The sequence below is a fragment of the Hibiscus syriacus genome, unplaced genomic scaffold, assembly GCF_006381635.1.
Source record: "Hibiscus syriacus cultivar Baekdansim isolate YM2019G1 unplaced genomic scaffold, ASM638163v2 tig00014773_pilon, whole genome shotgun sequence".
Classification (NCBI taxonomy): domain Eukaryota; kingdom Viridiplantae; phylum Streptophyta; class Magnoliopsida; order Malvales; family Malvaceae; genus Hibiscus; species Hibiscus syriacus.
In genome coordinates this window covers 297805-369893 of record NW_024062337.1, presented here as the reverse complement: position 1 = coordinate 369893, position 72089 = coordinate 297805, and the positions used below count along the sequence as shown (strand labels likewise).

General features: G+C 36.0%; 4 protein-coding genes, 2 long non-coding RNA genes and 2 pseudogenes across 12 annotated transcripts; 6 read left to right on the top strand and 2 right to left on the bottom strand.

The window, feature by feature from the left end:
- Positions 1–3049: 3049 nt before the first annotated feature.
- LOC120207468 (N-alpha-acetyltransferase 40-like) lies at positions 3050–6588 on the top strand. 3 transcript variants are annotated; one of them, XM_039206927.1, is made up of 9 exons: positions 3060–3131; positions 4174–4244; positions 4371–4473; positions 4569–4648; positions 4712–4993; positions 5147–5223; positions 6023–6065; positions 6147–6215; positions 6457–6588. In XM_039206927.1, the coding sequence occupies exons 2-9, from the start codon at positions 4197–4199 to the stop codon at positions 6463–6465; spliced, it is 711 nt and encodes a 236-aa protein (XP_039062858.1). In that variant the 5' UTR covers positions 3060–3131; positions 4174–4196; the 3' UTR covers positions 6466–6588. The 3 variants fall into 3 exon arrangements, with proteins under 3 accessions (XP_039062856.1, XP_039062858.1, XP_039062857.1); XM_039206925.1 differs by lacking the exon at positions 6457–6588 and having other exon boundaries at positions 3050–3131; positions 6147–6245; XM_039206926.1 differs by lacking the exons at positions 3060–3131; positions 6457–6588 and adding an exon at positions 3667–3803 and having other exon boundaries at positions 4172–4244; positions 6147–6245.
- A 27251-nt stretch (positions 6589–33839) lies between these two features.
- Positions 33840–36024, top strand: LOC120207432 (annotated as a pseudogene).
- An 8737-nt stretch (positions 36025–44761) lies between these two features.
- On the top strand, positions 44762–48300 carry LOC120207464. 2 transcript variants are annotated; one of them, XM_039206922.1, is made up of 7 exons: positions 44762–45013; positions 45469–45498; positions 45989–46087; positions 47097–47220; positions 47335–47641; positions 47766–47820; positions 47959–48300. In XM_039206922.1, the coding sequence occupies exons 1-7, from the start codon at positions 44780–44782 to the stop codon at positions 48040–48042; spliced, it is 933 nt and encodes a 310-aa protein (XP_039062853.1). In that variant the 5' UTR covers positions 44762–44779; the 3' UTR covers positions 48043–48300. The 2 variants fall into 2 exon arrangements, with proteins under 2 accessions (XP_039062853.1, XP_039062854.1); XM_039206923.1 differs by having other exon boundaries at positions 44763–45013; positions 47974–48295.
- Positions 48301–49244: 944 nt separating this feature from the next.
- Positions 49245–50450, top strand: LOC120207431 (annotated as a pseudogene).
- A 442-nt stretch (positions 50451–50892) lies between these two features.
- LOC120207463 (actin-7-like) lies at positions 50893–53398 on the bottom strand. 4 transcript variants are annotated; one of them, XM_039206921.1, is made up of 5 exons: positions 53307–53398; positions 52616–52686; positions 52123–52516; positions 51430–52043; positions 50893–51336 (listed from the first exon to the last, which is right to left on the bottom strand). In XM_039206921.1, the coding sequence occupies exons 2-5, from the start codon at positions 52673–52675 to the stop codon at positions 51271–51273; spliced, it is 1134 nt and encodes a 377-aa protein (XP_039062852.1). In that variant the 5' UTR covers positions 52676–52686; positions 53307–53398; the 3' UTR covers positions 50893–51270. The 4 variants fall into 4 exon arrangements, with proteins under 4 accessions (XP_039062852.1, XP_039062848.1, XP_039062851.1 ...); XM_039206917.1 differs by having other exon boundaries at positions 52616–52698; positions 53307–53356; XM_039206920.1 differs by lacking the exon at positions 53307–53398 and adding an exon at positions 53070–53074 and having other exon boundaries at positions 52616–52698.
- A 632-nt stretch (positions 53399–54030) lies between these two features.
- Positions 54031–54962, top strand: LOC120207467. The gene is made up of 3 exons (XR_005524214.1): positions 54031–54137; positions 54703–54825; positions 54940–54962. It is a non-coding gene; the product is annotated as an uncharacterized LOC120207467 (long non-coding RNA).
- A 2794-nt stretch (positions 54963–57756) lies between these two features.
- On the top strand, positions 57757–59852 carry LOC120207466. The gene is made up of 3 exons (XR_005524213.1): positions 57757–57945; positions 58039–58169; positions 59759–59852. It is a non-coding gene; the product is annotated as an uncharacterized LOC120207466 (long non-coding RNA).
- Positions 59853–60243: 391 nt separating this feature from the next.
- Positions 60244–61005, bottom strand: LOC120207465 (RING-H2 finger protein ATL78-like). The gene is given in 2 exon segments (XM_039206924.1): positions 60244–60664; positions 60667–61005. Coding segments are annotated over 2 exon segments (645 nt in total). The 5' UTR covers positions 60971–61005; the 3' UTR covers positions 60244–60323.
- Between the last annotated feature and the right edge of the window lie 11084 nt (positions 61006–72089).

The following is a 72089-nucleotide window of genomic DNA, read 5'->3' as shown; positions in this document are numbered from 1 at the left end:
TACCCAAGGTATCCAGAAATTGCTTCACTTCATCAATCCCCCTAACAATGTCTCCTTTCTGGGATTCCTCAAGAGATTCTAATTTTATAAGTACAGATTCAACCATTAAAGGTTGCACCACAATGAAGGCAAGAAAGGCTCCAAAAAATTGATGAGAAAATTTCATTGCCATTGCGAGCTTGGTAAAAGTGTTTTAGGGCGTGAGTTTTGGTGTTTGCCTTACCTCCTATTTATACTCAAAGCTTATGCATGGAAACTTGGATCATACAAGAGTGAGAGAAGAATATTCATCAGGCTATTAATACAAGTTAGGTACCATGTTGGGCTACTTCCATTCTAGCCGTCGTGCATTCAATTCCATTCTAGTTTTCCTGCACTAAATTTTAATATTTACCGTAAATCAATTGATTTAATGGATTGAGACATTAAATTTTTAAGGTCAATGTTTAAAACTTAATGTTATAAATGAAATAAATTGAGTTGAGATTATTGCTCTTATAATGAACCTTTACAAAATCCTTTTCAAACCATTTGAATTTTAAAAAAAAATATTTAAATTCTAAAAAATTAATCAGTGTTAAATTTATGCTTGGAATAAATTCCCATCCATAGTTAAGTTCAGTTTGTGTCGTATATGACATGTCAATTATAGAGGAAACAAGTGATATTGAAATTAGTTCTATATGGAAAAAAAATTGATGGCCATAATAATATCACATTACATACTTGAAGAAAAGTGGGCTATGTGCTAAAGTTAAGCTAGGTTGTTCAATCTGGTTATGAGTGGAAAGAGATTAGCTCCTAACATCACCCATCTAAAGCAATAACTAATTAATGTTATGTATACGGTCTTAATTAAATTGGGACCCCATGAGTGAAAAATTAAATAAAAAAATAGTAGAGATTGGTAAATACTTGAAAGTATTTAGAACAAATATTACTTTGTAATCACTTTAGTTCAATAAAAAAATATAATAATTAATATTCATGATTGATAAATAGAAAATAAAAACAAAATTTGACGTTACCCTGAACGTAGGCGGGAAAAGAAAATAAAACGTTTAATGATAATTGAGCGATGAAATGGTGTAGTTTAATAAAGGATAAATTACGTGTTTAGTGTGTAAACTATTGATTTTAGTCCTTTTAATATCTAAACTTTTATTCAATTATTTTAAAACCATACATAAAGTTTAGTTTTCGTTTCATTTTAGTATTATATTGTTAAAAATTTTAGTTTCTATTTCATTTTAGTACCTCGTTCAAAATTTAACGTTAAGTTCTTAAAAGTTTATGATACATGTACTAGAGTCCATAACAATGACAACACATGCTTCTTTGGACAAATGCTTATACTCGAACCTATTAGAAGAACAAAGTCTCGAAGATTCAAAGCATATCTACTCGATAAGTATAGTATGAGTGGATTCTTAAAAGGCTCTAATGTTTCTCCCTTTGACGTTACAGATTCGAGGTCGAATCCTTTTGAAGAGAGGGAGGATGATACATGCATCACAAGGCTCACATCAAAGGAAAATAGACTAACATTTCCAATGGACTCACACGACCAAGCCTTGGAAAAGAAGAATAGCATATCAACATACTTGCGAATGTTTTTTGAATGGGATCCTGATGTTATTTGGTCGATATTCTTCCGGATTTACGACCTACTATCTCTAATCTTTCCAACGGTTCTTGATCACATCAATCCGATATCGAGAAATCAAAATATGACAATTTTAGTGAAGACAATTAATGCAGAAATTTCTATACGGGATTAATACGAGATTTTGTAAATATTACGAATTTTCAATATTTTTATTAATTGTTTGTAATATAATTTAATATAAGATGATGCCTCATTTTTTAGGATTAGATTTATTATTTTATTAGAAATTAAGAGAGAGTTAAAATAATTTAGTTTATTGTTATTTTATTAGTTAGTCATGTTACTACGATGACTCTCCAAACACTATATAAGGAGGCCCTCCCCCTCATTGTAAACATCAACTTTTCTTCTTTTATATACAATAGAACGAGAGTTCGTTTTTGCAAAAGCTGATTGTCTTGTGCCTTCGAAGCATATTCTTCTTTAGTTCTTTCGAGTTCTTGAGAGAGAGATCTTCACACTCCAGTTTACCTTTTTATTTTGATCAGGAGAGCTAGTTAGAGCCGTATTATCGAGTTTGTCTTTTCATTGCGACTACGAGGGTTTGATATGACATATCCATCTATCTATTCCACACGCCATCTTCATTATCAACAACATTCATCATTCACGCCAACTTTATCCAAAATACTAGGTTTGCGTTAGGGTAAATTTTCAATTGCATTTTTCTCTTAATCTAGTCATTCGATTTCTATTCCGTCTTCACCATCCCTTCTCTCTTTTCATCCTTTTTCCAACGAGTATTTACTCATCAAGATCAAACCATTACACCATTGGGCACCTATTATAAGGGAGATAAGAACATCTTTCTTTTATTATATACTTTATTCTTGTCTTTAATTCTTTATAATTTTTATTACCCTTATTTTTATTGTCTTAAATCTCATCTCTTTGTTTATTTTCCAGCAACTAAAAGTCTCCCAAAACTCTAATCTTTGCCGCCGCCGCCTTCAAGTACCCATTCAAAACCATCCATTTCTTCATCAAGTCTAGAGCTTTCCTAGGTTTGTTCCCTCGACGAGAGCAACATTCACATCATCCGCTACCTCTTATTTATCAGTTTAGGTATTAAAATGGGCCAAAACTGATAGTTTAGGTAGAAAACATGTTAAGTTTTTTACGACGGGATAATAAAATGAAATGAAAACTAAACTTTATGTATGATTTTGAAAAAATTAAAAGTTTAGATAATAAAACGGATCAAAGCTAATAGTTTAGGTTCTAAATTCGTAGTGTACCCTTTAATAAAATGTTTACTGGAAATGTTTTTAAACTTTAGTGATTAAAATAGGAATGAGAATATAGTTGAGTGATAAATGGTGTAGTTTACCCTAACAAATAATAGAGAAGCAAGAAGGAAAAGGGGGGAAGCGAGGGGAGAAAAGGGCTTGGATTGGATGCCATTGTCCATTTCAGAAGTGTTGGGCGTGCCGCACCCCATCTCTTTTAATTTTTTGTTTGGGTAAGCTGTCTTTAATAAATTCCCCTTTTCTATTTCTATGTAATTGATTGCAAGTGATCAAAAACCAAAATTGAATTTTGTGGTTTACTTCATCTTCTGTGTTTGTTGTCAAGTTGTGATAGTCTGTTTTGATGTTATTATATTCGTAGTATGTTGCTTCAACCATTTTGCTAACCTTGTATGAGCAGGGACTGATAAAACTATGCTGGGGAAAAGGAAAAAGAAACTAGGATGAGAATCCGTAGGGGATTGATGGAATTAATTACCCATTAGTAAACTTAATTCTTAAGCATTTCCCGTTGATTCTAGATTTCATGCTAATCCTTTGCATTATGATGTTATGTTAGACACATTTGCTGAAATATTTAATGTCGCTTATGTTTTTTCTTTTGATGTTTAAGAAGCTGGACATGTTTTTTTTTTTCTCTTCATTTTTGTCATGATGTTATGTTTTCTAGCTTTAATCACCTGCTGCTATCTGATTATGTAATATGAAGATCCTTATCTAAGCCTTTTCTAGAACCCTTCAATGAACTGCAGACCTTAATGCTAGTTGTTATTTAGTACAAGTGGACCTTTATAGTTACAAATATTTTTGTTTGAACCGGAAAATCAGAAAAGACATTACCAAACCACTGGTATGGTGTATGCGATGGTTAAAAATTGTCTGCTAGAGGGTACTATTAACAATCTTGATAAGAAGTCTTGGAACATATCTGATGCAGGAAGTTGAATTAGTCAATACTGATAGTCCTTTCATTTGGGCTATGTTTGGTCAAAATGAGTTGTTATTTTCCTTTTTTAGCTCTTTTATTTTGAAATGTGATCGGGGTTTTCGCGAGGTAAGGAGTTGAGTAGATGGTTTAATGGCTAGCAGAGGGAAACACACAATTATTACCTATCATTTCTGTTACTCTTTCTTTCCCTTTTGCATGTATTCTTTTCCCCTATCTTCTCTATTTATGGAATCCAAAATACCTGCATCACATATAGATTTTCTGATTTCTTTATTGTATAAATTGTTAATTTATTTTCCTAACAGCACATCATCAGCAATAGGCAGACATGGAGTCAAGCACAGCGAGTGAGAAAAAGAAGCTGAAACGCAGAGAGGTAAAATCATAACATAGGGTTTTTATTTATCCACCTTCAATAGCAAACAAGGATCCTTTTTAGATATTTATCATAAAAGTAATTGATGGATACTTTTCTTTTGGCTTTTGGGCTTTCATAGAATAGATACTAGAGAAAAAGAAAGCGATAGACCAACTCCTCAAAGCTGCTTCTGCCCAAATTGACCATCTTGCTTCTTTCCCTTCCTTCCGCTGTTTCAACAGAAATGGTAATTCCCTATCACCCTTTTTTCCATATATTTTTCTAATAAATAAAATTATTTGTTTTTGGAAGAGTTGACAATATTGATCAAATCATTACCAGGCCTTTGTTTACACTTGGAATCGGGGCATGGAGATAAGCTATCCCATTGTACGAAACAATACATTCAAAACCTCTTGAAGGTAACAATTTTAATTTGCAAATACTGAATTGCATTTTTATGTTTTAATTGAAATCTTTGACAGGTAAATATGGAGGGTCCGTATGGATCGGAGTGGGCAATCGAAGAGAAGGTGAAACGGAAAGAAATGGTTGCTCCAGAAGCACGCTATATATTTGTACTCAGCAATCCCAATGATATGATGGACAGTGCCCCCACTCCCTTGCTTGGTTTCCTACATTACCGCTTCACTCTGGAGGAAGAAATGCCTGTTCTTTATTTATACGAATTGCAGCTGGATTCCTCTGTCCAAGGGAAAGGGCTCGGAAAATTCTTAATGGAATTAGTTGAGCTAATTGCTCAGGAGGTTAATAATCTTTACTAATGCCCTTGAGTTTATTCATTGTGTTTAGTAGAATTTAGGATAATGTTCTCAATCAAATGTTGCTTTAAACTCTATCAAGCTAAATTTGAGGTTCTACGATGTGATTATTTGCTTTGCATTTTATCCTTCTCTTAGAATCGGATGAGTGCCGTGGTGTTAACTGTTCAAAAATCAAACTTGTCGGCCATGAAGTTCTATATAAGCAAGCTAAGGTAAGATTTTCACTGTCTAGTATTGTTGTTTACTTATTGATGGAGTCACTTACAGCAATCCCTCCTTGTTTTGTATAATCTTGCCATTCCTGCTTTGCACTTGTGTTATGTGCTGCAAGGCTAAGATATGAGCAGCAAATTGATAGACACAAAAGGCAAAGAACTCAGAAGGAGAAATTAGAACTTGGTGAAACTGAAAGAACTGCAGTGAACAAAAGCAAGATAAAACAATGTAACCGTTCAATAAATCTAGAGGCTAAGGCTCTGGTTTCTGTAAGCAATCTAAGGCTTATAATGAATCTAAGTTATGCTGCATCTTGTATCTCCCTTGTTACCCTGGAATAAGGTTGTCACTTTCATTTCCTTTCTTGGCTTTTGTCTGTAATTATCCTGTTGCAGAAATTGACATACCTAGAAAACAAATTTATGAAAATGTTTCTAAAAAGAGACCATCAAGGGTCCCCCCCCAAAAAAAAACACCCCTTCTATTTGGACCTGGTACATTTCTGAGCATTCTTAGTAAGGCCCTTTTCTTCTTCGGACTACGGAGATGCATCAAAGAACAAAATTATTTTTTCTTTTTAGAATTAAGATGTACATGACGTTTTAATTATAGCAGTGTACGAACCAAGTTGAAATCTGTATGTAAATTATATGCCAGTCTGTGGCCATATGTTGCATGTTTCTTTTGAGCATGTCTACTCGTGCAAATGGGGAAATGCTTTGGTCTAGGTTTGGTTTTATGTTTTTCTTTTGCTTTATATTGTTGAAACAATGAAAATGTACCACTTTTGTGCAGATATGTGGTATCAAGTATTTCGCCATCTAGAGTCAATCAATTCGTAAGGAGTTCGATTTCATAAGCATTATAATATGTTATACATGACTATATTATTTTGAGTAATTTTTACCCTTTTACGCAGGCTGGAGTAGAAAACAACTACGAAATTCTTTGCAAAACATTTGATCATGAAGCTAAAGCTGTATTGGAGGTATATTCAGTTTAGCATATTGGTGCTATTATCATCCTCGTAAATTTGTCCACATGCATTGGTACTGCCTGAAGGTAAAAGCCACACATTTGCACTAAGACTTTAGTTGATAGTTAGAATCCAACCCCAACTTTTCGATTTACATTTGTTTTCATCAGGTGAAAAAAGCAGACGCCCTGTCAAAATTGCTTCCAATACCATTTGACCACTCTAAAAGTGTTGGGTTGAACTGTTGATGCAGGCTTGCTAGGAGGGTAGGGTTTATGGCTGCTTTTTCGGATTTGAATTTTGAAGACTAACAGGGAAAATTGAATGAGAAGAAGCAAATTGTCGGGTTGCATCTCATAGGGAGTAAGGACGATTCTCCCAATCTAATGTACCCCATTAATAATAACATCAAGATTTGAACTACTGATCTTAAAGAATTTGAGAGTATAATTTTTAATTTATCAACTGCTCAATATTTCTTTCTTACATGCATTGCTGCAAAACATTCTATATCATCCGCTAGAGGGTGAGTGTTCAACGATAAAAAAATAATTTTTAGATGTTTCTAGTTTTATTTAAAAAATATTCATAATTAATATGAAGGTTTACGACTGTAAAAGTAAATTAAACACATAATTAAGATATTTTTTATAATAAACTAGCTACTTAAAATCACACAATGATTATACAAGGAAAATGTTAAAAAAACCAAATAAAAAAACTTAAAAAAGATAAATACAAACAAATCTATCTGCATCAGTAAATGAACCATAAAAGGGGATCAAATTATTAAAAGACCATCGAGAAATTATAAATCAGAGTCTAGTGTCATGAGAAAACTATTCACGAATGTAAATTGTTAATCTAAATTTAATCTAAGGCTCTAAATCAGAGATGATCAGTATGGTAACAAATAAGTGACATCGTGATCAGTTATGACAAAGTCAAATTCAACCATGAGGAAAAAGATAAACAAAAACAATGTTTCAATGAAAAAAAACGTGTCAAAAGACAGAGAAAGTGTGTGATAAAAGCAAAATTATTAAAAATTTAACAAAGGAAAAATAAAAAAATAAGAAATGTCTGACGTGGTTACTTATTAACTAAAGATGAAATATATAAGCCAAGTTTAGGAATGTTTTTAAGAGTTGTTCTTATATTAAAATATTATTTTTCTTTGAAGTTAATGAATTTTTTTTGGCACATGTTAATGAATCTATTATTTATAACACTGAAGAATTAACTTTCTTTTTAAACGTACGAAAAGCAATGCTATAGTTCATTTTTTTCGGCAATAGAAGCCGAGGTGGGGATAAGGTAGACATGAATCATGATGACACACTAGTACGTAAAATGTGAGAATAGGAAGAAGAAGACTCTTCCAGTTGCAACAATCCCAGTTGGAGAAAGTTTTTGTTTTGGGGAGATGATGGTTGTTTTCCAAAGAAGATGACATGTCTCTCTCTCTCTCTAACAACCCAAATATTTACAAAAATAATATTTAATTGAGATTGAAGGTTAATTGTATTGACAAAAAAAATTGGAGACTAAATTGAAAGATTTTAAAATTTAGAGTTTATTTTAGAGTTAAAGAAAATTTAGGGACTAAACCCTAAATTTACCCAAAAAAAAGTTAGGTATGTTATGAAATATATGTATATGCGTGGTGTGGATTTCTGTTTCAAAACAGAAAATCACTCTCAAATTCCCTTCCCCCTACGCCGGTTCTCGATCTCGATCCAGACGTCGTCCGAATTTCGATCGTCGTTTTGAAACCACCGTTGTGTTCATCATCGAGCGAGGAATAAACCCTTCAATTTAATTGAAGCGAAACGCCGCCAAACGTCGGGAATTTACAGTCAAAGTCTTGACGTTTTTAATAGCTCTATCACTGGAAAAATCTTAAATTCACCGCCGATCGTCGCTCCGTTTACGACACCTCCTGCACCATCGTGTTCCTTGTGTCGTTTCGAGCCCGCCGGTGTCAACCTTGTTCGCCGTCGACGGCGGCGCGTGAGGAGGTGGAGCAGTCAAAGATTCGGCCGAGTTAAAATCGAGCTCTCCGCCATTCAAAAATTTGAACCGATCTTTGTAAGTATCGCGAAATCGCTCAAAATAATTTTTAGAATTTTTTCCAGAATTTTTAGACCCCCGAAGGACGCCTCACGTACCACACGCGCCGCCGCAGGGAGAGTGGAGGGCTGGAAACCGGTTTGACCGGTCTGACCCTACAGACCCGACGCGACCGTTGACCCGACGCGACCGTTGACCGTTGACCGTTGACTTCCTTTAACCAAAACTTAAAATGGCTTTGACCGAGCATTAAACGACCGTTAATCTTTTCCGAGTATACCTATCCTGATAGTGTTCGACGTGCCGAATCCGTTTCCACTGTCCGTTTCGTCAAATTCGAACCTGAAGGCCTCCAAATCGATGGTCAAAGTGGTTGACTTTGACTTTGACCAAGAATTTGAATTTTTGAAAAGTCATATTTTATGTTTTTCGACGTCCTGATTCCGATTCCGCAGTCTGTTTGGCCAAATTCAGACTCGAAACCCTCCAAATTGAAAGTCAAACCCGAAAAAATGCTTATATACTTAAGAAGTCTAGCTTTGAACAATTAAGTAAGATTTGTGACTGATTAATTATTATTGTTTGAAGGTACAAGAGACTCTCCGGATCGTTCGACAGCACGACCCAGCTCTTCTAGATCAGTTAAACTACGTGTGCCAGTATTCGCCCGTAAGACCCATAACTTTTATGATTTAAAAGATCTATTTATATTACTCATAAGTAATATAGTGTTATTGTAAAATAGGTTCGAAAACTGTAGTAGAGCGTGGTGAAACCAGCAATCAGTAGATTTGCTATTTGAACCTATTGTCGAGGTGTGTTCCCTACTTATTACTGAACTGTTTTATTATGTGGTACACCGAATTCATTGGTTATTGTTTTATGGATGCACTAATTTAATGTGTCAATTTATGGAATATGGCTGCTATCTAATTTTTGTTTTGAAATGGTAAATGATTACCATGTTTTTGGATTTATGGAATTTATGTCACGGTGCAATTGAATTTTGGAATTGAATTACGATGGAATAACTCTGATCAAACTAAATGGGCCTAATGTGACTCTTGAGGGCCCCAAGATGTTTCATTAGATCGGCTTCCCTGTGCTGTGTGCTTAGGGTAAGCTATATGGACTTATTGACTAGGGCTTAAGGATACAAGCTTCATAGCCTATCCTTAAGTCGGCTTTCTTTTTGCTATGTGCATAAAGTAAGGTATATGAAAAATAATTTTGGGAACTACTGATGGTGTACCAGAAAAGGGTTTAAACTATAATTTTCAAAAGTTAAACTCTTTTACGAATTTGTGAGATTTACTGGACTATGATTTGTACCTATTGTGATTTTATAGAAAAGTTGGGACACACTGAGCCTAGCTCACCTTTCGAAAATGTTTTCCCCCTTTCAGATATTGTTGGTTAGATACCTCGGTTCGAGCACTTGGAGGATCAACATATCTCTTGAAGTAAATCAGATTGTAATGTTTTTATCTTGCAAGTTGACTTTATTTTGGTGACATGGACCTTATTTTAAAATATCGAATTTTATAATGATGACTCTTTTTCTATTACTGTTCGGTTTATTGTGATTTTGAATTTGAAGACATGTTTTAAATTAATTTATTACTTATTGGTACTATATTTACGAGTTATATTTTGATAGTATAATTTGTTTATAATTTCATGTTATTTATAATGTGATTTTATATTGATGGAATAACGGTTTCGGAAAATGTCTTTAATAATCATAATGTGATCCACTAGACTTAGTCGAAACGCATAGGCCGGGTCTAGGGGGTTACATTTATTGGTATCAGAGCTTTTGATTTTTAACCCTCGGACTGTGTATGAGTCCACATTGAAAATACGGTTTTGAAATATTTTACAAAACGAGTTACTAAGGCCATGTCACAAAGTTATCAAGATTTTAACTATGTTCGAGACTCCAAGTGCTTATCTAACCTTAAGTTTATCTTCTGTAGTAATCTCGAGATCCACCAAAATGAGTGCTAGACGTGGTCGTCGAACTAGCCGTGGATGAGGTCGAGGGGCTAAATTTATAGATCCGATTGATGAGATACGAGTAGATCCCCCACCTCCGATAGGTGATCCTGCTCCTACGACCCCAACGAATATGCCACCTACCGATGGTATTGGCATAACTACACCGATCATAGGAGCGACCGATATTGATTCAGAGTCTACTGGAGTTGCATTGGATGAGAATTTTAGTAGACAGTTTCTGCAGTTAATACAGGGAGCAGTCAGAGCTACTGGTGTTGTATCTGAGGTTCCTATTTCACAGACGTTGATTACCAATGGAGTTAAAACTTTTGGGGGACAGATTGGTGGAGCTCCTACTGAAGCTGAGGATTGGCTCCAGGATACAGAGAGACGTATGGATCAGTTGGGTTTGGACTCAACTAAGAGATATCTGGGTGCTGTAGCAATGTTAGATGGTAATGCCTACACTTGGTGAGAGTCAGTGACCAGTAGTGTTCCTACCGATCGTTTGACCTGGAATTTCTTTAAGGATCACTTTCGGAGCCATTTTCTGGGAGAGCGCTACTTAGCTTAGAGACGATAACAGTTTCAAGACTTGGTTTAGGGAGACATGACTGTTTCTGAGTATGAGATCGAGTTCTTGAAGTTGCTGAAGTATGGATTCAGTATGGTACCTACTGAGAGAGATCGATGTCGTAAATTTGCCCTTGGACTCAGATACGAGCTGCGTAGGCAAGTTGTAACCCATCAGGATGAAATATTTGATGTGTTGGTGGGCAGAGCCAAAGATACTGAAGAGGTGGAGGTCTTAGCTTCTGGTAGAGAGCGTGTTGATCAGGAACGATCTAAGAAATTTTCAGGCCCGATAGAGTCATCAACACAATCCGGGAAAAGGACTTGTACTTCAGTCCCTCAGAGAAGCAGTACACGTTTCAGGCCTGCAGCATCCTCACCGTTAGTTGGCAGTCGAGGCGGTTCCTCGTCGTATTATCATGGGTTCCTCTGTGAGTTTTGTGGTAAACAACACACAGGAGAGTGTCGTAAAAAATATGGGTCTTTGCTATCAGTGTGGATCTAGTGGTCATTTTCGGAGGGATTGTCCTCAGCTAGCTTCGTCTGAGCAGACCGCTACCCAGACTCCTGTGCATTTACAGACTACAGTACAGACTCCAATTAGAGATCGTAGTCAAGGAAAGACTCGAGGATCAGCGTCCAGGACAGACAGTAGAGCCCGACCTCAGCAAAATAGAGGGCCAACAGTTTCTGAGGCTAGACAACCAGCCTTGGTTTATGCCACTAGACGTCGTGATGACAGAGATGAGCCTGAGGTTATTGCAGGTACATTTACTATTTATTCCATTCCATACTTTGCACTATTGGACAATGGCTCCACCCACTCCTATGTATCGAGCTCAGTATCTCGAAACCTTCAGATTTCGATCGAGAACACTGAAAATACTGTTACAGTTACGAGTCCAGTAGGACAAGCAGTATTAGTGAATAAAGTATTCCGGCGTTGTCCTCTGGAGGTTCAAGGAGAAATTTTTCTTGCTGATCTTATGGAGCTTCCTTTAGGGGAGTTCGATCTAATTCTTGGAATGGATTGGTTGAATAGACACAAGGTAAAGCTGGATTCCGAATACAAGCGGGCTACTCTGAAGACTTCAGATGGTCGGACTGTTGTGTTAATTGGTGAACAACGTGGCTATCTCTCCAATATAGTTTCAGCGATGGAAATTGATCGTATGATCCGAAAGGGATATGAGACATTCATTGCTTGTATTTTGAACACCAAAGGTGCATTGTCCACGATCGAGGAGATTCGTACAGTTAGCAAGTTTCCTGATGTTTTTCCGGAGGAGTTGCCTGGGTTACCTCCTGATAGAGAGGTAGAGTTCGAGATTGAGACTTATCCGGGATCTTCGCCTATTTCTATGGCACCTTATCGTATGGCTCCAAATGAACTTAAGGAGTTGAAAGTCCAATTGCAAGAATTATTCGATCGAGGATTTATCCGACATAGTACTTCACCATGGGGAGCTCCAGTTCTGTTCGTGAAAAAGAAGGATGGGTCGCTAAGATTATGTATTGACTATCGGAAATTGAACAAGATGACGGTCAAGAATAAATACCCACTACCCAGGATTGATGACTTATTTGATCAATTGCGAGGAGCTATTGTATTCTCTAAGATTAATCTTCGTTTGGGGTATTATCAATTGAAAGTTAAAGGATCTGATGTTGCAAAAACGACCATTCGCACTAGATATGGTCATTATGAATTTTTAGTGATGATTTTTGGTTTGACGAACGCTCCTGCAGCTTTCATGGATTTGATGAATCGGGTGTTCCGACCATATTTGGATCAATTTGTGGTGGTCTTCATTGACGATATTCTGATCTATTCTCGTACTGAGGCAGAGCATGACGAGCATTTGAAGATCGTTCTGCGGACTTTGAGAGAGTATCGTCTATATGCAAAACTAAGCAAGTGTGAGTTTTGGCTTTAAGAAGTGTCGTTTCTGGGGCATATTATTTCTGCGCGAGGTGTTCAGGTCAATCCCAGTAAGATAGAGGCTATTATGAATTGGAAACGACCTAAGAACGTATCTGAGATCCGCAGTTTCTTGGGCTTGGCTGGTTATTATCGACGTTTTGTTGAGGGCTTCTCGATCATTGCTTCTCCTTTGACAAAGTTGTTAAGGAAGAACGTGTCATTTGACTGGGGCGAGGCACAACAGGAGAGCTTTGAGAAATTAAAGGCAGTTTTGACTCAAGCATCAGTGTTGATTCAACCAGAGTCCGGGAAGGATTTTACAGTGTATAGTGATGCGTCACATTCAGGACTTGGTTGTGTTTTAATGCAGGAAAGTAAGGTGGTGGCTTATGCATCCCGTCAGCTGCGACCGCATGAGTGTAACTATCCTACTCACGATTTGGAGTTGGCAGCAGTAATTTTTGCCTTGAAGATTTGGAGACACTATCTTTATGGAGATAAGTGTTACATTTTCACGGATCATAAGAGCTTAAAGTATCTTCTGACCCAGAAGGAGCTTAATTAGAGACAGCGTCGCTGGTTAGAACTTCTAAAGGATTATGATTGCGTGATTGATTATCACCCTGGTAAAGCTAACATTGTAGCGGATGCTTTGAGTCGAAAGACGGTATCAGAGTTGAGGTCTTTAATGGCCAAGATGAATTTATATGACGATGGCACTTTGTTAACAGAATTGCAAGTTAAGCCGACCTTGGTTGATGAGATCAAGGCTAAGCAGCCCCTTGATAGCTCCTTGCTTTCCATCTTTGAGCAAGTAGAGCAGGGGACAAACTCAGATTACACAATTGATCAGGATGAAGTTTTATACTTTAACGGTAGATATTGTGTGCCTGATGATGCTGAGTAGAGGCAGACTATCCTTACTGAGGCTCATAGTAGTCCATATGCTATGCACCCCGGAGGAGATAAGATGTACCAGAATTTGAAAGAGATGTATCATTGGATTGGAATGAAGAAAGACATCTCTGATTTTGTGGCTAGGTGTTTGACTTGTCAGCAAGTTAAAGCAAAACATCAACATCCATCAGGTTTGTTACAGCCTATTAAGATTCCTAATGGAAATGAGAGCATATTACTATGGATTTTGTTATCGGCTTACCTATGACTCCTTCGAAAAAGGATTCAGTTTGGGTGATTATTGATAGACTTACAAAGTCAGCTCACTTCATTCCTGTGCGAGTAAATTATACTTTGGACAAGCTGGCAAGATTGTATATTTCAGAGATTGTCAGATTGCATGGTGTTCCATTGTCTATTATTGCTGATCGAGATCCAAGATTTACTTCGAGATTTTGGAAGGCGTTACATACGACTTTGGGAACAAGATTGGATTATAGTACATCATTTTATCCACAAACTGATGGTCAATCTGAGAGAGTAATTCAGATTCTGGAGGATATGTTGCAGGGTTGCGTAATCGATTTTCATGGTAGTTGGGAGAACTTTTTACCGTTGGTTGAATTTGCTTACAATAACAATTATCAGACCAGCATTCGTATGGCACCCTATGAAGCACTCTATGGGTGTAAATGTCGCACTCCGATCTGTTGGACTGAGTTGCGTGAGAGGAAAACGTTGGGACCTGAGTTAGTGCGAGATATGGAGGACATAGTCAGATTAATCCGTAACCGCCTGAAAGAGGCATTTGATAGGCAGAAATCTTATGCAGATCAAAGGAGGAAGGATATACAGTTTGAGGTTGGAGATCAGGTCTTTTTAAAAGTTTCACCCTGGAAGAAAATATTGAGATTCGGGCGTAAGGGCAAATTGAGTCCAAGATTTATTGGACAATTCCGTATCTTGAAGAGGGTAGGACCTGTTGCATATCAACTTGAGTTGCCTTCTGAGCTCAATCGTATTCATGATGTCTTCCATGTATCAATGCTGAGGCGATATCATCCAGATCCAGATCACATCATTTAGGTTGAGGATGTAGAGTTGAGACCTGATTTGTCATATGAGGATGAGCCCATCCAGATCTTAGAAAGAGATGAGCGAGTTCTACGGAATAGGCGTATTCCAATGGTCAAAGTTCAATGGAGTAACCGAGGCCCTTCAGAAGCTACTTGGAAGACATTGGAGTCAATGGAGGCTCAGTTTCCTAAACTATTCTTATAAGGTAAATTTCGAGGACGAAATTTCTTGTAGAGGGGGAGAATTGTAACAACCCAAATATTTACAAAAATGATATTTAATTGAGATTGGAGGTTAATTGTGAAAATTGGCAAAATATTTGGGGACTAAATTGAAAGATTTTAAAACTTGGATCTTATTTTAGAGTTAAAGAAAATTCAGGGACCAAGCCCTGAATTTACCCAAAAAAAGTTAGGTATGTTATGAAATATATGTATATGCGTGGTGTGGTTTTCTGTTTCAAAACAGAAAACCACTCCCAAATTCCCTTCCCCTTACGCCGGTTCCCGACCCCGATCCAGACACCGTCCGAATTCCGATCTTCGTTTTGAAACCACCGTTGTGTTCATCATCGAGCGAGGAACAAACCCTTCAATTTAATTGAAGCGAAACGCCGCCAAATGTCAGGAATTTATAGTCAAAGTCTTGACGTTTTTATTAGCTCTATCACCGGGAAAATCTTAAATTCACCGCCGATCGTCGCTCCGTTTACGACACCTCCTGCACCATCGTGTTCCTTGTGTCGTTTCGAGTCCGCCGGTGTCAACCTTGTTCGCCGTCGACGGCGGCGCGTAAGGAGGTGGAGCAGTCAAAGATTCGGCCGAGTTGAAATCGAGCTCTCCGCCGTTCAAAAATTTGAACCGATCTTTGTAAGTATCTCGAAATCGCTCAAAATAATTTTTAGAAATTTTTCCGGAATTTTTAGACCCCCGGAGGACGCCTCACGCGCCACACGCGCCGTCGCAGGGAGAGTGGAGGGCTGGAAACCGGTTTGACCGGTTTCTACCGGTTCGAACCGGTTTGACCGGTCTGACCCGACCCTATCGACCCGACGCGACCGTTGACCCGACCCGACCCGACCGTTGACCGTTGACTTCCTTTGACCAAAACTTAAAATGGCTTTGACCGAGCATTAAACGACCGTTAATCTTTTCCGAGTATACCTATCCTGATAGTTTTCGACGTGCCGTATCCGTTTCGTCAAATTCGAATCCGAAGGCCTCCAAATCGACAGTCAAAGTGGTTGACTTTGACTTTGACCAAGAATTTGAACTTTTGAAAAGTCATACTTTATGTTTTTCGACGTCCTGATTCCGATTCCGCAGTCCGTTTGGCCAAATTCAGACTTGAAACCCTCCAAATTGAAAGTCAAACCCGGAAAAATGCTTATATACTTAAGAAGTCTAGCTTTGAACAATTAAGTAAGATTTGAGACTGATTAATTATTATTGTTTGAAGGTACAAGAGACTCTCCGGATCGTTCGACAGCACGACCCAACTCTTCTAGATCAGTTAAACCACGTGTGCCAGTATTCGCCCGTAAGACCCGTAAATTTTATGATTTTAGAGATCTATTTATATTACTCATAAGTAATATAGTGTTATTGTAAAATAGGTTTGAAAACTGTAGCAGAGCGTGGTGAAACCAACAATCAGTAGATTTGCTATTTGAACCTATTGTCGAGGTGTGTTCCCTACTTATTACTGAACTATTTTATTATGTGGTACACCGAATTCATTGGTTATTGTTTTATGGATGCACCAATTTAATGTGTCAATTTATGGAATATGGCTGCTATCTAATTTTTGTTTTAAAATGGTAAATGATTACCATGTTTTTGGATTTATGGAATTTATGTCACGGTGCAATTGAATTTTGGAATTGAATTACGATGGAATAGCTCTGATCAAGCTAAATGGGCCTAATGTGACTCTTGAGGGCCCCAAGATGTTTCATTAGGTCGGCTTCCCTTTGTTGTGTGCTTAGGGTAAGCTATATGGACTTACTGACTTGGGCTTAAGGATACAAGCTTCATAGCCTATCCTTAAGTCGGCTTTCTTTTTGCTATGTGCATAAAGTAAGCTATATGGAAAATAATTTTGGGAACTACTGATGGTGTACCAGAAAAGGGTTTAAACTATGATTTTCAAAAGTTAAACTCTTTTACGAATTTGTGAGATTTACTGGACTATGATTTGTACCTATTGTGATTTTATGGAAATGTTGGGACACACTGAGCCTAGCTCACCTTTCGAAAATGTTTTCCCCCTTTTAGATACTGTTGGTTAGATACCTCGGTTCGAGCACTTGGAGGATCAACATATCTCTTGAAGTAAATTAGATTGTAATGTTTTTATCTTATAAGTTGACTTTATTTTGGTGGCATGGACCTTATTTTAAAATATCGGATTTTATAATGATGACTCTTTTGCTATTACTGTTCGGTTTATTGTGATTTTGAATTTGAAGACATGTTTTAAATTAATTTATTACTTATTGGTACTATATTTACGAGTTGGATTTTGATAGTATAATTTGTTTATAATTTCATGTTATTTATAATGTGATTTTATATTGATGGAATAACGGTTTCGGAAAATGTCTTTAATAATCATAATGTGATCCACTAGACTTAGTCGAAACGCATAGGCCGGGTCTAGGGGGTGACACACTCTCTCTCTATATATATATGTACATACCCTCAAAGAAAACCATATGGTGCCGTTCACACTAGCCTTCTTACTCAAGATGTGACCCAAGTAATCAGTTGTTTGTCACCACGCATGTTAAAACATTCTACGATGCTTTTGTCGCTGCTGCACCTTGGGAACAACTGGTGACCTTAGGGGAACTGCAGCTGGCGCATGCATGGGGATAAGTCTTCATTGAAAACTACATTCGATGATTGGAGGTAGCAACTGATGCAACCCTAGCTGCCATATATATGGTTTTGGAATGACTTCACAAGGAATCGAGCCTCAACTGTGAAGAGCAATAGAAGAGACGGATGGATGGTAGAAATTAACACCACCGGGTGTCTTGCATGTTTAACATGGAAAAAGTTGAAAAGCAATGTAAGCTTCTCATATGCATTTACCATCTCCCTTGAGAGCAGTGGGAGGAGCACATATTCCTGTCCTCTCCTCTTGTACAATGGCTTTACAAGCACAAATTAAGCTGTACAAATAACCAAGCTAGAAAGAAAACATCACATCCACATAAAGAAATAAACAGCAGATCGTCAAACTTTACTATTTACTTCCAAATAATCTTATCATCATTTCATAATAGATTCGATAACAAATATTTAATAAATAAGAATTCGACATAAAAACTTTTGGGATATTACATCTTGAGGATGAGTTAGATAAAAGAAATGTTTCTTACGTTGTGATATAAGAATTTGGAGTCTGTCTATCTGGGTAATGCTAATACAAGTAGGCCATTCACAATTGGAAAATTCTCTCTTTTCAAAACGATATTTATTCAAGGTTAGCACAAATAACTCTCTTATTGATCATGATATTCAACAAAACGTAGAGGAAGCATCAAGTGCTGGCAAGCTCATTGCCATGATCAAGTAATCATCAACACACTAATTGATCGAGGATAAAACTGGGGTATATTAAACAAAAGTTCTATGGGTTTGTACGTTTTTTGAACTTTATATTTTTATAAATATATTTACGAAAATGAGTAAGATACGGCTTTTCAAAAACCTTTTTTTCTTTTTTCTTTTGGTGATATAAGGTTCTTTTTTCACCCATATATTCAGTTAGCATAAAAATAAATAAACGAATATGAACAAATATTTATTCATTCAAGCTTTAGGTTCGGTTCATAATGACAGTTGACAAAGTGGTCATACCAAACAACAAAACCAGGTTTTTTACACGCTCCACTGTCGACTCTTCATACTAAAGACTTCTAATCTAAACAAAGATATGGTGACTTCAAGGCCACCAGAATAATCACCACCCAAACAAGTGCACTGCCGTATCAATATTTGAACAATATGCAGTTCCATCATTAAACAACAATTTACAGCTAAATGTCAGATCTCCGGTAATAAGTGCGGACCTTGATTGTGTTCATGAGCTCATGTTTTCCAACTCGAACACTGCCGTCCACAGAGGAGGTTATCATACAATTGTCTTTTGAATGGTAACTCACACTTGTTACCTACCAAAGAAAAACCAATCAAAATACAGCAATGTCATCAATCCTGGAAAATAAAAATGTTAGTATTGTCAGGCTAGCCACCCGGCATTGCTGTGTTTGGTTGGGGGGATGTCTATAACATTCATTCCCCTTTAATTATCCTGAAAATGAATCATTACCAGAAGAAGCAATAGGGGAATAAATAAGAAAAAGAAAACAGTACCACTGATGAATGAGCTTGGAATTTTGAAACCACTGATGCATCTACCAGATCCCAGAAGAAGATTGAGCCATCCTCAGATCCACCAATTACATGTGCGTCACTGTTGGTTAGGCAGCAATCCATTTTGTAGGACTATTGCAGAATAACGAAAGCCAAATTATAACAATCCATCAACAGAAAAGAACGGAGCTTGGAAATATAGATGACATTTTTCACAACTGAAATATGTCCCTTATGTTAAGCACACTTCGAATTGATAATCAATACTTAAAGTGGGGTAGACTAGATACAATTTAAGGCAAGTGAAAAGATTTGCAAGGTAAGGATAAGGCCTGCGTTCTAACCTTGCAAGCATGTCCTTTATATTCTTGCAATAGTTCACCCGTGAACCTGCCGTAGGAGAAATCCAGATTTAGGGGACTTCAAAGGTAGGCAATATTTTGCAGCAACTATCCTATTACATTGAAGGCTTACCTGTCTAAAAGTCGTATACTTGAATCCAAGCAACTGGCTAATATACAGTTACCGTCGTTTGACATGGAGATACAGTTAACAGGTTGCTCTAAGTCATCTGATATTTCTCTACAAGGAAATCATTTAATGGACGTTTACACAGTGATAATTGATATAACCCAAGTTAGAACCTAAGGCAAAACTACATAATAACTTATGTTACGTACCGACCGATACGAATATCAAATGTTCGAACGGTTCCATCAACACTCCCACCAATAATTTCAGTCTTGGTTAAACATACAGACATAACCGTGTCTGAAAATGAGTCAATTATCTGCATTTCCTCGCAAAATTTGAATTGGTAAGCTATTAAATACAAAAAAAATAAAATAAAAAAATCCTTATATATATATAGCAAGATAAAAATTTTGAACCTGTATGGGTTCAGTGCTGTGAGACCTGCAGTCCCAAGCACGCAATGATCTATCATAACCTGCAGTTACTACCACCGACGCATACTCGTTAAACTTCACCGCATTCACCTATGAATTAGATCTTCATTTTGTTTGAGAAAAGGTTGGAGTTGGCACGGTTAGCATCAACTATGTTCCTACTTATCAACAACATCAACAATGCCATGGTATTCGACCTCTATGGTCGAGCGAGACACCAAATATTGGTGTTTAGATCCCCATGAAACAAGATCACCACCAAGAAAAACACAAAATCCTAAAATTGAGCATCGATCATCAATATTACTTGCCCAACCAGCATCACAAAAGGCTTTCAAGTTCAATCCCAATGCTGACTTTCGAAAGACCAAGCCAAAGTCAAGTGTACCACTCAAGTACCGCAAGATACGTTTTACAGTGACCCAATGACACTCTTGTGGGTCATGCATATATTGAGCAACATTATTGACACTAAAAGCAATATTTGGACGAGTGTGATTCAAGTATAAAAGAGTTCCAACAACACTTCTATACAACTGAGGATTTGACAACGAACTTCCTCCATCCTTGCAAAGCTTCAGAGCCACAACCATTGGAGTAGGAACATGATGTGCACCTCGCATACGCGTCCTGTCAAGCAATTCAATGATAAATTTGCATTGTCAAAAAACAATAGCATTAGCATAATGAGAGACTTCCAAACCCAAGAAAAATTTTAACTCTCCTAAGTCTTTTAGAGCGAACTCATGACCCAACAAGGAGATGACTTGTTCCACATCATCAATATTATACTCTGTGACTATAATATCATCTACATATACAAGTACAAAAATCGAGCAATCACCCTTGCATCAAATGAATAATGAAGCATCAACTTGTGTCCCTCGAAATCCAATGTGACTGAGGAATTAGTGTAATCTAGCATACCAAATATGAGCTGCTTGTTTAAGACCATATAACGCTTTATCAAGTTTGCACACCAATTGAGTACCATTGGAAGAATGTTGTTCAAATCCCGGAGGTTGAACCATGAAGACCTCATCATTAAGTTCTCCATTAAGAAAAGCATTATTGATGTCAACTTGGTGTAGTTACCATCCATGCATGACTGCAAGAGAAAACCACTTTGATAGTAGATGACTTAATAACTGGACTGAAGATATCATGAAAATATTGGCCGAGAACTTGGGCAAAACCTTTCTCCACCAACCGATCTTTACGCTTAGCAATCGACCCATCCGTATTTTTCTTAATGCGAAGCAACCACTTACAACCGATGGCAGTTTTGCCCGAGCGTAACGGAACAAGTTGCAATGTGTCGTTGCGAACCAAGGCATTGTACTCCTCCAAGACAGTACCTTTCCAAGTAGGAGAGTTCAACTTCTGATGAACCGTGATGGGTTCATCACCATCTAGCAAGGCTTGAACAGTGAAAACTTTTGGCTTGAAGATTCCAACTTTGCTTCAAGTGACCATCGAGTGAACATTGAAAGGTAAGAAAGGAGCAGTACTGATAACAGGTATATCATTTGGCCCTTATGAATCATCATCATTTTTTGCTTCAGGTTGCTCAGTAGGAATATATTGCCCAGGGGAATAAGCGAGAAGAATATCACCCACCATTATTCCAGTTGAAACAGTAGATGATGAAGCAAAATCTGCCAAAGGGATAACACCATTATTCGAAGGAGGTAATGAAGACGCATGATTACGTAAAATAGATGCAACACTAGGCACCACATCAAAGGTGGTGCAAGGAAGAGAGCTGCATGAAGAAGAACCTGTTAAATCTGAATTTCAACCTGCAAATGGAAACACAGATTTGTCAAACTTAACGTGTCGAGATATATAAATCCAACTATTTGACGACATACACAAGTATTCCTCATGTTGCACACTATAACCAAGAAATGTGCATGCTTGTGATCTGAAGGAAAACTTGTGCGATTCAAACAGACGAAGGCAAGGAAAGCATTTACATCCAAATACTCGTAAATGCTCATAGGACAGATATTTCCTAAATAGCTTCATGAACGGAGATGAATTCTAAAGAACCTAGGTAGACATCCGGTTGATTAAATACACAGCCGTCACCATTGCATATGACCAAAATTTTAAAGGTAAGGATGCTTGAGCTAATAATGTCAGTTTTGTTTCAATGATATGTTGTGTTTACGTTCAACAACACCGTTTCAATGATATATTAAATACTCGTAAAAAATACTAGCATATAATATTTCTTTTATATTTTACAGATCCAATATACAACCTAAGATACAGATAAGCCCATCCAGCTACCAGCCAATTGGACCATTGGATGGCATGTCCGGTTTTGGCCTTAGAATGAAACCCACTCACATGACCCAAATATAGTTAGGGTTTTTCAACCCTAGCCCCATACCCCGCCTATCTTTAACCGTTTAGATCTTATTGAGATCCAACTGTCCATAAGCATCATCATTTAGGGTTTTCACCATAAGGAGAAGCCAACCGCCACCATTAGTAGAATCTAGACCGTCTGATTGGCACGTTAGATGAACATGCCGACCCTTTAACATCCACACCGCGTGAGCCGCCTCTGAAGACTCCCCATGCTGACGTCGTCATCAAATCTGGCCAAGCAGTACAAAAATCACTCAAATCAGTCAAATACCAACCCAAATCCACAAAAAATCCATTATTTTTTTGTTTACCTAAACCCTGATTTTTCCAAGAAAATCATTTTCCTACCCAATAGAGCTCATCATTTATATCTAAAAATCACCCCTAAATGGACATGTAATATATATTTTAGGGACGATTCGAACAGAGAAAAAAGAGGAGAACAGAAAAGAAATATCAAAAGAAAAAACAACCCGAAAAGAAAAGGGATTTTCGAGCAAAAAAAAAAGGGAAAAGAATAACCGAAAAACTCATATTTCTCTTAAATCTGAGACCATTTGCTTCATTGGGGAGGAGAAAAGCCACTGCTGAAGGTAAAGCCCTTTGCTTTTAAGCTTAGGGCGTTCGATTTTGAGTTTTTAGGTTTCACAAGGGGATGAGATTTTTGTTTTGGGGAAACCTTAGGGTTTCGAATGGGTTTTTAGAACGTTAGAATGGCTGAGAGGTGATGAATGAGTGTGGGTTCAGTCTACCCATTCTCACCATCAATTTACGGTGACCGAGGGTTCTCATTTCCTTTCTCGTGGTGAAGGAAAGTTGGAAAGGGAGAGAGTTTTCTTTAGCTCTCGTTTTAGGCTAAGGGTGAAATAAAGCAAATAAGGGTGGGATGACCGAATTTTGGCATTGATTTTGGCTTTAAATTCAAGGCATTAAATGGCATCGTTCCAGGGAAGGGCTAAATGCACATTTTTGCATTTGGGTAAATTATGTTCTAGGGCCCTCGGGCTTTGTAAGCCTTTATTTTAGCCATTATATGTAAATCATACGTTTTATATTTCTAGCCCCACATTTATTAAATGTGCATTTTGGTCATCTTGTTGTTTATTATATATTTTTGCTAATATTAGAGATTACCCTCTTTATTTATAAAATTTATATTTTGATCACTATCTTCGTTTTTAGGTTAAATATTGAATCTTGCCTATTTGTTTTCCCTTCATTCCTTTTTAGTCCATTACTTTACTGTATGAAAAATGATAATTTATGCACCAGGTCCTTAAGGTTAGCCTTGCATGCAATTTTAGTCCCTGTTTAGATTTAATTTAGTCTATTTATATGTTTAGACCCTGTTATCTTAATTAGGTTAGTTTTAGACCTCTTTTAAAGTTATACATCTATTTTTTTATCCTTATAATATTCTATTTTTTAGGACCTTGTTTTTATGCCATATGTATGCACATACTATTTAATAGATATTTTGCTATCATTGTAAACTTTGACTAGTTTATGACGTAGTTATTGAATCTATAATAATACTTCAATTTGCTCGATGTGATAATTCATTTTTTATATATATGTTCGAAGTCATTTTTGAGAACCTTTGTCGAAGAAAGTGTGAAAAACACTACTTTATAGAAGAAGTGTGATTCAAGACGCCATTTAAACGAAATGAGAACTCAACATAAATTGAGTATATTTTATGAAAAGTAATATTAATTATTTGTTTCTTTAATTCTAACTTCTACATTTGCAATATGTGTTTCTCAAAGTAGCAAATTATTTTATGCAATTACTGGTATAATTTTTTTCTTTTTTTTTTCATTATATTATTGATTTTTGATAAATCGAGGAGGGAATATTCTTTTTTTGACAAGAAATAGAAGAGATAGCATTCCCGTCGGAGGATGTGCAAATCTCGAGATTTCCTTTCGAATTAAATGATTTTCCTTAATAAATAATTTGATGCAAATTAATTAAACTCTAATAAACATATCATATTGTAACTTTATATTCGATTTCCTAATTTTATTTCATCGACAATGTATAAGCGATTTGGTACCAATTTTGGGCACAGTGGTGGTGATTTTTATTCCCCACGCGTAACCGACTCCCGTACCTTTTAAATCGAGTTTTTGGTAAACGTGGACCGATTTTATGTCCTTTAAATATTTTTTAAATATTTTAAAAGGTGTTCTTAGGTATTTGGCCTACCTAATCTAGGTAAAGGTCGATGGCGACTCCAATTCAAAACAATTCAAAATAAATCAAAATCCCAAATTTTTAAATAAAGTCATAATTTTTTTTAAATAATTGTTTTCAAAAATAGTTATGACACCAACAACCATAAGAACCATCAGGAGGTTGGTTATAGTGCTTTCAAGTCAGGTTCTCTCCTTTGAGAAGCGCATTCCAATTCCATAAGATACTGGCAGCACTGCGAAGAACACTTGGAGCTGATTCTGAAGTATCAAGCAGAACATTGTAGTTGTTCATCCGTAACCTATGCAATACGCTAGCAAAGTCCTTGTCACTAGAGATTAAAAAGAGATGGGCAGGAGGAGGATTCTAAGAAACCCAACATAAAAGATCAACCATAAGCGATCTAATAAGCACTGTTCTTTCCACCTGCATTGCCTGTATTGATGGACATTTGCATGGTAAATAACATGAACAGAGACAATAAAAATTTAGAAAGAAAGGGAAAAAAGTGTTGCGGAAGACAACTATCAGATAGAGCAAAATCACAACTGATAATTTGAGAAAATAAAAATGAAAATAAAAGAGACACAAAATTTACGTGGAAAACCCCTAAATAATATAGGGTAAAAACCACTGGCAACAGTAGAAGAATTTCACTATGAGAAAATAGGAATTACAACTTCTCTCGTTCTACCAAGGAGAAAACAATGATAATTCTCTCTTGATAAAAAAAGAGAAAACAACTCTCAAGAAACTCTCTAAATTCTCTAGTATAGGAAGAAAGCTAGAATGCTTTGGGGGTGGTTTTAAAGCTAAATGGGTTAGGGTATTTATAGTTGAAGCTTAAGGACTAATCTTGTAAATACCCTAAAGTATAATGGTTAAATCTACATTTTTACCATCCATGAAATTCAACAATTTCATGCGCCTAATTTTTGACGGCCAACTTGAATTCAGCCGCCCCATGTGCAACTGTGAATTTTGACTTTCGACAATCTCCCACTTGAAGATTTGATTGGAACAATCATATCTTCACACCATTCTTTCTACCTTGTACCTTCATGTTGCTTACGTCTCTAATAGGTCACAAGAGGATCGACACCAAGTAAATTTATCAGTATTGATCGCCTTCGTCATGAAATCTACTATGTTATCTTTGGTATGGATCTTCTGCATATCTACCGTCCCTTCTTCCACCTTTTCACGAATGAAATAGTACTGAGCTTGTATGTGCTTTGTCCTTGAATGAAATGTTGGATTCCTTGCTAGATGCAAGGCGCTTTGACTGTCACAAAACAGAGAGACATACTCTTGATTGTGCCCAAGCTCCTCCAATAGCATCTTCAACCAAATTGCTTCTCTACTGGCTTGTGTAGCTGCTACATATTCTACCTCTGTTGTGGATGTAGCCACAACTGACTGCAATTTTGAAACCCAGCTTACAGCTACACCAGCAACTTCGAACACATATCATGTAGTATATTTGCTTTTATCCAAATCTCCTGCATAGTCAGAATCTACATAACCATTGATTAGTAAATTTGATCCTCCGTAACATAATGTAACATTTGAGGTCCCTTTGATGTATCTCAGGATCCTCTTTACTGTATTCCAATGCTCTTTGCCTGGATTCTCCATGTACCGACTAACCACTCCCACTGCTTGTGCAATGTCTGGTCTTGTGCATATCATAGCGAACATTAAACTTCTCACTGCTGATGCATACGATACTCGAGACATCTCCATCCTCTCATCTTCACTGCTAGGACTCATACTGGAGGATAATTTGAAGTTAATAGGAAGAGGGGTAGAAATTGGCTTACAATCTTGCATGTTGAATCGTGACAAGATCTTCTTCAAGTAATTCTTTTGTGAAAGCCAAATATTCCTATTACTTCTGTCTCGGTGAATTTGCATCCCTAGAATCTTGTTTGCTGATCCCAAGTCCTTCATTTCAAATTCCCTAGCCAGTTGTGCCTTCAATTCTTCAATATGATCTTTGTTGGGTCCTGCAACCAACATGTCATGCACATATAACAACAATATAACAAAATCGTTATCACCAGACCTCTTGAAATAAGTACAAGGATCTTCATTAAGTCTGTTGTATCCAAGGCACATAATGAAGGAATCAAATCTCTTATACCAACACCTTGGCACCTGCTTTAAACCATACAGAGATTTGTTCAACCTGCAAACCAAGTTCTTCTTTTCGTCTTCTTCAAAACCTTCAGGCTGGAGCATATAAATCTCTTCTTCAAGATTTTCATGAAGAAAAGTTGTTTTAACATCTAGCTTCACTAGATGTAAATTCAATATAACACACATTGCCAAGACTACTAGAACTGTTGTTAGTCGAACCACAGGAGAAAAGATTTCATTGAAATCAATACCTTCTTTTGGATCATATCCTTTGACCACCAGTCTTGCACGATACATCTCCACTTGATCGTCACCATTTCGCTTGATTTTGAAGACCCATTTGTTACCAATTGGCTTCCTTCCTTGTGGTAGTGGCATAAGGTCCCATGTATTATTTTTATGAAGGGCTTCAATTTCTTCTTGTTTCGCCATCATCCATAATGAAGCATCTGAGCTGTTTATTACCTCATGGTATGTAATATTTCCTTCTATAACATAATCTGAGTGCCAATTGGGACATCTTCTCACACGATCTGATTGATGAGTTGTCGGAGCTTCAGAACTCTCTGGTTCTTGTTCATCATGTGATGGTTCTGCTTCAGAATAATCTTCTTGTTCAACATCATTTCCACATGTATCTGTGTAGTCTCTGACTTTTTAGCGCTATTATCTTCTTCTTTTCTTTGTAGTTTATCCTCTACAAAGATAACATCCCTATTGATGATCACTTTGCGGGCAGTGGGATCCCACAAGCGATACCTCTTTACACCATCAGCATACCCTAAGAATTTACATTTCCTTGATTTTGGATCTAGCTTTGAAATTTCATGGGAGTTATACATCACGTACACAATACTTCCAAATATATGGAGGTTTGAATAATCAGTTGGTTTACCAATCCACATCTCTATTGGTGTCTTCAGCTCTATTGCAGTTAATGGAGCTCGATTCACTAAATAACAGGCGGTATTGACTGCTTCTGCCCAGAATGATTTTTTTAGGAATGTATCCCTCAACATTGCTCTTGTTCTTTCTAACAAGATTCTGTTCATCCGCTCTGCCACTCCATTTTGTTGAGGAGTGCTCCCCACTGTGAACTGTCTTTTGATGCCTTCTTTCCTGCAAAAGTCATCAAATTCTTCGCTTGTGTATTCTCCTCCATTATCTGTTTTGAAACACTTGATCTTATTTCCAGAATCAAGTTCCACCCGCGCTTTGAATTTTTTGAAAGTTGAAAACACATCTAACTTCTTTTTAATAGGATACACCCAACATCTCCTAGAGTAGTCATCAATAAATGAGAAAATGTATTTTGCTCCGCCTAGGGATGTAACTGGTGCTTGTCATATGTCAGAGTGAACCAATTCTAGAACACTTTTGCCTCTAGAATTTGATGTATTGAATTTCAACCGGTGCTTCTTACTTGTTATGCAATGCTCACACAAAGTAAGTGATACCTTCGTTAAGCCTAGAAGTAGATTTTGCTCCATAAGGACTTTCATTCCTTGTTCTGACATATGTCTAAGTTTCTGATGCCATAACATTGCAGAATCTGAACTACATGAGGCAACAAAGGCTTCTGCTTCTAGCAAAGTCTCTCTCTTCAGCATGTACAAGTTTGCTGCTATCTTTTTGCCTTTCAACACCACAATCGCTCCACGGAACACCTTCATGATTCATTTCCATGTTTCAATCTTGCTTGCATTATTATCCAACAATCCGTAAGATAACAAATTTTTCTTCAGGCCTTTCACGTGTCGCACATCTCGAACAACTTTAATTGTTCCATCATACATCTTCAATTTGATGGCTCCCACGCCAACGATCTCTAAGGCATGATCATTGCAACTATACACAGATCCTCCTGAGACAGGTTCATAATGATGAAACCATTCTCTTCTTGAGGTCATGTGATATGTTTCTCCCGAATCAATGAGCAATATATCTGCATATCTCTTTCTACCTTCTACGGTGGTTGACGCTTCATAGCATAGAGCTTCTCCATCATCTGAAGTGTTTTCGGTATTGCCTTGTGGATTGGAGTTTTTATTTAGGCTCCAACAATCCTTCTTCAAGTGACCCTTCTTTCCATAGTTGTAGCACTTTAAATTCTTCTTGCTTCTTGACTTTGATTTACCATGTTTGTGACTGCTACTTTGGCCACATTCCGTTGATCTCCCTATCATCGTTGTCAATGCTTCTGCTTGTTGCAGATTTACTTGTCTGTCTTCCTTGTTCTTGCACCGATTTTCTTCTTGTAGAACAACAGCTGCAACGTCATCGAATACTAGACTAGTGATATTATTGTTTGTCAAGTTGATGATGAGTTGATCATACGAATCCGGTAGACTTTGAAGTAGAAGTTCAACACGTTCTTATTCTCCTATTGTACATCTTAAAGATGTAAGCTGAGAAAATAAAGTGTTCAGTGTGTTTAAGTGCTCCGTCACTGAAGTAGATTCTGGCATACGGAGAATGTACAATTTCCTCTTAAGGAAAATTTTATTGTTTTGCGATGTGGCCTCGTACAGTTTGGTGAGATGATCCCATATCTTCTTAGTTGTCTTCTTTTCCTCGATGCTTAACAATACTTTATATGCTAATGCTAGATGAAAGTTTGCCATAGCATTCCCGTCCATTTCAATCCATTTGTTGTCATCTGTGAAATCTACTGGTTTTTCGCTGATAGTTGCTAGACAACCGTCTTTCCTCATGATGACCTTCATCTTCAATTTCCATAATGAAAAATTTCTCCCATTAAACTTTTCAATATCAAATTTCGTTGCCATAGCTTCTAGATAGCTCCCACTATTTCATTATCGTGAATAGTTCTCTGGAACATTAAAAGAATGGGTAATACCTTCTTACTTTCTTATGTTGGATGATCCACTTTTTGGTAGCAACCACAAAGACAATAAGCAGATATTACACACTCAAATCTGGCTCTGATACCAATTGTTACGAAAGACAGCTATCAGATAGAGCAAAATCACAACTGATAATTTGAGAAAATAAAAATGAAGATAAAAGAGACATAAAATTTACGTGGAAAACCCCTAAATAATATAGGGTAAAAATCACGAGCAACGGTAGAAGAATTTCACTATGAGAAAATAAGAATTACAACTTCTCTCGTTCTACCAAGGAGAAAACAATGATAATTCTCTCTTGATAAAAAAGAGAAAACAACTCTCAAGAAACTCTCTAAATTTTCTAGTATAGGAAGAAAACTAGAATGCTTTGGGATGGTTTTGAAGCTAAATGGGTTAGGGATTTTATAGTTGAAGCTTAAGGACTAATCTTATAAATACCCTAAAGTACAATGGCTAAATCTACATTTTTACCATCCATGAAATTCAACAATTTCATGCGCCTAATTTTTGACGGCCAACTTGAATTCAGCCGCCCCATGTGCAGCTGTGAATTTTGACTTTCAACAAAAAGAACAGGTAAGAACTGAAATCCATATTCTCTCAGAAATCCATTTGTGCAGTGATGCCACTTCATTGATTTTAAAACTTAGACACGTGCAGTTAACTTGTCTGAAAAAGGCACACTCAAGGTGCTAGGATTCTAGTATTGTGCATGGCAGAAAACACGAACTTGCAAGAGCATTTTCAGCATAAAACTGGCATTTAATGTAAGTTCCAAATCATGGTATCACACACTAAACAGAATGGAAGTATCATTATCACACACTAAACACAATGTTATTTCCTATAACTTTGTCTTTCATAGGTTCTTTTAGCAGATCAGGGAGAGGGACGCTAGATTGATAGAGGTAATTGGTAAAAAAATTGCATATAATACAGTTTAATTTGCACTAAACATTGATATAGCAATATCTTTTGAAAGGGAAAAAGAGACGTACATATAAGAATTATGCTTAACCATTCAGTAATTTATTTCATTTAATGTTTTCTTATTCAAATATATTTATGTTAAATAAAAGTTTACAGAAACTACTAAATTACTTCAGGATAAAGATTAACCCTAGTAGCAGAAAGCTGTTCCTGGTTAGTCCTAGGGAGTTTGAAAATATCTCCGAAAGTCGTAATCAGAGCGGGGCCCTTAATTCCATTGGCCCCGAAAGAGGAAGTGATCATATGAGAAATCTTAGTGGCATTGAAACCAGCAGGGGGAGAGCAGTTCTCAAAATCCCACCAAACCGAAACCTTAACGTGGCGTGAAAGCTCGTCATGTCGCGACGACGAAGAATGGGAATGGAAAGGCTGGGTTTGGGAAGTGGAGAAATGAGAAATGAAGATTGAGAGTGAATATAAAGGTCGAGAAGATGACGAAGAAGAAAAAGAAGAACAACGAAGAAGAGTTCTTATGTATGAATGGTTTAAGGTTCATTGTTAATGACAAAATGGGTTTTCGCCATTCCAAAGGCAAGGCGTAGGGTTTTAGGAGGGGAGATGCACAGCAGTTAAAAACCTTTTGATTTTTTCTATTTCTGCAAAAATAAAATACAAAAATATCCCGAATTATATTATTAAGTGATTCGACTATTAAAAATTATAAAATAATTTCTTCACTATAGGACAATATTTTATTGAATCCTCTAATTATTAAAAGTTTCAAAATGGTCACACGACTATTTATATATTCTAAACTCGTCATTTCTATTAAGTACTTGGAAGTCGATTGAGTTGATCATTAACTAGATGTGCTTATCGAGTGAACCAATTGTGAGTTGGATAGTGTTCACTCATGCTCATTAAAATGTTTTGTTGCTCGACTCAACTCGTTGCTCCTTAAACTCACTAAAAATTTTTACTTTATTTTTTAACTATTGGTAAAATCTACTAATACTTTATAGAGTTTTATACAAATATAAATTAACAAATTTAACAGAAAAATTATTAAAACAGTGTATGAAATAATTTCAATGTATAGACTCCAAAGTAACAATCCATAAATATATTAAATTAATCATTTATAATCTTTCTTATTATCCCTAAATAACTTGCACTACTCATCATCACTATAATTTAAATCTTCATTTTATATTACTCTTGTATATATTTCTTACTTGTGCTTCATTGTACATCTTTCATTCATTCCCCACGATCTTTCAATTTGTCAATAATCATTCATTCATTCTCCACGATCTTTCAACTTGTCAATAACCATCTAAACAGATATTTTTGTTTTTTGGATAAGTTGTGTATATTATCCAAAAGAAGCAGGAAGACCTGCTACAAATTACAAAGCATCAGCATCAATAAACCCTCAGCAGGGAATGCCCCTCCTAACACATATCTTTCTATTTACATCATCCACCAAATCAATGCATCTATTCATAATTTTTATACTCGCTACATCTCTAACAAAACCTCCTCACATCTAACAGTAGCCCGGAACAATCTAAAATTCCTCTCCTCCCATATGTAATAAATCGAAGCATTCTTAACAGACTTAGGGTGCGTTTGGTTCACGGAATGTAAGATTACCAGTGGGAATAAAAGATTATCAGAGAATATGATTACTGAGAATGTTGTATTTTGTGTTTGGTTGGTTTAGCAGGAATGTAAGATTACCGTGTTTGGTTAAAGGAATAAAAGATTATTAGAATGTATATTTGACCAAATTGTTCTTATTATATATTTATTTTTTTAACAAGTTAGAAAATATTTATATATTTTCTTTAAAAAATTTAAATTCATAAAATTTATATTTTTTTTACAAAATTGAAAATATAAAGAGGTTTAATGAAAGGGTAAAATTTTATTTTAACCCCTGAACTTCATATAAAATTTTAATTATAGATTTTTTTTGTAAATCTAAAATAGTTTAAGGATAAATCTGTAATTTAACCTTTGTAGAATATTTATTATTCAATGAAAGAATAAGGATATTTTTTGAAGAAATTTTTTAAGGGCATTTTAGTCCAAAACGTCGGTAATCCAACAATACCTAAGGAAATGAAGGTAATGACATTCCCGGTAATATATCCCAAAAAATCCACTATTGGTAATGTAAGATTACCGAAAATGACATTCCCGACCAACCAAACAGGGGAATGTGAATTTCATTCCCATGAGAATCTCACATTCCCCCAACCAAACACACCCTTAAAGGACAAGAGAAAGCAAACACACCCTTAAAGGACAAGAGAAAACAAAGACTTACCCCTAAGATGCAAGGACGCCCACTCTAGGTCCTCCTCCCAACTTCTAGCCCTCCGAGGAAGGTGCCAACACAGCATCTCAAATTCGCCTAGACAACAAACAATCGAAAAGGATGATTCCTTGTTTCTAAGCCCCCACAGACCATCAGCAGCAATCCCAAAATACATCAATTTGTCCTTCGTTGGGAGTCTATAGAAAATAGCCATCCACGCAATGTTTAGGAACGAGAGATATTTTTGTTTATATATCTCCACTATTATAAAGAATGAGAAATTTTAATTTAATCTCGGAAAAACTAGTTGAAAGATAATTGTTGATCCAATTTAGTAGATTGATTAAAATCCTTAATTTGACAAAAACCTACAAAGTAGTAGAAGTAGAATTAGGTGAGAAAATATATCATTATAAATTGCCGTGTGTTTTGTATCCCTTTTACTTTAGAGATATCATTTGATAAATTTTCAATTGTCAATTTATCCTCTCTCGACATAAATCGAACTAACAAATTTGTACGTAAATTGTTGAGCTCCTAATTCTTTCTAATTTCTTGTAAAATTTTGAAGGGAAAAGGTTAATGCATAGACCGAATCCGTTTTCTCAACCACTATAATAACCTCCAACCAAGGGACACCACTCATTCATAGGTACTGATACCATATGTTAAAGTCACAAGGAACAAGTGAGCTGACCTATAAAAGTTCTCTCTGCTGACCTCCAAGCACTAATATTTTACATGAAGAAATCCTAGTACTTGCCAGAAACAGTTGGTTATTTCTTTGGGTGGAAATAAAGCAAAAAAAAAAGATACCATTATGATGAACCACTAACAAGAAATTTGTGCAGATAATTTCATTTCCATCAGAGAAAGTATATGCTTTCTCATCACAACTAATTCATATATATCCAGCATTGCTATGCTGCATTTGTTAATGGGGATATTACATTAATGTCAAAAACATGTAGTTGAAGCCTGAAGGTGTTGATAAAGGGGTTCCACTTCAAGTTTAATTACTCATATTCAAAGCAAATGGGGTCAAAGAAGCCTTTCTTTGTAGCTCTTCTGGTGCATGCTCTTTCTTCTGGCATGATCTTACTGTCCAAGGCTGTGTTCAATATGGGTATGAGTATCTCTGTGTTCGTCTTTTACAGACAAGTTGCTGGAACAATTTTCATGCTCCCTTTCGCCATGATTTTCGAAGGGTAATCCTATCTTTTCTTCATAAACATTCCTATTAGTTGAGAAACTAAAAGTTTCCCATATCTCTTCCTTATTCCAGGAAAAACGCGAAGCCACTTTCAGCATAGACTTTCTGCAAGATTTTCATGCTTGCTTTGCTGGGGTACGTAAATTCTTTGAAAATCTACGATGAATTTCGTTAAGAGTTATACGTTTTCTTCTTATTATAATTGATTTGTTCTGGATTCAGGATTACCTTAACTCTGAATATTTATGGAGTAGATCTGATTTACACATCTGCAAGTCTTGGTGCTGCCACCATTAATTGCATTCCCGTCATAACATTTGCCTTTGCAGTTCTACTCAGGCTGTTTAGTTACCTTTTGTCTTACTTAATAATCCGTTCTTATGGTTTTGTCTTCCTTTTACATTTTTATTTTAGAAAAAGGATTTACATAGATAATTCATACTTGAATAACATTGGTGGTATACTATAAGTGAGATAATGGCATTGGCAACAAGACTCGTACTGCAGGAACTTTGCCCCGCATCTCAGACCAAAGTCATGGATGGAGATTAGGGATTCAAATTACGGTCATGATCACGTTTTCGGTCATGTCTCGTTTACTGTAATTGCGGCCATAGCGGACGCTATTGCGGATATAACGGGTGTATCAGAGGTAGCGCTACCGTTATTTTGTGGGCGTTATCGCGGGCGCGTACCGTTATTTAAAACCAGATCATTAATGACTAAAAGTGACGAGAGAAATGTATAGTTACCACAGTGTTTTATTTTTAAATTTGCACTGATAGGTTGAAAAGTATATAACCTTTCCCCTACTAGAATGATAACGAATAATATAGCTGTGATATGCCCTTTCCATGGCAGAGCACTAATTAATATTATAAAAAAGTTAATATGCTATTAACCAAAAAAGATTTTATTCTAATTATTTAGTTCTTGTCAGACCTAATTTTTAGGGTTCGAATCTTGTCCCTTTTAATACTAACATGGATGACCATGTGATTGGTTTAACAGGATGGAGAAGGTGAGAGTGAAGAGCGCATTGGAAAAGTTTGTGGTATAGTGGTGTGCATGGCTGGGGTTGTCACTCTTTCTTTTTACAAAGGTTCCGTCTTAAAACCTCCTTTCCATCTTCATTCTTTCCCTCTCCAACATGATGGGAATTACCATGGCCATGCTTCTTCTCCCTCAAAATGGATACTCGGCTGTTTCCTCTTGCTGGTCAGTTGCATATGTTGGGCCCTATGGCTTGTACTTCAGGTACCTTTCCTCTTTTTCTTCTTCATTTTTGTATTACGTACCCATTAAGAATTGATGAGGCAAAGCAAAACAGGCTCAAATTTTTAGAAGCTACCCTTCCAAGCTTACTTTCACGAGCATTCAGTGTCTGTTGAGTGCTGTCCAGTCATTTCTTGTAGCTATTGCCTTGGAAAGAGATCCTCACCAGTGGAAGCTGGGATGGAATTTCAGGTTGTTTATTGTGTAAGCAAACACAAAGAATATTCTTGTGGTTTAATCTGACAATTCGTATAATGTACTGGTTGCATGAATCTGCAATAGGGGATTTTCGTGACGGGTGTTGCGTACTACTTGCAAGCGTGGGTGATATCAAAGAAAGGGCCAGTTTTTCATGCAGTGATGACACCATCGAATCTGGTGACGACAATTCTTGGCTCAGTGTTTCTCTTAGGCGAGACCATTAACCTAGGAAGGTAAACACCTTTATCTAACCATCTTTAGGAAGGAGATGCTTAATTCTTGACGACAATACACATATAATTTATGTTTTTGTAGTGTTGTGGGGGAAACCATGTTAGTGATAAGACTTTACAGTGTTTTATGGGGAAAGAGCAAAGAACACAACATTGAAAACGTGAGTTGTTTGCCTGTTCAAGATCAAACACAAGTAAACAGAAGCTAGTAGCAGCAACTCTCGGCCATCGTTATCTACGTAAAACCTATGTTCTTTGATTCTGTTTCTAAATCTATTAATCTTTCTCCCCTCCATTTTGTATTTGTTTTATGGGTTTGACAAGCTGCTTTCTTGCAGTCTATACTTGAAAAATGTAGAATGAGATTCTGTAAAAGAATTTTGTTGACTAATTAATACGTTGGTGTTATTCTCTAACATGGTTATTGACATATAAAAAACATTAAATAACCTTATTATATTAGGTTCAAAATTGATTTTTAAAGAATTTATTACTGATTTGGTGTCACATTTTAGCCACTACGTACTCTTGTTACCAAGTGTCAAAATAATACTAAATTTTGTCATAAATAATCATTATTATAGTTTGGGTTTACGTTTCCTTTCTAAGAAGAAAACTCACTTGCTCATCATTTGGTTATCAATCTCTTCTTTCTCTTTAAAAATTGAAACTACTATCATATTCTTTCTTAATCAATTTGTTCAAGATTTCAAACTCTCTTATTTTCTCTCCTTTATAATGATAGAAAGAAAACAAACATGGGAAGGCTTTTACATCTTTGGTGTATTCGGTTGAAGAAGGAATGACGTTAACTGAAAATAATATATTTCATTTTTATTAATTTAAAGATTTAAATAATGTGCATGGGCCAATAGATTGTTATTATCTCTTGAGATTTCGGGTTATAGCAATATGTATATAGGGTTCTATAAGAGTTGATTGTCAAATGGTTTGAGTTATGAAATATAACTCGAATATACAACTTGAAATTTTTATTAATTAGTGGATTTGTTTTCAAGTTCGAGTTGAATCAATCAACTCTCCATGATATATGCATATTGTATATGAAAAATATAAAGAAATTCCTCCATTTAGGACCAATGAGGTTTTTTAATGAGGTTTGTGGTCTTGTCCTGTTTTGTATCTATTATCATCTATATAATGCAAAACACCCTTTTCAAAAGAAATATATATGTATATAGTATATAGTTATAGAAAATCTTTTAAATTAGAATCGATTAATACCTTAAATTTAGTGTATTACATATAAAAGTTCATCATGTTGTTGAAATTTTGACCCTTTCTTAGTTTCTTGAAGTGTTTGGGCGTCTTAGTTAAATATTTTACCAAACATGTTAAGTTTAGGACTACGAGAAGATTTTACAAAGTTATCTTTAAAAGATAATTTACCATAGTGACAAAATTCTTATCTTTAAAATGATCAACTTTCTCAATTTTCACGTGATAGATTAGTTCCTTCAAAGAGACTTTTGTAGGATATACCTTCAGTTATGATATTGGAGACCAGCGTTCCTTATACATGCACTTAGTTTATGATTGACTTATCATCAATATTATTGAACTTCACACATTCTTAAATGATATACATTTTAATTTCAATAGCATTTGTTTTGTACTTCTTTTCAAAGTATCTCAAATGGATTTGAAAGAATTGTGTTCTTTGAAAGTTGTGGTGGTATCATAGTCGTATTTATTTTATTTTGGTGGAGACTATAACTTGTAATAGACTATCTGTAAAGTAAAAAAGGGAGGGCACCGCCTGTTGATTTTTCAACAAAAGGGGAATGGTTTTGTTGGCAGAAGAATTCGGTGTAAATTGTCAAAAAACGGTGCAGCATTTGTTGATTTCGATAAAGGGGTTAATTACATTTTAGCCATTGCACACTTTAGGATATTTACAAGATTGGTCCTTAAGCTTCAACTATAAATACCCTAGCCCATTTAGCTTCAAAATCATCCCAAAAATCATTTCTTTCTCCCAATACTAGAGAGCTTTCTTGTGAGTAGTGAGTGTTTTGTAAACACCTGTAAATTTTCTCTCTTAGTAGAAGATCTGCAGCAGTCCGGAGACGTAAGCACAATTGGCTTAACTCCGTTATCAATTTCGGGTATTATTTTTCCGCTTTTATTTCGCATTCTCACTAATCTGGTTATAGGAAAATTACTTGTACTCGGTTTATTTCCCAACAACTAGTAATCAGAGCTTTTGGTTGTGAATTTTGTCAATTTTTTGCGAGGTTATTATTCATTACTGTTCACGTGAATAGTAAATTTCGTGAATAGCGAAATTTTGTCGGCGATACGAATTTGTCGACGGAGGTGTTCTAATACATAGTGGTTCGCAAGAATTGTCAGAAACGATCCAAACGAATCCAGATTCGAGTGGGAGCGATGGCTGCAGACGAAGGGAATGTGAAAATTGAAAAGTTCGATGGTGCAGACTTTGGCTTTTGGAAGATGCAGATTGAAGATCTTCTGTACCAGAAAAATCTATATCAACCTCTCTTAGGAAAACAACCAGAGGGCATGAAGAATGAAGACTGGGCTCTTCTCGACAGACAAGCCCTCGGAGTTATCCGACTGACGATATCCCGCAATGTTGCTTTCAACATAGCAAAGGAAAAGACAACGGCGGGTCTTATGGCGGCTCTCTCCAGTATGTATGAGAAGCCATCAGCCTCAAACAAAGTTCATTTTATGAGGCGATTATTCAATTTGCGGATGACGGAAGGGGCATCGATGGCACAACACCTAAATGAACTCAACACAATCACAACCCAGTTGAGTTCAGTGCAAATTGAATTCGATGATGAAGTTCGAGCTTTAATTCTCTTATCATCTCTACCAGACAGTTGGAATGCTACTGTTACAGCAGTTAGCATCTCGTCGGGAAATAGTAAATTGAAATTCGACGATGTTCGGGATCTGGTACTGAGTGAAGAAATTCGACGGAGAGAATCAGGTGAAGCATCAACCTCCTCAGCCGTGCACACGGAGTCCAGAGGGAGAACTTCAGAAAGAAATTCAAATCATGGCAGATCGAAATCCAGACGGGGAAAATCCAGAACGGGAAAGAAAGATTTTAGCTGTTATAATTGTGGCAAGAAGGGTCACTTTAAAAGAGATTGTCGAGCACTGAAGAAAAATACCGGCGCACATGAATCTGCCAACGTGATAGAAGAGACAGGTGATGCCATGATTCTAAGTGTCAACAGTCCGATTGAATCATGGATCTTTGATTCAGGGGCATATTTCCACTCCACCCCATGCCAAGAAATCATGGAGAACTATGCCAGTGGTGATTTTGGGAAGGTTCATCTAGCTGATGATGAAACTTTGAAGATCGTCGGAAAAGGAGACATCCGACTAAAGCTGCCAAACCAGACCACCTGGAAGCTGACAGGAGTGAGACATATTCCTGGCCTCAAAAGAAATCTGATTTCTGTAGAACAGCTTGATGGAGAAGGTTATAGTACAACCTTTTCAGACTGTGAATGGAAGATTACCAAAGGAGCACTCGTCATTGCTCGTGGTAAGAAGACTAGTACTCTCTATGTAACCTCAAACTTAGAGAATATCATTGCTGCAACAGATGCTGATGAAAAATCAAACCTGTGGCACCAAAGGCTTGGCCATATAAGAGAGAAAGGGAAGAAGACACTTTTGTCAAAAGGGAAGTTGCCGGATCTAAAGAATATAAATGTCGGACTATGCGAGGATTGCATCTTTGGCAAACAAAAGAAAGTCAGCTTTACAAAGATTGGCAAGACACCCAAGGCAGAAAGATTAGAGTTGATTCATACTGATGTATGGGGACCATCTCCAGTTCCATCTCTTGCAGGCTCATTATATTATGTCACATTCATCGATGATTCTACAAGAAAGGTGTGGGTTTATTTTCTAAAGAAGAAATCAGAAGTCTTTGATACCTTCAGAAAATGGAAGGCCATGGTGGAAAATGAGACTGGTCTAAAAGTCAAGCGGTTGATGTCTGACAATGGATGAGAGTACAGAAATAGGAGATTCAAAGATTTCTGCGCAAACAATGGGATCAAGATGGAAACAATAGTTTCCATGACACCGCAGCAGAATGGCGTAGCAGAGCGCATGAACAGAACTCTGAATGAACGTGCCAGAAGCATGAGGATACATGTCGGATTACCCAAATTTCTATGGGCTGAAGCTATCAACACTACAGCTTACCTGATCAACCGTGGGCCTTCCGTTCCTTTGGATGGCAGAATACCAGAGGAAGTTTGGAGCAAGAAAGAAATTAACCTTTCACACTTAAGAGTGTTTGGTTGTATTTCTTATGTACACATAGACTCTGCTGAAAGAAGTAAACTTGATGCTAAGTCCAACAAATGTGCCTTTGTTGGTTATGGCGGTGATGAGTTCGGTTACCGGTTTTGGGACTACGAAAATCGAAAGATCATCAGAAGCAGAGATGTCATTTTCAATAAGAATGTGATGTACAAAGACATGTCAACCATAGAATCAAGTAGCTCCAATACCGAAGCTGAAATAAAGGAATTTGCTGAGTTCGAGGAGATTTATGGAAATGATGTTCAGATCAGTCCTGAAGCAGTTCAAGAAGAACCAGTCACACCAGAACTGAGACGCTCCTCCAGAATTCCTAAACCAACCCAACGGTATTCTCCTTCTTTGCACTACTTGTTGCTGACTGACAATGGTGAACCAGAGTGATATGATGAAGCAATGCAAGTGGAGGATTCAGTCAAGTGGGAGTCTTCCATGAAAGATGAGATAGACTCGCTTATGTCAAATCAGACATGAGAATTAGCTGAATTACCACCAGACAAGAAAGCACTCCACAACAAGTGGATTTACAGGATCAAAGAAGAGCACGATGGGAGCAAACGCTACAAAGCAAGATTGGTTGTCAAAGGCTTTCAGCAAAAAGAAGGTATTGACTACAATGAAATTTTCTCTCTAGTTGTAAAACTGTCTACAATCAGACTGGTGTTGAAAATTGTAGCTGTAGAGAATTTACATCTTGAGCAGTTAGATGTAAATGCAGCTTTCCTTCAAGGTGATTTGGAGGAAGAAATCTATATGAGGCAGCCAGAAGGCTTCATAAAGGCAGACAAGAAAAACATGGTATGCAGGTTGAAGAAGAGCTTGTATGGTTTAAAACAAGCTCCTAGACAGTGGTACAAGAAGTTCGACAACTTCATGGGTAGCAATGGTTTTACCAGATGCCAAGCAGATCATTGTTGCTACATCAAGAGGTTCGACAATAGCTTCATTATTTTATTGTTGTACGTTGATAACATGCTCGTTGCAGGCTCAGACATGCAAGAGATTATAAACTTGAAGAAAAAATTGTCGAAGCAGTTTGCTATGAAGGATCTGGGCGCTGCAAAGCAGATTCTTGGGATGAGGATTAAGAGAGACACAAAGTCGGGGACTTTGATGTTATCACAGGCTGAGTACATCAACAAAGTACTCTCCAGGCTTTAGGTGTTCATTTCAGACTTTCCAAAGAACAGTCACCAAAGACGGAGGAAAAACGTGCACACATGGTGAAGGTGTCGTATGCCTCAGTAATTGTAAGTCTAATGTATGTCATGGTTTGTACTAGACCAGATATTGCTCATGTAGTGGGAGCTGTTAGTAGGTACATGAATAATCCAGGCAAGGTACACTGGGAAACAGTCAAATGGATCCTCAGATATCTGCGGGGTACTACAAACAAAGCACTTTGTTTCAAAGGTGGAGATACGATACTGACAGGCTATGTAGATGCTAACTTAGCCGAAAATGTTGACATCAGAAAGAGCACTACATGGTATGTTTATACTCTTGGAGGTACTGCAGTGAGTTGGGTTTCTCAACTACAGAAGATAGTTGCTCTCTCCACAACTGAAGCAGAATATGTCACTGTTATGGAAGCCAACAAGGAGATGGTTTGGCTCCAAAGTTTCTTGGAAGAGTTAGACAAGAAACAAGAAAATAATGTCTTGTATTGCGATAGTCAAAGTGCTATCCATCTAGCGAAGAATTCATCTTTTCATTCCAGAACGAAGCACATACAATTGCGATATCATTTTATCCGGTCTCTTCTGGAAGATGGGATTTTAAAACTTGAAAATATTAGTGGAGCTCAAAATCCGGTAGACATGTTGACAAAGACGGTGACCACAGACAAACTGAAGTTATGTTCAGCTTCAGTTGGCATGCTAGAATAACAAGACCAGAAATATTGCTGCATTGATCAAGGTGTGAAGACAGATTAAAATCAGTCTTCAAGTGGGAGATTGTAAAGTAAAAAAGGGTGGGCACCGCCTGTTGATTTTTCAACAAAAGGGGAATGGTTTTGCTGACAGAAGAATTCGGTGCAAATTGTCAAAAAACGGTGCAACATTTGTTGATTTTGATAAAGGGGTTAATTACATTTTAGCCATTACACACTTTAGGGTATTTACAAGATTAGTCCTTAAGCTTCAACTATAAATACCCTAGACCATTTAGCTTTAAAATCATCCCAAAAATCATTTCTTTCTCACAATACTAGAGAGCTTTCTTGTGAGTAGTGAGTGTTTTGTAAACACCTGTAAATTTTCTCTCTTAGTAAAAGATCTGCAGCAGTCCGGAGACGTAAGCACAATTGGCTGAACTCCGTTATCAATTTCGGGTATTATTTTTCCGCTTTTATTTCGCATTCTCACTAATCTAGTTATAGGAAAATTACTTGTACTCGGTTTATTTCCCAACACTATCTTTGAAGGTATCTCATTTATAGGTCGAAATCAATGAATTTTTGTTCAATCCAATCCCGTAGAATTTGATTATTTTTAAAATCATATTTGGGGTGGGATGGGTGGATTGTGTGAAAGAGGTGGTTAGGATCAGGTTAAAGTCAAATTTAGGGTGGACCCGAACTAACTCGCTCTAAGATAATTGCAATAATGTCCTTATATATAATATGTTTTAGGGTTTTTATATTTTTATATTTTTCTCATTTTTATTTGTTTTCTTTGCGTTTTTTTTTCTCTTTTCGTATACATCGTTATTTCTCTTTTCTTACACGCCGCCGCTTCTTTTTTCTTGAACATTTCTTCTTCTTCTTTTACGTTTTCTTTTTCTTCTTTTTGCAAAAAAAAAAAAAATCCGTGATAAGTTTCAAACATGGTGCGCTAGACTTCACATAAACAATATTGAATGACCAGATTCAATCTTCGTTGTCGTCGATGAATATTTCAAGTTAAAAGTCACAGTGAAAATATTAAAAATCATCAACATAGATTTCATTTTTATTTTCTTACCAAATTGGTTATCCTAGATTAGATTTGGAGGAAAATTATGTAAGGTTTGGTATTTGATGCAGAACATGTATACATATTGAATTCGAAAGTAAAACCAAGAGGGATAGAAGGCCATAATTAGCGAAAACAATAACAAGAGAAATAGAAAACATTTATTCATCATGACAGAAACCTTAAACAGCAACATATTTAAAGACACTCATCAGTCTAACAAAGATAGTAGAGATGGGATCATCGCATTGGGATGGTTGGTGGGAGCTCCTTGAGAGTTCGGCATTGCCTTTCCAAACGCCAAACCCTAACTTTACTCTCATCCCCACCCTCTCAATATATGGAGCTTTTCAAAACTGATGGCCTCATCCCTTCGTGTAGTATTAAATTATATTAATACTACACGAATAATTAATGATATGAATTAAATTATAATTAATGATATGAATTAAATTATATTAAATAAAAACTTATTATTTTCTGATAGTCATTAAATATTTCAGTATTATTGTTTGAATAAAAATGTAAAATTAAATATATTTCTATAAATTACTAATATTTTATAAAAACATGGCCAAAGATAGAAAATTTATTTTGGGGTGTTAAATTTTAAAACAAATATGTGTAGATTTTCTTTTAAGAGGAAAATTTGAGTTTTAATTTTTTTTATTAAATACTTTTTAAGAAATAGGGTAAATTTCTTTTTTAAAGGATAATCAAAAATTTTTCATTTTTTAATATATATATATATATATATATATATATAATTTATATGGCAATGTTTTTAATAAAAAAAACTTTTGGGGTGTCAATTGACACCCCTTGCTAGGTATTGGCTCCGCCAATGTATAAACATATACAATTTTAATTACCTTATATATAAAAAATGCATTTCATATATTGATATGAACGATAGGATTTTTTCTTAAGAGCAATTTATCAAATTAAAATAACAATATAAATATGGATATGATGAGAAGTAAGATAATCTCCCTAAGTTGTTAGAGTGAAGCCTTTTAAAACCATTGGTTATGTCTATGTAACCCCTCAAACCTATTTCAAGAGTTCCAATTGAGTTTCCAACAGGAATGAACATATTATTTTAAGTTAAGGATTGAATTTGAATTTATAAAATTTCAATTAATCAGATTTTCAATAAAAAATCTAAAATATATGATAATTTTATATTTTTAGGGATAACCATCCCTACCTGCTCCCTTAGGTCCATCCTTGTTTTCCAAGGTTACAATGATATTAGAATGATTTGGTTCAATTTACTATTTCATTACATTCAATTCTTTAGTCATTATACAATTCAAATCCCTCAAATAAATACAGCTTATAGCTTTTAGAGCCAACTTATCAAACATTGTTGAGATCGTCAAATGGTATAGGAGTGGAGACCCTGTCAAATCAATTTTCCACTCAAACAGGCCTTTTGTTTTATCCATGGAGTCCAAGCCTAATATCAAATTTTGTGCATTTAGGTCCAAGTCCATTCTAGTGTCCACAGTGGTTACGTCAATTATGAGTTAAGTTGTGGGTGGGTTGCATCATTTGAGTCGTAGGTTCGGTCGGGGAGTTTACTCTACAATGGCCCAAGAACAATCAAGGGATCCAAGCCAACCCCCAAAATCCTTACTTTCAACTTTCTTCTTCAGAGATGCAATTTTCTTCTTTTTACCACCCAAGGCTCCCTCTGGTGAAGAGAGTGGGTTTTGTCTTGATTTCATCGATTATGCAGATAACCAGATGTCCAAATTTGTTGCTACTCAAGAATTCATTGCTTCCAGCTTTGTCACCTTCAAAACCAACCACTACGGTTGCTGCTGCCCTCGTTGCTTCATTTCATTCTACGCCTGTTATCTGTGAAAAATGGAATACCAAATGGAATTTTGTCAGTTCACTTTTCTTTCCTTTTTCTTCGGTTTATACGTATATATATTCTCCTTTTCTTAGTGCTGTCTGTGGGTGAGCTTGAATTTCAATTTTAATTTGAATAGCTTTAAATAGGGTTTTTGAAATTCAAGTTCTTGAATAGCTTTAATTTGTGGCATTCCTTCAATAAAATAACGTCCTGTTCTCTGAATTCTGATGTAAAGTAATAATGTTAGGTTCTGCAATTTTCAACCTCTTTCCCCATATTGTATGTTCCTGATTCTGATCTAAGTATGTCATCTTCTATGTGAATGAGTATTTATTCCCTTTTCCCACTCTGGAACACCATCAATTGCATAGAATTGAGCTCCAGGTTTTTCTAATGCACTAATATTTTTTTTGTTTTGGAAGTGGGTTAAATTGTATATGCTTTACATTGATGAGAAAACTTAACAATTAAACCTATTTTTGCAGGATGAAAGAAGTAAACAACAAACAACTAAGGTATGCAAATTTTGGGGTGTCCATTTTGTGTAATTATGTGCGTGCATCTTTTAATTATCTTGTTCCTAGTATATCATATACAAATGTCTTTAGACTGATAATCGTTTCAAAACTTTTAGTAGACTAAATACCAGGTCAAGTCTGTATGCCTGAGCCATACCATCCATTTCTAGATCTTTTCTTCAACCTCGATTGCCGAAACAGTTATCTTATACTTGGACTGGGAACATTCCTAGCAATCTTTAATGCAAATAAAAACTTAGTATTCTCAGGAAAGAAACCCCCATGATTTATTTGAATGTTCATGTTGATCAGATGCTGGACCTCATCTTCTAATGGCTTATGATTTTGCTATTTGTTAATTTCATACTACCTAAGTAGCTTTGTTATGAACTCTTTTTTCATCTTCTGGCAGTTTCCTTCCTACTTTATTTGTTCTTTTTTTAAGAAAGAAAAAGAGAGCTCTCTGATATTTCAAACATTATTGCAGAACTACATAAGATATACAGTACATCAAAAGCGTGCCGACACAAAGCCAGCTCTAAAACATCTTCTCCATAATAGTGGTTGCTCAAAGGTTTCATTCCAGGTAAACGTTTCTGGACTCCTGCTTGATGTAGAACCCTGATCTTATTCAAGATTTGAACTTCAGTCTTCCTGATGTATTGTTTATATTATAGTTATTTTTCCGTAGTTAGATTTTGATAAACTTTATTGTTGTTTTTTTATGTGGTTTTGTTTAGAGCTGTCAAAACTTATCCCTAACCTGTAAACCTTCCCAGGACCATAGATGTCTACAATCCAAATGAACCTAAAATATCCTGATTCAGAGATGATTCTGACCTGAATGGACCAAAATTGTAACCTGCATTAAACTGATTTTACTTGAAAATTAAACCCTGGATTTTACTTGAAAATTAAACCCTGGATGACCTAAGCCTGAACTGAGCGGAACTTGATTTTCTTCCCTAACTGGAGTTACCTGACTCAAACCCAACCCAACTAGCCCGTTTGACACCTATAGTTTTAGTCCAATTTTATTTGCTTATTCTAATCTATTAAGGATTTTTTCAAATATTTTGGAAATAATGATCCAATTGAAAGATTCAATTTTGGAAATATTTTGACACCTATAGTTTTACTCCAATTTTAGGTGCAAGCCTTGGAATTAGTTTTAGTGTCTTCATTATTGGCATTTCTGTCATTTATATTTTGATAAAAATTCTTAAGTCTATGGTTCATAGAATATTCCCATAAAGTGTGCATCTAGTGTTGAGGTATAGTAGAAGCTTATGATTTCAGTTAGGCCATTGAAATACTGAGGTTGCATTTGCTTTTGTGATGAGTGATGGTAAGTTGAAGTTTCTTAAAATTCGATGGACTTAATAAGCATGTAAAGCTTGAATTTTATTTATTTACCAAGGAACAGTTTGACTCAAACGTACGTAAAGCCAGAATGTTATTTATTTACCTGGAAACCATTTGACTCGAATGATGTATGTAAAACCTGAATGCCTTGTATCTTCTGTGTTACAGTGTACCAAAAGATTCATTAGTACCTGAAATTATAATAAGTTATGCCTTTTTCTTTAATCCAGGATGAAGTTCCAACATGGAAATTTGATGGGACAGAAGGCCGGGATTCAGATGGATCTGATAAGAAGCGGCGGTCAAGGTTTTCTGGACGACATGTTCAGAAATCTAACCACAAAAAAGTTAAAAGTGAGCTTCCTCCTTTTATTGTTTCTTGAAATGAAACTTGAAAAAAATGCCTCCTTTATGGAAGAACTTGCTTCTGCATTTGAAAACTTTATTTTCCTTGGTTACATGGCTCAGGAAAGTTAAAAAGAGAGAGTTTCTCTGAGGAATTTGATCATCCTGAGAGAATCTTCCAAGCTAAATTTGGGAACAAATGTTATAGTTGGTCTTCTGGGGGAGGTCATTCTTTCAAGAATCCAGAATCTGGATTTGAGTGGCGAGAAAAATCAGGCTGGACAAATCAAAGAACGAGAGGGTGGGAGGGTGCTAGTGATGCTGAGTCTGATGAGGATGATGAGTCATATTCCGTAGGATCATGTTCTGATAGAGAAATCCTTGATTTGCCTCGAACAGGCCCCTTAAAGATTGAAGATGTTAAGAATGCGTAAGAACTCGATATTTGAGAGGCTTGTCATCTTGAAGATTAAACATTACGTATTTAAGTTTCCCACTTACTCCAATTGTTTTTCATGCGTGTATTCTAACATTCATTAAAATTGTCATTGCAGCTTCCGCATATCAGCTTTGAAGTGGCATCCTGATAAGCATCAAGGTCCTTTGCAGGTAGGTTAGAATTTCCAAAAAAAGAAAATTATTGGCTGCTCATCCAAATCCAAACAATTTTTTTATGAATTTTAATCTACGGTTTATCATATACATTTTTTTGGTCTGTCATTGTGTGTGATTTTGTACTTAATTTAGTGGAGCTTTAAGCAGGAGATGGGTGAAGAGAAATTTAAGCAGTGTGTTGATGCGTACAAATCACTATGCCATGCTCTATCCTAAATCATGAGGTTGGTAATGTTTTCCGATGCCGAGTGGTTTCAGAGAAGGATAGGCTAAGAAGAGGTGCATGATTCATCTATTTCTATTTCTTCATAATGATGTTGAATTTTCAAAATTTTGTTTTCCAAGAGAAGAGGTGTATATCTTAATTTCTATGGCTTCTTATTTAACTTTCTTGCTTAGTAAAAAAAGATGTTCATTACTGTGTAATGTATGGAGGGAAAATAATAACCACAAGAGGCTATTGTCTCTGCAGATCAATTGTTAGACTTATTGAAATGGGAAGATTGTTCAATATTTTGAGTGATTAAAAGTTTTTTCTATATCTAAAATAACGAATATCAATTTTGACATGAATTTTGATTGAATGTACTATTTGCTACAAGTTGATGATGTTAGGTTATGGTGATAATCCAAGTTTCTTCGTCTTGTCTTAGTGGGTCTTCATTAATTGTCCTGTTTCTAGGTGTTCATGTGAACACCGGAGACAATCCAACACTTGTTCCCTAATCGTCGAGAAAGTTTAGGAATAAAGCTCGCTTTTGCTTTTGCTTTTGCTTTTGGTGCTTTCGGCGATATAAATTGGTACATAGGAAAAGGTCTAGCTTTATTAGTAAACCATTAGTCTATGTATTCATGTTTTTATAATGTCAATTCAATGATTCATCTCATTTAGTTTGGACGGAGAATCACACATTTCGTGTCTTTTAATAAAGCAAAGTACTCCAGTTTAGGTTGTTTATGGTTGAACGAGCGAAGCCATACATGTCTGGTAGAGACTTCTTTATGTAATATCTTTTAACACCGACTTAATAATGGAGACTTATAAAAGCATCTCATTTTTGTACAAAGACATCTCGACATTATCACCAGCGCAGGGATTATAACTTGTCACTGAAACTTTTTTTTTTTGGTATAGTTTTTTTCTTATTTACATCAACACTTGAACTTAGTTTTTATAATTCGAATTGATTTTAAAAAGTAAATACTAAAAAGTCAAATTTATGTATCTAATTGGTTTTGGAAAAAATAGACACCAAAATAGATTTACCCTAAACCCAAACCTATGAATTAACTAAATGGATTAAGGGATCTGATCCCGTCCCAGCTCAACTGGACATGGTTCTCAAGTACTTCTCTTCTCCCCCACAACCAAACAAATCATCAAACCTCACGCTACCCACGTCTCAACCATACATCCAATGGCTACCACCAACAGATTCATCCCCGGTTTTATCACTAGAGTCGCCGATAACAACGCTGGCTTAGTCGGCGAGGATACACTTTCCCACCTCAAATCTCTACTCTTACAGCAACTCCATGGTATGGATGGCCACAGCCGCTTTCATCCCGTCCTTTTTTACCTTAGAATATTGAAAGTGGGTTATTTTCTTTTGTTTATGTATTCCAAGGAATCAATAGAGGGGTTTTCGGAGTAGCATCTTCTAAGAAATCAGATATTGAAGCACTGGTGAAGTTGCTATAATCCCAGAATCCAACTCCAGATCCTACCCTGAATCTAGAAAAGGTGAAATCATATTTCTATTTGTGGAAATGAACTGAAGGGTACGTAGTTACGGTTTTGTTTCTATAAATGGAATGAAGGTAGGTGGTTGCTGGAAGCTTGTTTACAGTTCTATTACAATCTTGGGTTCAAAGAGAACGAAGCTTGGGTTGAGGGATTTCATCACCCTGGGAGAGTTTTTCCAGACCATTGATATTCAAAATGTATTGCATTACTCGAGAAATTTTAGGTGTCTTATGTTTGTGATGGGATTCGGGTTTTACTAACTTTTAGCATTTGGCGATGGGAAAATGGAGAGCAAAGCAGTCAACGTGATAAAGTTCAATGCCAGGGGGCTGAAATTGTTGAATGGGAAGCTCACAATCGAAGCTTCCTTCAAGATTGCATCCAAATCAGTTAAACCCTTTCTTTCTTTCTTTCTTTCTTTCTTTCATGAATGCCACAAAATACAAAAACGTTTGGAATTGTGCAGAGAGTGTATATAAGTTATGATAATTCAACCATCACTCCTGATCAGGTAACATGAGGATATTACACCAAGTAAAGCCTTAGTGATGTACATAGTTGATCCTAACTTGAAGCTTTGATTCGTTTGAGAAACCATAGCTGATGAACGTGTTTCGGAAAAATTACCATCTTCTGCTTGGAATCTTCAATCCAGAGGGGTGGCTGGAGATAACGTATACTTTTACCTGGTGCAATTCATTAATACTGTAAACTTGAGAGTGGTCGTTGTTCCTTGAATTGAGTTGGAAAGTGCAGATATGTAGATGACACGATGAGGATAGGGAGAGATGCCAAAGGGAACCTCTTCATTTTACAAAGATCTGAACAAGACACCGTCCAGCTCTACACATCAAGTTGTTCACTTTTTTGTTGTTGAATTCAATTCACATTTCTGATTTTATGTATAATCTGAACCATATAAGCATCAATGGAGTTGAAATTGTTGAATTTATATATTCTATCATTTTGTCCAAAAATTTAATATTTGAATCAATAATATTTGACGGATAGTAATATTCAATTTTAGTTCAAGATCAAATGGTAATATTCAATGATTTGTGGAAAAAATAGATTAAAAAACTCAGATAAATTTAAATTCAAATAATTCAATTTACAGATGTCCGACCCATTAACATTTCCATACCCAACCATACTGTAGACATTTACAATGTGGAACATATTGTCATTATATAACACATACACTCAGGCCTGGCATACCCGTCTGCCAATCATTGGCTTCGATGTGCATAACAATAATTAATCACAACCGAGCTGACATAATTCTCATTCTAAGGCATGCATTAACAGAAACCGTGTTCTTCACAATTCGGAGAAAAGGGTTCAAATATAATTTTTGCATCAAATTTTAATTTTGTTCATACAACAGCTATTAATATTAATGTTTTAAATTTTAATTTGAATATGAAAATTTGAGAAAAATATAATAAAGAAGCATCACACTCACTCTCCAGCTACAAACATGGTTGAAAGATGAAAAGAAAGCACCAATTGTCCGGCTCGCCACCACCTCCAGAAGGCCATCATCTCTATCACAGTGACACCAGCGGGACTCATAACAGATAAAAGGCTTACCTCCATTTCCCCACATCAGCCAGACTTTGAGCTCACTTGATACAGGACACGAGAAACCAACTAAACATTAAATGTAACTCACCATCAAATCACTTGTAGACGACTTAGAAGCACTTCCTGTGGACAATGGATGGACCGGACTCATCATACTCGCCCTTGGAAATCCACATCTGATGCAACAGGTAAAGGAAGAATGTCAGTCTTGGACAACCAACTTACAGGAAAAGGAAAGCATGAACCAAATATGAGCAAAAATATTTCACCTGCTGGAAGGTGCTGAGTGATGCCAAGATAGATCCTCCAATCCAGACACTGTACTTTCTCTCTGGTGGTGCAACTACCTTGATCTTCATGCTGCTTGGAGCAAGGGCAGTGATCTCCTTGCTCATTCGGTCTGCAATACCAGGGAACATAGTTGAGCCACCGCTAAGCACAATGTTGCCATAGAGATCCTTCCTGATATCCACGTCACACTTCATGATGGAGTTGTAGGTAGTTTCATGGATTCCAGCAGCTTCCATCCCGATGAGAGATGGCTGGAAGAGGACTTCAGGACAGCGGAACCTCTCAGCTCCGATAGTAATGACTTGTCCATCAGGCAACTCATAATTCTTCTCAACAGAAGAGCTGCTCTTGGCAGTCTCCAGTTCCTGCTCGTAGTCCAGGGCAATATATGCAAGCTTCTCCTTCATGTCACGGACAATTTCCCGTTCAGCAGTGGTGGTGAACATGTAACCTCTCTCAGTAAGAATCTTCATCAAAGCATCAGTAAGATCACGGCCAGCAAGGTCCAGACGGAGGATGGCATGGGGAAGGGCATACCCCTCATAGATTGGCACAGTGTGAGAAACACCATCACCAGAATCCAGCACAATACCTGTTCCAAGGTCTCAGCTTGATTATGAATAATCAATAAAAAAAGTGTGAAACTCAAGAAGGTCTCTATTTGAACAAACCTGTTGTACGACCACTGGCATACAGTGAGAGAACAGCCTGGATAGCAACATACATGGCAGGTACATTGAAGGTCTCAAACATGATCTGAGTCATCTTTTCTCTATTGGCTTTGGGATTGAGAGGTGCCTCCGTGAGAAGCACGGGATGCTCCTCAGGAGCAACACGAAGCTCGTTGTAGAATGTATGATGCCAGATCTTTTCCATATCATCCCAGTTGCTGACAATACCATGCTCAATGGGATATTTCAATGTAAGAATACCTCTTTTAGATTGTGCTTCATCTCCTACATAGGCATCCTTCTGGCCCATCCCAACCATGACCCCAGTGTGTCGGGGTCGACCGACAATACTGGGAAAAACTGCCCTGGGAGCATCATCACCAGCAAAACCAGCCTGTATAAACAGTCACATCAACCACAACAAAATAGAAGAATCTTCATAATGAAATAGACAGTAATGGAGAACATAACTCAGGTCCACGAATCAACTAACCTTCACCATTCCGGTTCCATTGTCACAGACGAGGGGTTGAATATCCTCAGTATCGGCCATCTTTTGCAATACTACAAAAAGAACTGAGATAGTGAGTATAACAAAATAATTTGTCAACCGGGAATCTAAGGCCCTTCAAATAATCTAAACAATTCAAATTAAAGTCTTCAGCAAATCAAGTTATGTTTTCTCTTTTAAAAAAGAGCCAGAAACGCTTATGCCAGCATTCATCTCTTCAAATACAGAAAATACAGCGCAGCTGCGCAACCAAGTACAGTCGATTCAAATGGTAGGCAACATTCATTTCAGGAGCATATAAGCGAGCTATACTCTATGACTCGATGAACAACATATCGAAACAAAAGATAAAGGTTAGAGCCTTTTCTTAATCTAAAAAAAGCTTTGGAGAAGCATTAAATTCACACAATAAAAGCATCAATCTTTAATAAAGAACAAGTAGGAAGACCAGTTTCAAAATAAAGTCAAATAAAAGTTCTCACGAGAACTATAGAAAGCAGATCAAGCTAACTAAAAAAGAAAAGATCCAGATCCAAAGAGAAGCAGATTAAGCTAACTCTAAGTCTATAAAAACATGTAGAATTCTAGATCTCAATTCCACCATCGTGGAAACATCAGAATCCACAGATCAGTGTACTTGAAAGTAAAATGAAAGGAAAGATAGAAGATTTACCTGGATAAGAAAAGAATGAGGATGTCCAGAGTAGAAGAAGAAGAAGGAGCAGGAAAACGACAGACTCTTTTTTTCTCTCTGCTCCCTGTTGAAGCGGTGGTGCAGACCCAAATGTAGAGGGATTGAAAAGAAAGGAACGCGATATTTATCTTACTCATTCATATTACAAAATAAATAAATAAATAAATAAATAAATAAATCGTTTAGAAAATTTTAACTGCTGCAATAAAATATTTTAAAGATATCTTTCGGTAATACTTATTTAATCTTTTATCATAATTTTTTAATTATCAAATTAAGTTTATCACAAAATAATATCTATGTTAAATAATCTTAATCATTTAACAATGATTATTCAATTGTTAGTTTTTGAATCTGTAACTTCTAAAATTGACAACGATTTCTTTCACTATTGTGATCGTACTTATATTTCTTTTAAATTAACAGGAAGAATAGAGTATTTTTTTAAATTTATATGATTATATTACGTAATTATTTTAAGTAATTGATTGAATTTTTTACGAAAATAATGTTAAAAAATTAGAAAATAGATAAAAATTTACAGTAATTGTTAACTACTTTAGTGGTCCATGAAATATCCAAGCCCGTGCAAATTTACTTGTCCCTAATTAAGCCGATAAATTCTACTCAAATTTAAAAATATCTAAGCCCATGTATATAAGCCCGTCTAAAACCTCTTTGTTTAAGCTATTAAGATCGAGGCTCCGCACAAGGAAAAAAATTAAAACAATCGAAGTGGATCCCTTGTTCGCAGCTGTAATGCCTGAAGAAACCAGAGGACGTGGTCTTCTCGATGAGGATTTTTTCCAGGTTTTTTTCTTTATTTTAATCAGTTTCCTCAATCCAATGGTTTTTACCAGATTTTGTTTGCTTGTGTATATATATTTGTTGAAGTATTTCTCGGGCCATTTATCTGTCGTTTGGGATTGATTTTTACTTGTTATGTATAGAAAATGATTGGACTTTCGTTTTAGTGTATGGAAAAGGATGGGTTTAGTTTCATGAATGAACCAAAATTGTAACCTGCATTAAACTGATTTTATTTCAAAATTAAACAATTTGAACCCCAGATGACCTAAGCCTGAACTGAAGTTACCTGACTCAAACCCTACCCAACTTGCCCGTTTGACACCTATAGTTTTACACCAATTTTATTTGCTTATTCTAATCTATTAAGGAAATTTTCAAGTATTTTGGAAATAATGGACCAATGATCCAATTGCAAAGATTCAATTTTGGAAATATTTTGACACCTATAGTTTTACTCCAATTTTAGGTGCAAGTCTTAGAATTAGTTTTAGTGTCTTCATTATTGCCATTTCTGTCATTATTACCTGAAATTATTATATAAGTTATGCCTTTGTCTTTTATCCAGGATGAAGTTCCAACATGGAAATTTGATGGGACAGAAGGCGGGATTCAGATTGATCTGATAAGAAGCGGCGGTCAAGGTTTTCCGGACGACATGTTCAGAAATCTAACCACAAAAAAGTTAAAAGTGAGCTTCCTCCTTTTATTGTTTCTTGAAATGAAACATGAAAAAAATGCCTCCTTTATGGAAGAACTTGCTTCTGCATTTGAAAACATTATTGTCCTTGGTTACATGGCTCAGGAAAGTTAAAAGGAGAGAGTTTCTCTGAGGAATTTGATCGTCCTGAGAGAATTTTCCAAGCTAAATTTGGGAACAAATGGTATACTTGGTCTTCTGGGTGGAGGTCATTCTTTCAAGAATCCAGAATCTGGATTTGAGTGGCGAGAAAAATCAGGCTGGACAAATCAAAGACCGAGATGGTGGGAGGGTGCTAGTGATGCCGATTCTGAGGAGTCATATTCCGCTTCCTTCAAAAGCTTTTCCTCTGCCCTCCTCTACTTTTCATTCTGTTTGCCAACATTTTCCTTTCCTTCAAAAGCTTTTCCTCTTCTTTCCGTTCTGTTTGCTTTCCCTTTCCTTCAATAGCTTTTCCTTTGCTCTCCTCTTCTTTCCATTCTGTTTGTTAACGTTTTCCCTTTCCTTCAAAGGCTTTTCCTTTGCTCTCCTCTTCTTTCCATTCTGTTTGCTAACATTTTTCCCTTCCTTCAAAAGCTTTCCCTTACTACAAACCTCACACAAAACTTGCGAAATCAAATTGAGCTGTCCTCCGCAGTTGCCAGTTAAGCTGTTGTGTTTTTCTCCACTTGCTTGAAAATACGGTGAAACCTTTCATACTTGCACATTGGCTATCCTCCTCTTTCCATTCTTTTTGCTCACAATTTCACTTTTGTTCAAGACATTTTACTCACCATGATCGCCCTTGTATGCAAATTGGGAAAGCACATGATCAAAATTTCTAATCTCTTTTCCTTAGGCATCCATTTCATTAGTCAAACGCCCATCAGCCGCAATTCATGCCTTCATCTCTAGTCTCTTCCCTTCAATTTTCTTCAACACCGGCCCTTAAGGAACTACAATCCAATCTTAAACACTTGTGAAAAGATTTGAGTCCACAACAATTAACACATACATTCATATACACTATCCAAGAATTGGGTTCAGAACAACGTCTAGGAAACAAGAAACAGTAATAGGAAGCATAACCAATTCATTCAACATGAACTGAAGCATATCTGAAATCATAAGAAGCCAAAGATCAACTAAAGTTCATATTTCTCTGAAATTCATTGCAAAAGCAGGAGATTACTAATGTCCATTGACCATCAGATAATCTATTCACTTCAGAAGAATCAAATATTTTAAGAATCAGAAGACATAGACACAAAGTTCCAGTCATTGTAAGTTTGGAATAGGGAGAACAACAATATATGCTCAATTTCATCTTATTACAACACATGCATGCAACTCATCAATTTCGAACCATTTAGTGATCAATCAGTTATTGTCTTGATAGCCGATATCTATGGAACAAGAAATGCTAGACAAAAACAAGATATAATATCTGGCATCAGTACATCACTAGCCGATAACTTTCTCAAAAGAATATGGGGGAAAACTTAACAGCTTAACTGGCAACTGTGGAGGACAGCTCAATTTGATTTTGCAAGTTTTGTACAAGGGTTGTAGTAAGGAAAAGCTTTTGAAGGAAGGGGAAAATATTAGTAAACAGAATGGAAAGAAGAGGAGAGCAAAGGAAAAGCTTTTGAAGGAAGGGGAAAACGTCAGCAAACAAAATGGAAAAAAGATGAGAGCAAAGGAAAAGCTTTTGAAGGAAAGGGAAAGCAAACAAAATGGAAAGAAGAGAAAAGCAGAGGAAAAGCTTTTGAAGGAAGCAGAAAATGTAAGCAAACAAAATGGAAAGAAGAGGAGAGCAGAGGAAAAAAGCTTTTGAAGGAAGTGGACAATTTTAGCGAACAAAATGGAAAGAAGAGGAGAGGGGATGTGCAAGTTTGAAAGGTCTCTCATTTCCAGTCAAGTAAATAAAAACAAGGCAGGACGAGTGGGAATTGCAGAAAAACCCAGAGTATTGATACAATCCCCTTATTTTCAGAAGAGCAATGAAACTTTAGATGTCTTGAGAGAGCCAAGGAAGACAGATGGAGTTTAACCTTTTTTTTCTGCTTCTCAGAAGAGAGATGAGGCTTACCAATTTAAAAACTGTAGATAATACACAGATCCCTCCTCGCTCTGAAGCCCCACTTCTGCCAGAAAATCATGCACATGACCCCTGGAGGGTCTTGGTTATATGCATGCTTCTCAATAGAACATCTGGCGACCAGGTTACTATCAATCAAATATCTTATTCCATTATGCATTTCTTTACTTAATAACGCTTGTTGCAGTTAGATGCTGTTGCTTTACTTTTGGATGTTTTGCTGCTATGATATTTTCATGCTTGATTTTCAGTCATCCAAGCAATTTCTTGTTGGAAATTGGAAACATATTTACTTTTGTTCTATTGGAGCTTGTGTTTGCTAAAGGTATTGCAGATAAATTGTATCAGTTGGATTGGAAAGTGAAAACAAATTGAAATATGATCGACTTTCATGAGATTCCCTTTTAGTTATCATGGTTAGCCTATCTTGATCATTTTGTTTCTTTTCTTACTGTGATGGTAAATCAACCTAAACCTGTTAATCTCATCATTGGTCGTAGAACTTCTTTGTGTTAATATTCAATGAGACATCAAATTTTGATATTTCTATCATTGATGCTTTTTTCTACTGTTAAACTGGAGGAAAACGAAGCAGTGGATGGTAAAAACTGTCAAAGTAATGATGGTTACATCAACTGCAGGCTAGAAAAGTATTATCCGAATTCTTCACTCTGTGCCCTGATGCAAAGACCGCCACTGAGGTTGCTACTGTGGAGATAGAAAAGGCTATAAACAGGGTTTCAAAAACAGGTCCACGACCGCGATTTCGGCCGCGATATAGCGGTTTCGCCGTCGTCCGAGTTACACGCGACGGCCGCAATAGCGTCCGCGACGACCGCAATAGCGCCCGCGACGGCCGCAATCACGGTAAATCCGAAATAACCGAAAACGCGACCGCGACCGCGATTTGAAACCCTGGCTATAAAAACTCTTGGTTTGCAAAAGAAGCGGGCAGAGATGATACAACGAATGTCTCAGGAGTATTTATGGAAGGAATGGACTTATGTGACCGAGCTGCATGGTGTTGGAAAGTAAGTTGGCTGTTCTCTCTCTCTATCCAATCTTGTTAATCCCATGTTTTCCACAAGAAAACAGTTTAGATTTTTAACCTTTTCGATGACCAGGTATGCTGCAGACGCATATGCGATATTCTGTACCAGAAAAGGGAATAGAGTAACGCCCACCAATCATATGCTTAACCATTATTGGAACTTTTTCTATGGATCCAAGAATACTTCTCTCTAGTCTAGATAAGGTTAGATGTTCTTTTCGATAAAAATGGTCAGTGATTAGGGTTACATATATTACTGAAGTTATTGTAACTTTCTCTACTAAGAACATGCTGAAAATGCAGTTCTTAAATATAAACTTTTTTTATAAACCACATTATCTTGATTATATTATATTGTTTATTTTAAATCTTTAAATCTTTTTCTTGACTGCAATTAGGGTTGTATTCATTTAGGATCCGTTTTTAAATTTTTTTAAACCGTCCATAATAATTCGATAAGGTTAACTTTGATACTCAGTTTAGTCTTGCAATTTTATAGTTTATTTTAACAAAATAGATTTATTTTATATGAATTTTGACTTTTTGGCTTTTAGAGATTCGAAGGAAACAATGTATATGAAGGTATTTGTCGAAGAAATTCGAATAGTTATTCACTATTTAGTGGGGAATAAGGTATTTGGCTTATAGTTATGCGTATAGTGGGGAATGTTGTCCCTAGGACTCAGTGAATTCCATCCATCTGGTATAGCATGCACAGTCGAGGGATCTCAACCCTATTATCAGGGGTCCCTCTTTAGGCTTTAATGGGATGTTTTCACTATAATACCATTTAATGGGATGTTTTCACTATAATTCCATTTAATGGGATGTTTTCACTATAATTCCATCCATATATTGTTGCAATATGAGATATTTTTCTAACTAGCGTTTCCTGACTAATTTCTACAACTAAACAACAAATCATGACCACACCTATACTATTCTCAATATGGAACCTTTAGGATTGGCTTGTCAATGTTGAATGTTCTGTTACGCGTCTCTCTTGGCCAGTGCCATCCTCTTCCCATCATTTTCCACCACAAACGTGTTGTCTTCACCAACACAACTTTCAGGGGATGGAAACTTTCGTCTCTGTCTTCTCACTGGTATTACAATGTCTAGTCTGCTTGTAATCTCTTTCTTTCTCTCATTGGTTGGGTCTCTCAATACTACTTTTGAATCTGGGTGCGGGGTTACTTACTTCGGCTCAATTCTTTTGGCTGGGAAATGAGTTCCACAATCATCACACCAATGTTAATGTTCAACTGGTGAGGTAGTAGTTCGACTTGGTTTGATGGGCTGATGATGGTGATGGGTTGATCTTTTGATCATAGTTCATCCCCTTTGTTGTGGGCAGAGGGCTACCTTTCGGCGACGTAGATTGAAGATAAGGTCTCCATTAAGATATCCTTTATCAGGAGAAAAATAGAACGAATAAGAGAGAGGGAAGGGAACCAGTCCTGGGAAATGCAATGTACCTTTCTAATGATTCCCCTACAAATTATGGTGCCCTGTTAGTTGCATTACTTCTTTTTAATGATGCTTTGATTGCTACCAAATCCAGAGGGATGGAGATTGGAATTAGAACTTTTGTTAAAGTATGTGATGATATTATAAAATTTTGGATTTATCTCAATGTACACTTTCTTGATATTTTGAATGTTTAAACTATGGTTTTGGTTTTTGTTATGGTTGAGAATATGATTTAATTCGCAATGTATCATATATTAAAATTATTATATGTTTAGAATTTAGAGCGCATCTATTATTCAAATCATATTTTACTTTGGCAGATATGGATTAAGATGTCCGAACCAATTACAGAAACCCATAGTGGAATCATCTTCAGCTTCCGTTCATTTTTTGTTGCTTCAAGATACTGCGTTTCAAACATTCAACCCTTTGTTTAGTGCTTCAAATTGTTGGTAATGCAAAGTGAGTAATTTTATCAGTTGGATGAAGATTATGAAGTGTTTATATGTACCCCTTCATTTTATCTTCGGACTTAAACCACGTGTACAATTTCACACTGATTGTTTTATAAAGTCGACTAAATGATTTATAATGCACTTAGACATGAGCATATGCTTAAAGTTGATTAATTATTTTTTATATTTTGAAGCACCTGACATTTTACTTTATTAGTAACCTTAAAAAAACAATTCCCCCCCCCCCTAAAGCAGGTGTTGACAGCAATCATAGTGTTTTATCTCTGAAGCTGGAATTTCAAACTTTACATCAATTTACAACTTAAATATACACTTGCTTGTAAATGCTATTCTAGTGCTAATTTCCAGGGCAAATAGCTGAATTATGGGTTGCATCTGATACAATAAACAAAAGATTCTGACAGCCAATTCACCTATAACTATGCATCAGACCTTCACGATCTACAGGTGCGATGGTCACAACGGTTTCTTGCACGGGAGGAGGCTCCGACGAGCTTGCCTGGCTACACCTGACAATCTTTTGGCATGTCTTGACGAGGCAGTGTCTACATTTGGGGCAAGATGAATGGGAGCTTAGCCACTTATCAATGCACCTAACATGGAACCCATGGTTGCACTTTGGTAGGAGCCGCACCGGCTCACCGGGTGCAAAATCCGATAGACATATCACACGCTCTGTGTCCAAGCCGGGGAGGTTCAAGTCGGCAGAGTATTTCACCGTCGGAAACGTCTTCAACGCTTTAAGCTTCACCCTCTGTTTGCTAACCGACTCGATGTGTTGGCTCCAGATTCTGAACCTACTAAATTCGAGCACCTTAATGCACCCCTGAAGATGGAATTGAGTCCGAGTGAGCAAATGAGGGCACACAAGAGGACTGATAGAACCATAACAATGTTGGCATCGAAGCTGTTATTACCGGTGTAAGTGTCCGACGAATTGCTGTGGATTTCCGGGTTCGGAGGAGCTGCTGAGGTTGGTGTAGAAAGCAGCAACCTTCTAGAGTGGAATTCTCGAAGCAAACCTTGAAGAACTTGAGTGGATATATAAATGGACATAGTTTGGCAATGGCAGGGTCAGTTGTACGTTTGAGATAGTTTATTTTTCTCGGAGGTTGGTGGACTAGGGTCTTTTATATATAGGGAAAGGTTGGGGTTTGGATTTTGCAATTTGCATTTTTAACGCTGCATTGTAAAGAAAATATATTATTATAAAGCCTTAATCAACTAAATCTCTAATGTAACACCAAATGACATCACTTCAATTTTGTTCACCTTTTCTAGTTTGGATGAAGAGTCTCAACCAACGATAGATCAATCGTTGGTTGATATCACAGTGTTATGTTTCCATAAAGAGGTAAAGCATAGATGAGTTCAGGTGAGGTGGTTTCTGTTGCGGAAGACGGCTATCGGATAGAGCAAAATCGCAACTGATAATTTGAGAAAATAAAAATGAAAATAAAAGAGACACACAATTTACGTGGAAAACCCCTAAAAATTATTAGGGTAAAAACAACGAGCAACGGTAGAAGAATTTCACTATGAGAAAATAGGAATTACAACCTCTCTCGATCTACCAAGGAGAAAACAATGATAATTCTCTCTAGATAAAAAGGAGAAAACAACTCTCAAGAAACTCTCTAAAATCTCTCTAGTATTGGAAGAAAGCTAGAATGCTTTGGGATGGTTTTGAAGCTAAATGAGCTAGGGTATTTATAGTTGAAACTTAATGACTAATCTTATAAATACCCTAAAGTTTAGTGACTAAAGTTTATAATTTACCCATTTAATTTTCAAACATTATTGCACCTAATGTTGACATTGTTGCACCTAATTTTGACATTGCAATATTAGGTGCCTAACTTGAACCAATTTTCTGCTGCCCAAGCTTTGACATTTCAACAATCTCCCACTTGAAGATTTGATTGGAACAATCATATCTTCACACCATTCTTTCTACCTTGTACCATCATGTTGCTTACGTCTCTGACAGGCCACAAGAGGATCGATGTAACACCCCCAACCCGTATCGGACCCGGATCCGAGTCCGAAGTGCCACATGGACTTTTCAAAAACCTTTACTTGTATAAAATAGTGAGTAATTTAAAATTTATTATTACATATAACTTATTCAAAACCTTTATCGAACTATTCAGAGCTTATACAATATATTATCTTGAATACATGCCAACTAACACTTTATGTATTCAAATACATATTATTTATCTTTCGTCTGATCTGACTTTTGGTAAGAAGAATTGACATGTCTTGCTCCACGTTGCTCTTTACTCTTCTCACTTCTGTAACCTACGTGTGAAATAATCACACGCTAAGCCGTTGACTTAGTGAGGCATATAAAACATATAATATTTCATATAACATAAAGCATACATAAACATATACCATCATTAACATAATCTCTATCATTACCATTAAGAAACACACATAACATCATATGGTTCATGTAACACATTTCAAACCATTTACCTTTGATAACCATCTATAAACCCATCGTATACATATCACATTCAGTATATTTGTTTAATCTCTTTATTAGCCCATGTACACTAGTGAGAACTTGAGGTATGTGAATATATTGAGGTTGTGCACACATATGCTGTCACCACAGCTCGATCAATGTCCCAAAGGACCTATCCAGAGGTCATAAAGATCCTCGGTAACTATCCAGAGGTCATAAAGATCCTCGGTAACTGTCCATAGATCCCGAAGAACCTAGGTAAACTGTCCATATGTTCCTTAGAACATAGGTATACTGTCCATATGTTCCTTAGAACATAGGTATACTGTCCATATGTCTCGAAAGACATAGGTAAAACCCTCGACTCTTGGCATGCCAACTATACCTATAGCTCTCGTATCATATAACATGGGCATTATATTCATATCACTTCACATATTCACATGTACATTTCACTTTTCATATGATTTCATAAGCATCTGTCACGTAGCTTATAACACTTCTCTTGTGTTCATCTGGCATGTAACTCATTGTCATCTCTTATTCTCATATGATTCTCATACACCAAGTATATCACATAGCACATAGTATAACCTATAAACTTATACAGGTATCCATATACATACTTTCATATACTTCGAATAACAATGCCCTATAACTTCTCACAGTTTTACATAATCACTTATTTCACATTAATTATATTCTAGTTTCATATATTACTTAATTCAATTTCACATAGCTTGTTACCTATATAAATATTTTCTCATAACTTATCATCACATAGTTCCCATAACATTTTCCTATAGATTCATAAATCTTTACCATATGACTCATGTATTATATGTTCATTTCAGCTCATATATCCTCTCCATATAACTTATTTACATGTTCATATAATCACTTCTGTCAATGTCTCCTCATTTATATATTATTCTTATATTGTCCTATAAATCAATGTTATTTAACTTATCTCACTTTTCATCTAATCTCAAAAGTTGGTTATACAATTCTTATATATGTATATATATATATATATATATATATCTAACTCATGTAATTTATATCCTTTCTCTTGTTATCATATAAATCATTGCTATTTTACATAATTCATGCTCCTATAATTTATATCTCAGGTTCATATAACTCATCTAATTCCTATAATACATAAATCATTGCCATATAACACATATCATATAAATTCATACCACCTAACATGTAATACAACTAAACATGTTCATGTAATATCAAACATAATCATACAATCATATATTCAACATATTGGAAACAGACTTGTCGCAAGTCAAATTTCCATATACAATACGTATATTCTAATAGTACGCACTCACCTAGCCTCGCTAGTCAATATCGATCTGTTATCTTTCCTTGATCGATCTTACTTGATAAGTTCCGGAACTTGTTTAGGCTCTGTATCTACATAATAATTCATTGATACTAATCAATATACTAATTAATATATTCTAATTATCATTTCTTGGGCTAAAAGAAGAGTCATTTTTATCTTTTAATGAAGGTATGCATCGATGCACTACACCATGCATCGATGCATAAATCCTATTCGATGTTTGTATTTAATGGGGATGCATCGATGCACTCCTTATGCATCGATGCATAAATCCTATTCGATGTTTTCTTTTTAAATTAATGCATCGATGCACTGCATGTGCATCGATGCACCTTAAACAATTTTTGGTATTTATCATCGATGCATCGGTGCACAATGAATATGCATCGATGCACATTGCCCAGAACTGACATTTTAGCACGTAAATCATCAACTCTTCCCTTAATTCTTCTATTTTAAGCCCCTATTATGACATTAAACTCAACTACCATTACTTGAACCAACTTATATCCATGTAAATCATCTTTAACCTCAAAATCCTATCTTCCTTATGAGATTCAAGAATCATACCAAATTTTCTATATGTTCTAAATCCAATTCTATCACTCCAAATCTCTTAATTTAACCATTGACAAGTCAAATTTAACTTCCAATTTAAGAAATGAACTCTACTTCAAGATTTCACTTTTCTACTTCCTTTCTTTAATTCTTCATATACTCCTCATCTTATGGTTTTAAGATAATCTAAGCTTTCCTTAAGCTTAGTTATTATCTAAGGATCAATAAGCAACCTTAAATTCATCAAGAATTTGATCCACAAGAAAACTCACATTTAGCTTGGCTCTCCCACGTATGAAGAAGAAGAAAGGAGAAGAGAACTCTGGATGTTTCTCATTTCCCACATTTATATCACCTTTAAAAGAAAGATAAAAAATCTTTCTGGTCAAATGACCATTTAACCCTTAACTTCTTTTAATAATTACTAAATAACCTTCATCATATATATTCAATAATCATTGAACTATTTCATTCTTATACTTTAGTCACCAAATTCTGAAACTTTACAATTTGGTCACTAACCCGGTATTGCGGATGTTACAAATCTCCCCTCCTTTTTAAGAAAATTCGTCCTCGAATTTTCACTGGACATCTTGATAGAAACATATCTTCTAAAGTTCTCATGTTGCTTCATTTAATTAATCTTTCTTGTCATCATCAGAAACTTACTTTTCAATCCTTTAGCTTTTCAATTACCTTTTTCCTTTATATATATATATATTTATATCACGTCACTTATCATTTAAACAGCAACCAGTAACTTCAATCCATTTTCATCAATCATCAACCTAAATCCATCTCTAACCAAATTCGTTTTCCATCATCATTTAACCAAAACACGACCTTAAATCTTCTTTAAATATGATTCAACATACCCTTTTAAAGAATCTATTCACATAACCTTACACACTTTTCTTACTTCTATATCAAAATTATCATCTACATTCCATATAACCTTTATCGTATTTGATCCTTTAACTCAATCCCTTTTCATTTCTTTATTTCATTCTTCCTTTATTTATTCCTTATACACAAATCATATCTTTCCTTTCATGTTCACATACTCTTGTCTTATCACCTATATTCATCTCTGTGTAACAATCTTCATTGCATCCTCATAACTTTGATATCCCTATTTCTTATACCGAACTTTATTCTTTATCATCTCTTGTATTTGTATTTTCTTCTTTAAAGCCACTTTTTAAAACATACCAATGCTTATCTCTTTGCCTACATCATATCTGTATGATCAAGATACATAACCACATCCAGATTCATATCATATTTGATTAACTCTACTTTATCTTTCCTCCAATCTTATAACTCTAGCACCTTTACTCTTACAGCTAGATAATAACTTTTATTCAATCTAGGGCACAAGCCCTATTATACCAATCATATACATCATTTCCAATCTAAATTATCTCAAAATTCGCTTACTCAACTTATCAATTTCACCTCTATTCTCATACATCCTGAAATTTCTTTTGCTCAAACTCAACATTCTGACTTCCTGTGTCCTATAATCTGATCATCGATATACACATTCTCAAACTCTTCTTATCAATCCTCAGCTTTACTTAAATATACAAATTTTTACTTCATTTTCCTTTACTATACCACATTACTATGATCCAAATATGCAACTATATCCAGATCCATTTCAGATTTGGTTATCATATCCTGACAATATCTTATAATCTTATAATTCCAGCACATTTTTATCACATACTCTGGTTAGCCAACGCTAACTCTTTCCATCTTAACTGCAAACCCTTATCATAAACATACTCTTATTTATGCTCAATACTATCACTTCGTCAAACTCATAAGCTCTGACTTTATACATCTTATACACTTGTCACTGATGCACTTATCCTTCAGTTCTTCTATAAGTACTCACCACGTCATTAGATCTTTTTAACATTCTTATGGTGACACTTGTTCACCATATTCTATCTTATCCACATACTAACAAAACTAATCCATATCGCTTTTCCGATTCAAAATAATAAAGATCTTCTTTCACTATTCTAATATGATTTCAACTTTATGAAATCAACCTTTAATCTTATAAGACACTTTCTGAGGTTTCTACTCTTTATCTTGCCTGGCCAGGGCAAGTGAATTGCTATCACCATCAGATTTGTCAGCTATCGATTCACTTCGATAATTTTTATAATCAATTTCTACTATATTATACAAATCTTGTTCTATTGGCAAGACAACATACTCCTTACCCTATCAGATCGGAAATTTTCACTCTGTGTTAGCATGTACACATTTTATGACACTTTGGACTTTAGTTTATGCCGAGAATCGGCTAAACCGTGGCTCTGATACTATTAAATGTAACACCCCCAACCCGTATCCGACCCGGATCCGAGTCTGAAGTGCCACATGGACTTTTCAAAAACCTTTACTTGTATAAAATAGTGAGTAATTTAAAATTTATTATTACATATAACTTATTCAAAACCTTTATCGAACTATTCAGAGCTTATACAATATATTATCTTGAATACATGCCAACTAAAACTTTATGTATTCAAATACATATTATTTATCTTTCTTTTGATCTGACTTTTGGTAAGAAGAACTGACCTGTCTTGCTCCACGTTGCTCTTTACTCTTCTTACTTCTGTAACCTACGTGTGAAATAATCACACGCTAAGCCGTTGACTTAGTGAGGCATATAAAACATATAATATTTCATATAACATAAAGCATACATAAACATATACCATCATTATCATAATCTCTATCATTACCATTAAGAAACACACATAACATCATATGGTTCATGTAACACATTTCAAACCATTTACCTTTGATAACCATCTATAAACCCATCGTATACATATCACATTCAGTATGTTTGTTTAATCTCTTTATTAGCCCATGTACACTAGTGAGAACTTGAGGTATGTGAGTATATTGAGGTTGTGCACACATATGCTGTCACCACAGCTCGATCAATGTCCCGAAGGACCTATCCAGAGGTCATAAAGATCCTCGGTAACTGTCCATAGGTCCCGAAGAACCTAGGTAAACTGTCCATATGTTCCTTAGAACATAGGTATACTGTCCATATGTTCCTTAGAACATAGGTATACTGTCCATATGTCTCGAAAGACATAGGTAAAACCCTCGACTCTTGGCATGCCAACTATACCTATAGCTCTCGTATCATATAACATGGGCATTATATTCATTTCACTTCACATATTCACATGTACATTTCACTTTTCATATGATTTCATAATCATCTGTCACGTAGCTTATAACACTTCTCTTGTGTTCATCTGGCATGTAACTCATTGTCATCTCTTATTCTCATATGATTCTCATACACCAAGTATATCACATAGCACATAGTATAACCTATAAACTTATACAGGTATCCATATACATACTTTCATATACTTCGAATAACAATGCCCTATAACTTCTCACAGTTTTACCTAATCACTTATTTCACATTAATTATATTCTAGTTTCATATATTACTTAATTCAATTTCACATAGCTTGTTACCTATATAAATATTTTCTCATAACTTATCATCACATAGTTCCCATAACATTTTCCTATAGATTCATAAATCTTTACCATATGACTCATGTATTATATGTTCATTTCAGCTCATATATCCTCTCCATATAACTTATTTACATGTTCATATAATCACTTCTGTCAATGTCTCCTCATTTATATATTATTCTTATATTGTCCTATAAATCAATGTTATTTAACTTATCTCACTTTTCATCTAATCTCATAAGTTGGTTATACAATTCATATATATATGTATATATATATCTAACTCATGTAATTTATATCCTTTCTCTTGTTATCATATCAATCATTTCTATTTTACATAATTCATGCTCCTATAATTTATATCTCAGGTTCATATAACTCATCTAATTCCTATAATACATAAATCATTGCCATATAACACATATCATATAAATTCATACCACCTAACATGTAATACAACTAAACATGTTCATGTAATATCAAACATAATCATACAATCATATATTCAACATATTGGAAACAGACTTGTCGCAAGTCAAATTTCCATATACAATACGTATATTCTAATAGTACGCACTCACCTGGCCTCACTAGTCAATATCGATCTGTTATCTTTCCTTGATCGATCTTACTTGATAAGTTCCGGAACTTGTTTAGGCTCTGTATCTACATAATAATTCATTGATACTAATTAGTATACTAATTAATATATTCTAACTATCATTTCTTGGGCTAAAAGAAGAGTCATTTTTATCTTTTAATGAAGGTATGCATCGATGCACTACACCATGCATCGATGCATAAATCCTATTCGAAGTTTGTATTTAATGGGGATGCATCGATGCACTCCTTATGCATCGATGCATAAATCCTATTCGATGTTTTCTTTTTAAATTAATGCATCGATGCACTGCATGTGCATCGATGCACCTTAAACAATTTCTGGTATTTATCATCGATGCATCGGTGCACAATGAATGTGCATCGATGCACATTGCCCAGAACTGACATTTTAGCACGTAAATCATCAACTCTTCCCTTAATTCTTCTATTTTAAGCCCCTATTATGACATTAAACTCAACTACCATTACTTGAACCAACTTATATCCATGTAAATCATCTTTAACCTCAAAATCCTATCTTCCTTATGAGATTCAAGAATCATACCAAATTTTCTATATGTTCTAAATCCAATTCTATCACTCCAAATCTCTTAATTTAACCATTGACAAGTCAAATTTAACTTCCAATTTAAGAAATGAACTCTACTTCAAGATTTCACTTTTTTACTTCCTTTCTTTAATTCTTCATATACTCCTCATCTTATGGTTTTAAGATAATCTAAGCTTTCCTTAAGCTTAGTTATTATCTAAGAATCAGTAAGCAACCTTAAATTCATCAAGAATTTGATCCACAGGAAAACTCACCTTTAGCTTGGCTCTCCCACGTATGAAGAAGAAGAAAGGAGAAGAGAACTCTGGATGTTTCTCATTTCCCACGTTTATATCACCTTTAAAAGAAAGATAAAAAATCTTTCTGGTCAAATGACCATTTAACCCTTAACTTCTTTTAATAATTACTAAATAACCTTCATCATATATATTCAATAATCATTGAACTATTTCATTCTTATACTTTAGTCACCAAATTCTGAAACTTTACAATTTGGTCACTAACCTGGTATTGTTGATGCTACAATCGACACCAGGTAAATTTATCAGCGTTGATCGCCTTCGTCATGAAATCTGCTATGTTGTCTTTGATATGGATCTTCTACATATCTACTGTCCCTTCTTCCACCTTTTCACGAATGAAATGATACTGAACTCGTATGTGTTTTGTTCTTGAATGAAATGCTGGATTCCTTGCTAGATGCAAGGCGCTTTGACTGTCACAAAATAGAGAGACATACTCTTGATTGTGCCCAAGCTCCTCCAATAGCATCTTCAACCAAATTGCTTCTTTACTGGCTTGTGTAGCTGCTACATATTCTGCTTCTGTTGTTGACGTAGCCACAACTGACTGTAATTTTGAAACCCAGCTTACAGCTCCACCAACAACTTTGAACACATATCCTGTAGTAGACTTGCTTTTATACAAATCCTCTGCATAGTCAGAATCTACATACCCATTGATTAGTAAGTTTGATCCTCCGTAATATAATGCAACATTTGAGGTCCCTTTGATGTATCTCAGGATCCTCTTTACTGTATTCCAATGCTCTTTGCCTGGATTCGCCATGTATCGACTAACCACTCCCACTGCTTGTGCAATGTCTGGTCTTGTGCATATCATAGCGAACATTAAACTTCCCACTGCTGATGCATACGGTACTCGAGACATCTCCATCCTCTCTTCTTCACTGCTTGGACTCATACTGGAGGATAATTTGAAGTTAATAGGAAGAGGGGTAGAAATTGGCTTACAATCTTGCATGCTAAATCGTGACAAGATTTTCTTCAAGTAATTCTTTTGTGAAAGCCAAATCTTCCTATTACTTCTGTCTCGGTGAATTTGCATCCCTAGAATCTTGTTTGCTGATCCAAAGTCCTTCATTTCAAATTCCCTAGCCAGTTGTGCCTTCAATTCTTCAATATAATCTTTGATGGGTCCTACAACTAACATGTCATCCACATACAACAACAATATAACAAAATCGTTATCACCGGACCTCTTAAAATAAGCACAAGGGTCTGCATTAAGTATGTTGTATCCAAGACACATAATGAAGGAATCAAATCTCTTATACCAACACCTCGGCGCCTGCTTTAGACCGTACAGAGATTTGTTCAACCTGCAAACCAAGTTCTTCTTTTCTTTTTCTTCAAAACCTTCAGGCTGGAGCATGTAAATCTCTTCTTCAAGATTTCCATGAAAAAAAGTTGTTTTAACATCTAGTTGCTCTAGATGTAAATTCAATGTAGCACACATTGCCAAAACTACTCGAACTGTTGTTAGTCAAACCACATGAGAAAATATTTCATTGAAATCAATACCTTCCTTTTGAGCATATCCTTTGACCACCAGTCTTGCACGATACCTCTCAACTTGATCGTCACCATTTCGCTTGATTTTGAAGACCCATTTGTTACCAATTGGCTTCCTTGCTTGTGGTAGTGGCACAAGGTCCCATGTATTTTTTTTATGAAGGGCTTCGATTTCTTCTTGCATCGCCATCATCCACAGTGAAGCATCTGAGCTGTTTATTGCCTCCTGGTATGTTGATGGCTCACCGTCCTCTGTTAAAAGGCAATATGCAATATTACCTTCTATAACATAATCTGAGTGCCAATTGGGACGTCTTCTCACACGATCTAATTGACGAGTTGTTGGAGCTTCAGAACTCTCTGGTTCTTGTTCATCATGTGCTGGTTCTGCTTCAGAAGAATCTCCTTCTTCAAACTCTTTTTCCACATGTATCTGAGTAGTCTCTGACTTTTCAGCGCTATCACCGTCTTCTTTTCTTTTTAGTTTATCTTCTACAAAGATAACATCTCTACTAATGATCACTTTGCGGGCAATGGGATCCCACAAGCGATACCCCTTTACTCCATCAGCATACCCCAAGAATTTGCATTTCCTGGATTTTGGATCCAGCTTTGAAATTTCTTGGGAGTTGTACATCACGTACACTATACTTCCAAATATATGGAGGTTTGAATAATCAGCTGGTTTTCCAGTCCACATCTCCATTGGTGTCTTAAGCTCTATTGCAGTTGATGGAGCTCGATTCACCAAATAACAGGCGGTATTGACTGCTTCTGCCCAGAATGATTTTTCTAGGTCTGCATCCCTCAACATTGCTCTTGTTCTTTCTAACAAGGTTATGTTCATCCACTCTGCCACTCCATTTTGTTCATTAAGCATGTCATATCTCTTCCACTAATTGCAATCTCGTTATCAATCCTTCATCTATTAATATTTTTGAAATTTTGACCTGACCGTTGTCACAACTAATCTATTATATGACAGTTAGGTTTATTTACCGTACTGACTTATAAATAAACATTATCGCTCCAAGAGTTTGTATCTAAACGTCATGTGCAAAATTGAAGGAAAAAATGTTTTCTTTATCTCAACTCTCTATATCATCTTCTTTCTCAATCCATTAAGAGTTATTAATTACGACTCTCCTTCCAACTGAGAAAAGAATCGTATTTTGCTACCAACAAAGCATATTTCTTACATACAAACACATTCATGAAGCATCAGGAACACATCAAATCATCACAAT

Coding starts and splice junctions, on each gene's coding strand:
- LOC120207468 (XM_039206925.1), top strand. CDS start 4,197: ATGGAGTCAAGCACAGCGAGTGAGAAAAAGAAGCTGAAACGCAGAGAG. Junction 5,224..6,022: donor TTCTATATAAGCAAGCTAAG/GTAAGATTTTCA, acceptor ACTTTTGTGCAG/ATATGTGGTATCAAGTATTT. Junction 6,066..6,146: donor CATCTAGAGTCAATCAATTC/GTAAGGAGTTCG, acceptor CCTTTTACGCAG/GCTGGAGTAGAAAACAACTA.
- LOC120207464 (XM_039206922.1), top strand. CDS start 44,780: ATGCAATTTTCTTCTTTTTACCACCCAAGGCTCCCTCTGGTGAAGAGA. Junction 45,499..45,988: donor GTAAACAACAAACAACTAAG/GTATGCAAATTT, acceptor ACATTATTGCAG/AACTACATAAGATATACAGT. Junction 47,821..47,958: donor AGCATCAAGGTCCTTTGCAG/GTAGGTTAGAAT, acceptor TACTTAATTTAG/TGGAGCTTTAAGCAGGAGAT.
- LOC120207463 (XM_039206921.1), bottom strand. CDS start 52,675: ATGGCCGATACTGAGGATATTCAACCCCTCGTCTGTGACAATGGAACC. Junction 52,517..52,615: donor ATGGAACCGGAATGGTGAAG/GTTAGTTGATTC, acceptor CTGTTTATACAG/GCTGGTTTTGCTGGTGATGA. Junction 52,044..52,122: donor TGCCAGTGGTCGTACAACAG/GTTTGTTCAAAT, acceptor ACCTTGGAACAG/GTATTGTGCTGGATTCTGGT.